Below are 72,089 nucleotides of genomic sequence, written 5' to 3'. Positions count from 1 at the left end.
GCTTATTCATTAAATATCTAATCGTAGCATGATCAGTGTGTACAAATGTTTGATAACCAGTGATGTAGTGTCTGAACTTGTTTAGGGAATGGACTACAGCCAGGAACTCTTTCTCAGTTACAGTATAGTTCATTTCTGCCTTGGACAGGTTTTTGCTGACGAAGTATATGGCATATGGGAGTTTCTCCTCAACTTGTCCTAAGGCTGCCCCTATGGCTTTGTTCGAGGCATCAGTGTGGATGTGGAAAGGTAGGGCCCAGTTTGGACCTCTCAAGATCGGGGCGGACACCAGCTTATCTTTCAACTCATCCAGTGCCCCTTGACAGCTGTCAGTCCATTTAAACTCAACATATTTCCCTAAGAGGCCAAACAATGGCGAGGCTAGCTTACTGAAGTCTTTAATGAATCTTCGATAATATCCTGCTAAGCCTAGGAAACTCCAAACATCTCTTACCTTTTGAGTAGGAGGGACCTTTTAGATGATAGAAATTTTATTAGGATCCACCTGTAATCCTTGCCGAGAAATGGTATGACCTAGCACGGTCCCTTCAGTCATCAGGAATTCACATTTTTCGGGACTGAGGGACAGGTTCATCTCAATGCACTTGGTTAGAACTTTTCCCAAATTAGTCAATGCTTCTTGGAAGTTGGACCTGTTATCACTTAGAACTAAAAACTGATACATGTAATTTTCTATCCTAGCCCGATGACAAAGGTCTGTGCTAGTTTAATTTCGTTTTAATTTTCTTCCCGTAGGATTTGGATTTTTTAAAAGAGTTTTTAACTCAAGTTGTTCTCAACTCCCATTGGTTCCCCTCTACCCATCATTGTTCTATAGCCACCTCTTATCTTATATGAGTCACCGTGCTTTTTCGTGATTTCGCAGTGCTATTCCAATTCGCCAATTTCGTAGCGCAATCATGATTAGGCAGTTTCGCAGCGCATCATTAAAATTCAAAACTAACAGCGCTGTGAAAGCATGGATTCGTACATTCCGCAGCGAATCTTTCCCGAAATGTCAAGTCCGTTAGGTGAGTCGTCAGCCATGTCTTCTCATATCAGCTCATATACCTTTCTTATCACATTCTAACGCTCATTGCCACTATCACCATCACTAGATCTGTTGATATGCACCAATTATTATTCCCAAGAAATTTTACCGTGCATAAACCATAATGATGGCCGTAAGTCTTGCATGAGTGAAAAAATCTGCAAGATTATATCTTGAAAGGTTTTAAACGGAAGAGTTTAAAATTCAAGCGAGGTTGATAATCAAGCAAGGCTGATAATCAAGCGAGGCCGGATTAAAAAAGAAGCTGAATTACAATTCCAACCGAAGCTGGTAGTCTTTGTGTGCGAAGATTTGGAAGGATCAATGGAGAAAAAAGAGCACAGATCCGGTAAACCTCTAAGGACTGAACCTGAAGGCCTGGATATAACGCTGAGAAATGAAGAGGTGAAGAAAGCATTTAAAAATGCCGGGTACTGGAAGTTTTGCAAAAAGTTACAAGGAGGACATGTACAGGTAACTAAGGAATTTGCACTTAAATTCACTGGTTTGAATTCAAAGGTAGCCATGTTAGAAGTGCAGGTTTCCCCAGAAATGATATCTGCTGTGACAGAGATCCCAAGAGGACAAGAGGAATGGTTCAAAAATTTCAAATTTGACATGAATCCTTGCAAGGAGTTTTTGAAGGATGATTATGTAAATGAAGATTTAAGTAAGGCAGTGCCCAGGAATTATGTCAAAGAACATTATGCTCTCTTACTCACCTGCATACAGAAATATTTGACTTGTGAAGGAAGGTATAATAAGGTTTATTCTTACCATTTCAAACTACTTTTGCATTTCACCGGGAAAGTCTCCATAGACTTACCTTTTTATCTGTTCCGTAGTTTGAGTAAGATGTGTGATAAGGTACAGCTGAGGAAAGAGGACTGTGAAACCTCTTTGTTTCATCATGGTTTGATTAAACTACTGGTTTTAGATGGGCTCCAAAAGATAGACAGGGATTGGAATTCATTCATTTTTATGGCTGGCTTCAAAAGCCAGACTGGCCTCACTCCTCAACCTGTTAGAGAGGCTACAATAGCTGAGCTCCAAACAGAAGTAAGAGCTAAAAGAGTTCCAAAGTCACAAGTAAGAAAACAAGTGAAGCCACTCATCATCCAAGATCAACCTCAGAAATCAACTAAGGAAAAAGTTCATGGTAAAAAGACTGTACCTGAAACAAGCACATCTGGAGTAGTCTCGAGGGTAAGAACAAGAAGCCAGATAAATAAGGAGAAAGGTAAAGCTATAGCAGTCGAAGACAGTCTAGTGTCCAAGGCAAGTTTAAATGATTTATTACAGGCTATTGAATTAGAGCAGTCTTTACCAGTTCAAATCGAATTGATGCAGTCAGAACAAGAAAGCACCAAGAAATCCAAGGCCTCAAAAAGGCTTAAATTTGATGTGCCAGCTGAAGAATTCGTTTTTAAACCTAGAAGACCTATGACAAGGAGATTCCAGCAAGTACAGGAAGCAGTGCCAAGAACAGAGGAAACAGGGGAAGAGACACAGAAAAACGCAAGCAAAACAGTCATCACATCTCAAGGAAATAATATAGCAGCCATAAAGATCCAATTAGAATCAGCTAAATACGAGATTGCCAAATTGAAGAAAGCTGCTAGAAAACATGCAGTTATACACGCAAAGTATTATAAAGCTCTATGGAAAGGGAAAAAAAACCCTAGAAGCCCAGTTGAATTCAGTGGTTGATGGCCATTCACAGTTTCACACATGGACAGTACCAGCAATCAAAGAAGCCAGATACATCAGAAGGATTAATATGCAACTGAGAGCTGGGAATAAGGCTATGAAGAAGCAAATTGAAGATCTGAAGGCATAGCTAAGCCAGCTACCTGCTAAATGAGCTTTCATCTCAAGTAAGGTTTTGTTTCCAAAATTTTGACAAATTTGCTTAATCGTATCTTTCTGAGGAAATATAAATCCCTGTTCGATATGTGGAAAGTTTAAGGGAGTTTTTGGCAATCAAATACTCGGCTAATAAAGGTCTCGGGTCAAAAGCAAGCTATTTTAAAAAAAACTCAGCAGTTTCGTAGCGCGCTACGAAACTGCTGAAGGTGATGATTTTTACGCAATTCAAGCTATTTGAATTATAAGCGGGAATTTTGGGAGGAAAACGTCTAAAGGGCATGCAAGACATCATCTGAAGCTGTCAACAATCAATTAGGTCAAGACAGGTGGACGCTTAAAAAGGTTTAATATTCAAATCCAATTTTTGTCGTAAAGTGAACACCTTTACCACAGTTCAGGATATATCAAACGGTTTGCCTGCAAGAAACTTTTGCTTGTTCATGGGAAAAACTTACAACGCATCAAGGACGTGGCAGTCTTCTACATTTTGGGGTAATTAAAAGCTGAAGGTCATGCTTCTGTGCATTCTAATACTTTGGGCAAAACTGAAGCCGAGAAGCAAGGGTAATCTCCTAATATTTCTGAGCAGTTAAAAAGATTCAGCATCCAAGATCAACATGGAGCATTAAACACCCATCTCAGCTAAACTGAAAGAGGGCCAGATGTCAAAGAACGAGGAGAAGCCATCATACATACAATATGGAGTTAGAGTCATAGTTGATTTAAATCTCTAAAAAAGCTCCAGTCAGCACTTTGTTGTATTTATTAGTTAGTTAAATGGTTGATAGGTGTCATTAGAGATAGTTTTCGAATTCCCCTCATGCTGGAGGAGGAATCTCGATTAGTTAGAATAAGAGTTCTATATATAGCTGAAACAGCAATGTAATGAGGGTTGGAAAACTTTATAACAGAGCATAGTATTTGGCTTATGTAAAGACTCACTTTCAGTAATATAATTTTGATTTTACTTCTCAGGATTCATGAAGGATTTCTTATATTCAGAATGTGTGATGTTTTCCTTTTCTTAGTTTTGTTTACAGTGGTATGGATGTATAATCACTCAGAATTCACTGAATGTGCTCTGATTTCCTGTATGCATCTGTAAACTGTGTGGTTCCATATGAATGTATGTTCTGAATATTCAAATGTTGAATGCCCTGACTTCCATGTAAGGTCAAGATCTTTGTTATATTGAGGTGTTGTTGACTCCATAGGCCCAATGGATACTTTTTTAATGTATTTCCAGCATTCATATTTGTCACAGTTGTTCTACAAGAGTTAGCCATCTTATTTTAATCAAAATCATTATTATACCCAGAGAGAGCCCTCTCAGGTTGAGGAGGCTAAGCCTCAGCCTAAAGTAGGTTTGAAATAGTTACTTAGAGTCAACCTGACCAGCAGCCTATCAGGGTCTGATTTTGAGATAACAGGACCCATAAGGAGTAAAGTCATCCATATAGATTTCTACCGAATCATGGACCAACTCAGAAAAGATGCTCAATACTGCTCTCTGAAAAGTGGCAGGAGCATTGCATAGCCAAAAGGGAAGGACTTAGTAGGCAAAGGTACCCCAAGGATAGGTGAAGGTGGTTTTATCTTGGTCTTTCGAGCTTATTTGGATTTGGTTATACCCGCTGAACCCATCTAGGAAAGAGAAGAACTTCTTCCCTACCAGTCCATCCAACACTTAATCTATGAAAGGAAAAGGGAAATGGTCTTTCTTGGTGGCTTTGTTAAGTTCTCAGTAATCTACACAGATTCTCCACTTCCCGTTCTTCTTGGGCACAAGCACTAGAGGCGAGACCCACTCACTATCGGAGATAGGGTAGATGAATCCTGCATCCAATAATTTTTGCAATTCTTCTTTGACAATGTCTTTAAGGGCTGGATTCATTCTCCTCTGAGGCTGCTTGACTGGTTTGAAATCTTCTTTAATGTAGATGTGATGGGTATAGACCGAAGGATGGAATCCTTTCATCTCCTTATAGCTCCAAGCGAAAGCATCTAAATGATTGTTTAGTAAGCTACATAGCTCCTTCTCCTGGGAAGGAGATAGGGAGGAGCTGATATTTAAAGTTCTTTCGGGACCAAACTCCACATTCTTAACTCTGGTAGAGGTTGGATCAGTCACACAGAGGTCCACTAAAGTGCTGGCTTGGGTATCTTCCACCAATTCCTCTAAGGACAGTGCACTGGGAGGTGGATTTTGAATCAAAGTCTCAATCAAATAATCCTCGGTTTGAGGGCCCCCCCAGTGATTTCTACTGTGCACAATGGTGCAAAGTAGACCTCATCCTCATCTCCTTCTTCCAAACAGAGTGGTAATTCATGTTCTAGTAGAGGTTGGGCAGGAGGATATAGGACTAGCTGCTTGGACATAGGCCCATTCTTGATGGTCATGCTTCCAGCTCGGCAACTGATGTAAGCATCCGCAGTGGCTAACCAAGACCTTCCCAAAATGAGGGGGTATCTAGTGAGCTTTGTCTTTGGCTGAAGGACCAAGAAGTCCGCAGGGTACTCCCAAGAGTCAACAAACACCAAGACATCTTCCACAATCCCTTTGGGAGTCACGGTGGAGCGATCTGCCAACTGCAGGAATGTCGAGGTCTTCCTTAAGGAATTCTGAAGGTTGAGTTTAAGCATGGTGTCCCTGGTCATCACATTAATGGCAGCCCCTAGATCAATCAAGGTATGGGGGATTATGGTGCCATTGATGTGGACATCAATTACAGGACTCCCAGGGTCCAAATACTTTGGACAGATTACTTGCCCCAACATTAGATCGGACAGTTGTCCAATGACATTGATAGTCGAGGCATCTCTCTTTTGCCTACCTGGGTGCCTGAAACACTTCTCCTTAATCAATTTGTTGTATATCGGTACATCTTTGATGGCATGGAGAAGTGGTATTTTCACACACAACTGTTTCAGTCCTCCCAGAAGTTCAGTCTCCTCTGGGTTTGGTTGCGTGGTTACTATTAGTCGCTCAGGAAAGGGCGGAATGGCTTTGGGTTCACTTTCCTGTTTCTCTTCCTCATCCTCTGGGGGAGGAGGTTGGAAATTTGGAAGGGTCTTCCCGGATCGCAGGTTGATCTCCTGGATCTCCACAGCATAGGTAGGACATGTTGTCTCCCCAGTGTATACCTATTGGCCCTGTCGGTTGTTGGGGTTCGGGTTCGGTTGAGCAGGCATCTGGGGTTGTCTTGGAGGAGCAGGAGGTAACGGTTGTGGCTGAGTCGGTGGTGGAGGTAGAATGGCGCGAGGAGATTTGTATTGGGGCCTCTACCCTAGCTGAGGTGCATTCCACTGAGGCTGTGGCTGGACATGTGAGTGAAACGAATGAGCAGTGGGTTGAGTATGGTATTGAGGTGGATAAGACCACGGAGGAGGTGCAGACCAGGAAGGATGAGCAGGGGGACCCCAAGAAGGCATGTGAGCAGATTGGTTGGGGCTATAATAAGCTTGGGATGTCCCTTGCATCCCCTGTTGGTAAGGTCTGGGTCCATGCAGCCTCCTTTGGTTGAGGAGGTAGAGAGGTTCAATGGGTGCCTCAGTCCCTTGGTACATGGCTTTGAATCCGGGTAAGGTTGGGCATTGGTTTGTGGGGTGGTTCTCCTCACAAACGAAACATACCTCTACTGAGTGCAATGGACACTCGTTCTTAGGGTGCTTCCTCGTACATCTGGGACAAAAAATGGCCAAAGCCCTCTCAGCTTACTCTTTCTTTTGTTGGATTTCGAAAGTATCAAGTTGCATGGCAATGGTCTGTCTCATCTCACTTTTGAGGTCTTCCATCTGATTAGCAAACTCATGCTTGGAGAAGGTAGTACTAGCTGAAAGTGGATTCCCCCTACCTCTTTTCTGGGCTGCCCTAGAGTGGTTTCTAAACACAGTCTTTATGTCCTCTTAAGGTAGTTGGTAAATGTCTCCTACAGCTAGCATGTGAAGGGTATCTAGAAGGTCTTCAGGGACTCCTCGGAGCAGAACCAGCTTTAGAGATCCAGGGTCAAGTGTGAACTTAGCCCGTTTATAGCTAAGTTGGAACCTTTCCTCGTAGTCCTCTAAAGACTCATAATTTCCCATGGTCATCCGAAAGATTTCTCCCTTGGTTTCCTTTGACCTACAGTAATCTCGGTATTTGTTGTTAAAGGCTTGCTGCATCTGAACCCAAGTAGTGATATTGTTTCCAGGTAACCCCATGAACCAACGTAATGTTGCATCCTTGAGGGTAGAGGGAAAGAGTTTCAAATTTTGCTCATCTTTAGTATAGTCATAAGTTCGACAAAGGACAGCAAACTCAAACAGTAAGGTATCAGGGTCTTCAGTGGTCAATCCATGGAAATGAGGTAAGGCTGAGGGGCTTATGTTCTTCATTTTCATGTCCCCGTTGGTCTCTCGGATGGGGAAGGTACCTTCTATTCTCTCGTCATCGTCTCTACCATTTCTTTTGTCAGCCATGGTCTCAAAAGGAATGTTTTCTTGCTCTTCTTCTGCTATAGGATCTTCGTATATCTCAGGAGGTTCACCTATAGGTTCTTCTGGGTCACTGCCACCAAAGAAGAGAGAAGGGTGACTCAGTGAAGTGGTGGGGCTGTTGGGTAGGAATTTTCCGGTATTATCTCTGTTCCTACGAGGCATGAAAGGATTTTTGGTTGCTTTTGCTTTTTTTCTCTACTTGTACCTGCAAAACTGAAACAGATGGAATTGCAACTAACTAAAATCTATCTTGCAGAAATGAAAATGTGGAATTTGAAATGAAAGCAGAAAAGGACTAATCTATTTTTCTAAAATCAAATTGCGAGAATGACATGCTATACTACGCTTGCAGAATTGAAATTCTATTCTACGCTTGCAGAATTGAAATTGCGGAATTGAAAGGCTAATCTATGAAAGCAGGAAATATCTAATTTACTTTTGCAGAAATGAAATTGGAAAATGGAACTGAAATAAACTACTTAGCAAAAGGTTAGTGTAGGAAAATAGAAGGAAAGCAGCAATCACAAATACTCTGACGCTTCCCCGGCAACGGCGCCAAAAAGAGTGGTGAGCTCCAGTATTGCAGCAATAATGTTGCAACTCCTAGGACTCCCTTCTTTACTTTTATCAACCCGGTAGTTCGTAACAAACTTGGAAGCGATGGTGCTATATGCACAAGTACTAGCTCTTGTCGCAGCTGTCACTTGGTCAGCTGGCACAAGTCCGCTAGGAGCTTAAGCCAACTTCTATGAGCTCTGAGAAGAATCTTTTTAAATGATGGACAAAAGCTAACTCAAAGAAGGCTGATCTAATTGCAGAAAGAAACTGGAAAGCTGAAAGGAAACGTAAACCCTAGCAAACCCTAATTTTACCAGCTATCCCTACCGATGCAAGAAAGAGGATGCAAGCTACTGAAAGAAATTCCATTGACTTCTAGGAAGGTAAATACATGTATCTAAGTTGCTTCTACAGTAACATCTGAAAAAAACATCTTTTTGTATTTTTGAATAAGTTGCCAGAATTATCATGCATGCGATTTGACTGTTTTGACTGTGCAGAGGTGGATTGGCAAGAGGAAATGCTTGGAGGAGGTCGGGAAGGTTCAGAGAGGGCCTAAGGGGTCCCTAACACCCTTCCAGAGAGTTTCACAGAGTTTGGCTATCAAGAAACCTCATTCTTGAGCTTCTACAGGAAGTCTGCAGGGGTTCTACAGGATGTCTGTGATTTTCTACAGGATGTCTGTAATTTTTCTACAGGATGTTCAAAAATGGGATTTTGGAGGATGGATGGAGGGAGAAAGATGAAGGAGTGGGTATGGAGGTAGGATAAGGGTTGGACGTGGTCTAGGACTTGGTGGATGGAGTTGAGGACAGATGTAGATGGCTGGATTTGTTCAAGGAGGACTGAAACAATGTTGCACAAAAACTAGGGTTATATGAGCAAATGGCAAACGTAAGGCAAGAAGCTGAGTTGAGGGATGGAGCAGATGGGTTTGATGGAGTATGGGCAGGTAGAGAAGTGGTACAGGTGCTCTGCAAGTTGCTTTTCCAACTAAACCAACGAAGACTTGTAAAATCAAAGACCTAGTTACGTTGACCTAATCTGATCTAGCTGTCAGTAAAGAGAATGAACAGAAGTTTGACCAGAAATGAAACCATTTATACTAACTTATGCAACTAAGCAAGAAAAAATCTAAACATGTAACCAACTTCTACAAATGAAAATCAAACACTAGTGATTGCATGGCAAAGCAAAGTCAGTGTTTTTGTGGGCAGCAAGGTCACCCTGATCCCAGCTCCTGATCCCATTGAGGGAGAGGTGAAATCAGAGGTGTTTGATGGCCCTTTTTTGAAGCTTTTCCCTGTTAACAACCTATCAACTCAATCTGAACATCAAAAGTCTTTCTAACCATTAACAGTGACCTAGTTAATCAGCAAGATTTAATCTACTTAACAGGAATGATTTTGCAAATACATAAAGAACAAAATACAATACATAAAGGAGGCCTTAGCACTCAGGTTGGGCCCAACCCCAAGAGCTGCAGGCTCTTATAAAGAACTCATATCTAATTCCAAGTAAAGTTGCTTCTCATTACTCAAAAATAATCATCACAAGAAAGTTGTACAGCAGTAGCTAAGAAAAACGAGCTGAGAAAAGGACAACACTATAGTGCAAATACCAACAGTTCCCAAAAGTGAACTACGAAGGCTAAGGCCTTCCTATTTGTACACTACGAGGGGCCTAGCAGCCCTCCTAAATTCAAGGGACTCGGCTGTTCCAACTGCTAGTAAACAGTCACTCTTCCCAAAGCTGCTCAGCTGCCTTTAGAACTCGTTTTGGTGGCCTATTGAGCTCGGAGTTGAGGGTGGAGATTTCGAGGAAGGGATATTTAATGCCAAAGACAACCTCCCTACAAATCCTCACCTCAAGCTTGGTTGTCACCTGGGCCATAATTGCTTGGTTTTGCTCCAAAATTTGTCCAAAAAACCTAAAATGACCATGTATTAGCCTCCTTGGTAGAGTGACCACCCTTATTCGTTCAAATAACATAAACATACTAGAAAAACATGCATAATCTATGAAAAAATGGAGGATTGAACAAGGAAAATTAGGAAAAATGAGTCCAATAAGTTACCCAATTCGGGGCTCATCACCTTCCATACAACATCAAGCCCTTCACGAATGAGGTATTATGTGACGTTGCTCCCCTTGATGTTTGTGATGTATTATTAGGACAACCATACTTGTGGAAGTGACATGCTATGTATGAGTCAAGGTCTCGTGCTATTATTGTTACTTTGGGAAATAAGTTGTACAGGATACCGGAGGTAGCACTGCCTACTGCCATCTCTTTGATTACTACAAAAACAATGCAGTAAGCTCATTTCCAAAATCGGGAAATTTGTTTTCCTGATGATACGCCCTCAAGGAAATAAGAATATGGTGGTCACGACCTTGAGACAAGACCCCTTTGCACGACAAAAACAGATGAACAAGGTCGTGGAGGAGTATGAGGACTTCTTCACCTCCCTCGCAGGGGTGCAGGGGTGCCTCTGCACTGCCAAGTCAAGCATTCCATCAATCTGACCCCAAGTGCATCACTGCCTAATGGACCAATATATCGGCGCTCCGTTTTAGAGAACGATGAAATCAAGAGGCAGACTTAGGAACTGTTTCAAAAAAGTCACATCCAACCGAGTTCATTTCCCCGTGGGATCCCGATCCTGTTGGTATAGAAGAAGGATGGGACTTGGAGACTATGTATTGGCTATCAGGCACTACAAGATCACTGTCTAGAATAGGTACCCGATCCCACGAATTGATGACCTTCTGGACCAAATGAAAGGGGGTAAAATATTTCAGCAAGATCGACATGAAGTTAGGATATCACCAGGTACCAATTGAACCCTCCGATGTGTGGAAGACTTCCTTCAAAGCCAAGGAGGGCCTTTTCGAATGGTTGGTGATGCCTTTTAGGTTGAAGAATGCTCCTGCAACCTTCATGAGGTTGATGGATGACATCTTGCGTCCATTCACCAACTCATTTGTAGTGGTATGTTTGGATGACATCCTAATCTTCAACCAGAGTTGGGAAGAGCACCTCCATCACATCCAATAGGTTCTCCAAACACTGTGGCAACACAAGCTATGTGCCAATTTGGAGAAATGCACTTTTGGCATGACCCAAGTTCAAGATCTAAGATACTTTGTTGATGACAAGGGATGCATGTGGATCCAGCCAAGATCCAATCGTTCGATATTGGCCAACTCCAACCACTCTGATAGAGCTTCGTAGCTTTCTAGATCTTGCCAATTTCTACCCCAGGTTCGTGTTGGGATTATCTCATATCACTTGGCCCTTGATTCAAGTCACCAAGGGAGGAGCGAAAGCAAAATTATTTTGGTTTGAATCTCAACAGAAGGCATTCACAGAGTTGAAACATCGCCTCTACTCGACACTAGTGCTCGCATTACCAGACTTGCAACAGTGGTTTGAGGTCGAGATAGATGCCTCTGACTATGCTATTGGGACAGTCCTTACTCAACACGAGCATCCAATGGCATATCATAGTGAGACACTTTCAAACACAGTCTGGAAGTATCCCACTTATGACAAAGAGATGTATTCCATTGTGCAATCCTGCCGACAATGGAAGCATTATATTTTGGGGAAGGAAACGGTCATCCACAGAGACCACTAGCCCCTGTAGTTCATATAGATGCAAGGGAAGTTGCAGAATGATCACCATTAGAAGTGATCCACATACCTGCAACAACTCCATTTGAATATCAAGTATAAGAAGGGCAGCACCAATAATGTTGCAGATTTCCTCAGCCGACCACCGATCATGGCGTTAACCACCGTGCTGAACTCTTGTGGGCACGAGACTTCTGATTGGCCACTTCTCTACAAAAGCGACCCAGAATTTGGCCACACATACCAGACACTCTTGGAGGGTCAGCATGTTCCATATTTTCACCTACATCGTTCCCTATTATGCCACCTAGGTTACCTTTGTATTCCTTCAAGCGAGCACGCCAAGATGATTTGGGAAGCGCACTGTAGCCGGGTTGTTGGGAATTTCGGGGTTGAGAAAATGGTGGCAGTATTGCAAAAGTATTTCTATTGGCCAAATCTTCGACAGGATGTTGAGAAGTACATCAGATCCTGCACTGCCTACGCCATTACCAAACCAACCATCAAGAAGCAAGGCCTCTATACTCCGTTGCCTACCCCTAGTCGACCTTGGGAATCCATCTCCATGGATTACATGTTGGGCCTTCCTTCTACTAAGCATGGCAACGACTATGTTTTTGTGGTCATCAACAGATTCTCGAAGATGGCCATTATGGCGGCCTGTAAGAAGAATATCACAACAGAAGCCACTGCTAAAATATTCTTTGAACGAGTGTGGGTACACTTTGGGATCCCACAATCTATCATCTCAGATCAGGATATCGGGTTCCTCAGTGCATTTTGGTCCAGTCTCTGGTCAATGCTGGAAACCAAGCTCACTAAGTCCATAGCTTTCCAACCCCAAACGGATGGCCAGACAAAGATTTTCAACAGGATGATCGTACACATTTTGTGCATGTACAACTCAAAGCATCCATGCACATGGGATGAGAACCTCCCCTATGTCTAGCATATCTATAACTGGGCTCTCCAGAGCTCGACTGGCCACAACCCCTTTCAAGTGGGCTTGGGATTCCAACCACTATGTCCCATTGATGTGGTCATGCCATTTGCAGCTACTCAAGTAGATTTGGCTCATGTCTAGTCTTAAACCGATAAGGCAAACAACTTCATTGAGCACATCCAACATATATGCCAGTAGGTACATGACATTATGGAGAGATCAAATGCTAAGTACAAGCAGTGACATGATCAACATCGGGTGCTACACAAGTTTCAGGTGGGCGACAAAGTTTGGTTGCATTTGCAAAAGGAACGCCTTACAGGAGCCTATTGGAAACTCAGACCACTCTGACATGGTCCTTACACCATTACCAAGTTTGTGGGAGACAATGCATTTGAGCTCATCATTCCCCCATTCCTTGGCCTACACCCAATGTTCAATGTGGACCGCCTTCGACCATACTTCCCACCATTGCTAGACACATCAGACATTGCAAAACAACTCACACCTACAGAGTTAAATCCAGATTGCATGGAACAAGCTAAAACTGATCAGATCATGGACACATAGAGTAAGAACATGCGACAGCAAAGGATCCAACTATATCGAGTTGTCAAAGTAAGCCAAATCCTTCAAAAGGGCAAGTGTCTCACTAGGGACCAAGTTCAGCAGAAGTTTCCTAATCTCATGGAGGAACTCAATGCAATGGGGACCATTGCTTCCTAATGGGGGAGGAATGATCCAGGTGGATATTGGTGGCCACCCGCCTATTCCACTTGGGCCTACACCATTGTTTCTTTCATTTTTTGAGTTTCCTTATTTGTAGCGCAATTTACTATTTTTGGCAGTTTTTGGGTCCTAAACTTCTGGAGCCATTTTGAGGCCCTAAACGACTATTTTTGGGAAAACTGGGAGCAACATGGGACCATGGCTTCATGTTTCTCACTCAAAATTTATATTCATCGGATAGATATTTCTAACGAATTATTGTGCGCATCAAACAGAGATCGTATGCCAAAGTTACGACCCCGAGAATTTGATGTACCAATTCACCCAAAACGGGGCCCATAGGTTTGCGCTTCATCTCCTAGGGTTAGGTTTTTGGATGTTTGTGGTTTTCCATTGTTTCTAAACAATACATAGGCCTCTGAGCCTCATTGCAAGACAGTTCAAACGCATGTAGCCGCCACATCTCTCCTCAGAGATAAGCTACCATCGCCCGAGCTAGTTTATTTCCATTTTTGTTTGTAAGCATATTTCAGTATTTTGCATCAATGAAATGAAGTACTATTTATGTTGCATCTATATATTTATGGTCACATCTATAATTTGTTGTGTTCCTATTTAAATCTGGATCACTCTCCTACTGAGAGCATCCACAACCTAGTTCTTCTTACCTTTAATGTACTTAATCTTAAAATCAAACTCATTGAGAGTATCCAGCCATATTTTTTTCCTTGCATTCAAATTGGGTTGGTCAAGCAAGTACCTTAGTCCACTATTATCACTCATCAAAGCAAACCTTCTTCTAGGGATATAATGTCTCCACATCTTCAATGCATGAATGACGGCGGCCAACTCGAGATCATGAGTCGCATAATTTTTCTCGTGCTCATTTAACTTCTTTGATTCATAGAAAACCACCTTCTCTTCCTGCATCAGGACTCCATCAAGTCCTTCCTTTCAAGCATCTGTACAAACTACAAAATCCTTATCAGGATCTAGAATCTTCAAAACTGGAGCATTCGTAAGAAACTTCTTTAACTTAGCAAATTAGTTGCACACTCAGCAGTCCATTCAAAATTCCTCCCTTTTTTATACAAACATGTGATATGACATCCAATCTTATAGAAGTTCCTAATGAACCTCTTGTAATAAATTACTATTCCAATGAATGATTTGAAATCATCTACATTCCTCAGAGCTAGCGACTCCATGATAGCCTTAACCTTGTTCGGATCCATCGCTATCCCTTCTTTGGAGAAAACATATCCCAAGTAATGAATCTGAGTCTAAAAGAAGCTACACTTGTTGAGCTTGGCATACAACTTATGCTCTCTCAATAGTCTTAATACTGCTAATAGGTGCTTTGCATGCTCCTCTTCATTCTTTTGCATATACCAATATAACATCAACAAATACTATCACAAACTTATCTAGAGAAGGGTGCAACACATTGTTCATAAAACACATGAAGTTCATTGGAGCATTGGTAAGACCAAAAGGAACCACCATGAACTCATAGTGTCCATACATTGTATGGAATGCAATCTTGTAGATTTCTTATTCTTTAATGTGCACCTGATGATATCATGATCTCAAATCAATCTTCAAAAATTATTACTGCTCCCTTCAACTAATCAAACAAATCATCAATCTGAGGGAATGGGTACCTTTTCTTGATAGACACCTTGTTCAGTTGCCTATAATCAATGCACAATATGAGAGTATTTTCCTTCTTACTTACAAACAATAATGGTGCACCCCAAGGAGACACAATTGGCCTTATGTATCCCTTATCAAGCATCTATTTAAGATGCAACTTCAGTTCCACTAACTCGGGCATGCTCATCATGTATTGTGCCTTAGATGCTTGTGTTGCTCTTGGTAACAACTCAATAAAGAAATATGCCTCTCTATGAGGAGGTGTTGTTGTTGCTAAAACAACCTCCAAAATTTCACTACATTTGAATTTTGGAGCCTACCTCATTGTTTTGTCAAGTGTCACCTTGGTTATCAAGTGTCATTTTGTATTTTTTCATGTGTTTTAAATGTTCTTGAGTATCGTCGCATTGATTTGAATATCCTTATATGCATTTCATTATCACAAAACCTTTCTTGTTGTAAAATGACACATTAGGGTCGCAGTCTCACACACTTCACCATTTGTACTTGGGGGATATGCATAAAGTGGCATTTTGATGTATGTTCATTTTTTATCAAGCCTGTCTATGTTTTCTTGGTGAGTGAGTAATTTTCACACATGGTTTTATGTATATAACTTATCTTGCTCACCCCCTGACCAATTATCTGGACTTAGACAAATTTTGGTTGCAAAATGACCTCATAAGGCCAAGAGCGCATGAGCACACTCCAAATCCTTGATGGGTGACCCTTCATTTTTCAAAAGTGTGCCCTGTTCCCTCTCACAGAGTTGGGTGCACTCCAAAAGCACGAAGCCCCTTCCATGTTCTGAACTGCACCCTCAAAAATTGACTAAGTCTTCCTTGAGTGCACTCCTTTGAATCGAAGAAGTGTGCCCTCCTTGAGTGCACTAGCACAACCTGAAGACCCAAAGCTCAGCCCTTTGGCCTTCCTTAGTGTGCCCTGAATTGTCCTGTCCTGACTTGAGTGCATTATCACACCCTAAAGGCATGAAGCTTAAACAATTCAACCTTCAATAGCGTGCCCTGCTCCCTTCCTGAGGCCTTTTATGCACATGAACACTCTGTGACGGCATGAAACCTTAGCCTTCAACCTTCGGGAGTGCGCCCTGCACCCTCTCTCTCTCCCTTAGGCACATAACACACTTGGGAATCATGAAGCCTCAACCTTCAGTCTTCAGGAGTGTGCCCTATGCCCCCTCTCTCTCCCTTAGGTGCATAACGCACCTAGGAAGCTCAAAGCCTTCCCCTCGTCTTTCGAATTTGCGACATGCACCTTTCCTTTATTGATTTCTTCCTTAGGGTGCATGAGCACATACCGAAGCCCTTCCTCCTCCATCCTTCAGCTTTTCCGAGTGCGCCCTTACGCCCTGAAGCTCTGTTGACCATAAACACACTGAAAGGACATAAACAATAAAATATTCATAAAGAATTGTAGAGTAGGATATTTTCATACTGGTAGTTACTCATCATGAGTGATTGCAGAAATAGGTATTCCAAGAACCTTATGGAAATCACACACAAGGAAGATCGATCAAAGAAGATAAATGAAGGAAGAAAAACAAGAACCAAGAACATACCTAAAACTTGATGATCAAAGCACCATGAAGACTCCAAAGCTTGAAGACCCCTTGGAGGGTGGAAGCACCATGAGGAGGTGAAGATAAAAGAAGACATACATAGTGACAGTCATGTCACCACTAAAGCATATCCATGGCATCAGTCACTGCCATGTCTCAATCATGCAAGATAGTGACGTGTCTAGTTTCATAATATGATGATATGGAAGACAAAGATGTATTATTGTAATCATTATGAAAGGAAAACAAGTAGGAGTCCAAGAGTCATGTGTGAAATCAAGAGTCATGGAAGTCCAAAGGACATGTAATACCAAAATTCATATGTAGTTTCAAAATTCATTTGGAACTTCAAAGGTTGCAGAAATCCAAAGGTCACTAGAAGTTAGAAAGTTAAGATTCATGGGGATATGAAAGGTCACTCCTCAAGTTATAAATAGATCCTCACTTCTCATATAAAGGAATTTTAACCTTGGCTTCTCCCACAAGGCATAAGAGAGATAATTTAGTACTTTTGGGGAGCAAGTAGTGGCTCCAATGCTCCACTATTGGAGCAAGTGATGTTTGTTATCTTCATGCATCTTGGGACTTTTACTTAATAATTGAGTCTCGACGACAAATAATTTTTTGTACATGGATTATGAAAGTTAGTAAGACTATTCTATGAATGCTTGTGATTCATTTTTTCTTTTACCAATAATAAGATAGTTGAACTATTTTGGTTATTTTATCACTTATCTAATTGAGAATGTGTTATGATGATTATAATGATCATCGCCTCTTTGTGGATTATTCCGCTTTGATGTTAGACGAGATATTCATGTTCATATGTGTATTTATTAGGGTGGTACCATTACCGCCTTCTTAGAGACTCAATTTCTCTCCTCTCTGTGGTAGAAGAACCTTGATGCACTTGCAACTGAAGACTCACCAAGAACACTAGATTTCTTTTCGAAGGCACATATTTGATTCTCTCTCTTCTGTTAACAATTAAAACCAAGGAAAGTATTTAATTAAATGGAATTCGAGCCATTTCCTGGATGGGGCTCCTATCCCAAATAGTGTGAGGTCTAGTTGGGACCGCATATCGGGGAGAACCCCTTGAATGTTGGCAGGTCCATCACTATCAACATTTCTAGCACTAGAAGGAGGGTAGCTAGATTTTTATGGTTGATAAATCCACCCACCCACATCACACTTTCTCTGGTCAAGGTAGAAACATTCCCAACACTTCTCTGACTCATATTCCTGAAGTAGCAAAATCTTCTCATCCTGGCCCTAAAACAATTTGTGAAACTTCTTACAAGTACATCCAAGCAATTCAACCTATAACCTATCGTTTTGAAAATGCTATTGGATTAATTCCTAGAGCACATAATCTTCCTTATTTTCCTAAGAAGAAAGAAGCAACTCCTACATGGATAGTTGTTTTTACAATCAAAGATTTGGTTTTTTCTACCCTCGAAGAGCTAGCGGAATCTACAGAATCCACAAAAAAACCATAGTAGCCTCCATCTTTCAACGGGGGTGACAGAGACAACGTTGTGCTATCAGACGATACTTTCCACGGGTTAGGAAGTCTCAAAGAAGATTCCTCATATTCTAAAGCAGAGGAGGAGGATATAGTTGAGAACATGGCATACTAAGGTTTGGATTGGATGACTCAAGGTCCACTTTCCCTTCCAGGTGTTTTACACAAGATGCCAAAGCACCCAGAAAATGTACTAATGAAATATGACCCTGACAAGGCGATCAAAGCAAAAGACCATTTGGATAATTTCTACCAACACCTGCATATGCTCAAGGTACATTATGATGATGTTGCATGTAGACTATTTCCTTGTGCCTTAGATGCTAGAGAAATTTCTTGGTATCATAGTCGTCCTGCAAATTCAATTCAGAATTCGAGGGGGTTTAAAAAGTTATTCCTAGAAAAGTTCATCGATGACAAAAAACCAGACATGTTATTAAAAGAGCTAGGGAACCTAAAGATGGGGGGAATAGAAAAGGTCAAGGACTTTAATCAGACGTTCAATTTGTTATTGAACCAATTTCCTTCAGATACAACACCTCATGCCTCCATTACAATCAATTACTACACTTCTTCCTTGCCAACAAGCATATCACAGTCTGTGAAGAGGGCGATCAAGGAAACTTTAGCCCAAAATTTTGAAGAAGCAATTGTTGTTGAGAAGTACTTGCATGCAATTGGAGTCATTTTTTATGATGATTAATCCAAATACTCCAAGGAGATAGGCAAAAGTTCTCAGGCCTCTTTAAGCAAGGCCAAGGACAAAGAAGCTACTGATCTAGAAATCTTGACCCACACTATCAAGAAGTTATCCAATGAATTGGTAGAACTGAATAAAAGGACAAGCGAGACCACTGTTAGCAAAAAGCCCCCAACGTTTAACTTCCTCAAGAAGTTCAATAACAGCAGCAACAACAATAGTCAACCGACTAAGTCTGCATAGAGCTCGAATGTCATGCTTAATGTTGAGAGTATGGGCATGGATCAATATTGTTATTTCCATATATAATATCATTCAGAAAAGACATGCCCACAGTGGAATCACAACATGAATTCTCTTGCTACGCATATTATTGACTCAGTGCTTGCAGATGAATAGACTGAACAAACAGAAGAAAAGGAAGAATCTAAGGTGGTTGAAGAGACTACAAGTGTCATACACACAATTAATAATTTTGGTTTTGTGTTCAATGTTGAGAATAAAACGCAGAAGAACCACCAATGAATGAGGCCCTGAATCAGAAGAAAAATAAATTGAGAAGTCACGAGTCTATTCCTGAACAAGAGTTGAGAAGGAAAATGTTGAAAGAACATTTGTTGAGGAAACTCTCTCTGCCCATCAACCAAGATTCGAAAAAGTCTGGATATGCTACCACAACAAATAACACTTCTGCCAACACTAAAATTAAGATCATCACGCCAGAAGTGCCAAGCAAAGTCACTCCTCCAGACACTTCAGCAATCCCCGCTACACTTGACTACAACATAGTCGAGGATATGAATAAAGCACGCACAAATATTTCTATTTTTTACCTCAAAAGAATAACAAGCCAGCGGGAAATCCTTATTTGAGCCCTTGATCAGGCCTCATAAAGTAATAATTTTTCTTCCCAGAAGGTATCTAGTAAGTCTTCTGGTCCCCTCGAGTTGGTCTTTAACTCTGCAACATTAGAAGCTAATACTCTTTTCTCTCTGTTTTTGTTGACTTTTGAAATCTTCAATTACAATGTTCACAATTGTTTAGTCTATTCTTGTGCATCTGTAAATGTAATGCCACTATTTGTTGCAAAGAAAATAAATTCCAAATGGGATAAAACTGATGCACAAATTATTATGCTGGATAGATATCTGGTCGAGGCTATTGGTGAACTTGGAGATGCGCTTATCAAATTATCTAAAGACGATCGATTTCATCAATGTATCAATATCATAATTGAAGACATACTAGAATCATATGGGTTACTCCTTAGTAGAGACTAGTCAAGCAAATTACAAGGGTATTTCACAATTGACTGGTCACATTTGTGGCTTCTGTGCAAGGGCAAGAACAATCATATCAAGGTGGAAACATAACCTTACATGAAATACATGGTTACATCTTTCGAAAGGAAAAATGAGTCGGTCTCTTTCGCTGATCTAATTTTCAGCCATTACTTTTTGGAAACTGACCTTGGGTGTTATCTCGCACATCCATCACTAATTCCACTAGATACACAGCTGGAGCTCCTTCCTTGCTCTCTGGCTGGTGCAAATGATTTATGTAATATAAATTTACATATAATTACTATTAATAATAGTAGTAATTGTACAGGAAATAAATTGATAGCTTGTAAATTTTGGACTCTTTATTTTGATGGTTCTACGATGCAGGACGTTTCCAGATTCAATTGTGTCCTCACTAACCCTCATAACAAGAAACATGTACTTTCATGTTGTCTGGATTTTGAGAAAAACAATAACACTACAAAATATGAAGCACTCATTCTTGGATTAAAGAAAGCTATAAACCTAAAGGTAGAGTTTAAGAAGGTAATCGGTGACTCAGAGCTAGTCACTTGTCAAGTATGAGATACTATATACTGTATTTCACCTCATCTCAAAAACTACCAACAATAGGTATAGCGTTTGATAAATCATTTTAAAGCTTTCAATATTATTTTTGTTCCAAGACTTAGAAACACAATAGTAGATATATTAGAAAATTTTGTTGCTAGGATGTCTCCATTAAAAAATGGTTTTTCTATTGAAATTCTATAGAAACTATCTTTACCTGACAATGTCACTAACTTACGCATTTTCAATGGCGACCAAAATATACTCCACTCTATGGAAAACCCTAATGTACTTAAAGACACCACCATAGAGGAGGATGAGCACAAGTAGGATCTGCAAGAAGCATCTCAAGCACTGAAAGGAAACACTATGCCAAAAGGTGTGGTGTCCCTGGAGAAATTATATGACTTGTAGAACCAGTTTAGAGGGAAAAAAAACACAAATACTCAGAGTTCAAAGCTCGCATCTGAACAAGTTAATTTGGGATCCCCATAAGATCCGAAGTATGTCAATATCGGTACTTACTATTTCTTGTAGTAGCCAAATGGGAGAAATACACTTTTGTTCGCATTAAATATGCTATTGTTGATGCACCCACACATTTCAATCCAGATTATAGTAAGTATTTCCTTCTCTATACATTTTCTTCGGATTTATCGATTACCGTTGTATTAAATCAAAAGAACAATGAAGGAAATGAGTGACCTATCTCTTTTATGAGCTCTAGTTTACAGGCACCAAAATTAAATTACCTTTCCATTGAAAGAAAAACTTATGCAGTATATAAGGTAGTGAATTATTTCAGGGCTTACTTATTGAAATCTCACATCATTGTATTTGTACCTCACCCAGTAGTAAGAACATTGCTTTTGCAACAAGAGATGGGTGAGAAGAGGGCTAATTGGGTGACCTATCTTCAAGAATATGATCCGGAGTTCAAACCAGTTAACACTATAAAGGGTCACGACCTATGCAGACTAGCAACCAATGAAAAGGATGCTCTCGAATAAAATATCTCAGTATGGGAGGAGGAAATTGAAATGTACAATATTGATCACATTCCTCAGTCCACGTCCACAGTGCCTTGGTATGCAGAGTTATGGTAATTTTTAGAACATGCCACCTTTACCTTGCACTTCTCAAATAAACAGAAAAGGTAAATTCGTTTAAATTCTCTATCATATCAATTGGTCCATGGAGTGCTTTTCCGAAAGCACCACAATGGAGTCCTGCTAAGGTGCCTTGAGCCACAAGATACGAACAAGGTTATGAAGGATCTACATGATGGACTGGTAGGTGGCCAATTTGTGGGTGACACAAAAACACACAAAGTTATGAGGGTTATTTACTATTATCCCACTCTTTTTAAGGATTCTCACGCTTATGTCCGCAAGTTCTAAGGTTTTCAAAAATGTGTTGGTTGTGATCAAAGGTTAGTCACCCCACTTCTCCCAGTAGCAGTCAAAGAACCATTTCAATAGTAGTTCCTTGATTTCATCGGAGAAATCCTTCCACACTCATCAAAGAAGCACCGATGTATCCTCACAGCTACAAATTACTTCACCCGATGGTTGGAAGCAGTTCCACTAAGATAAGTAAATGACCAAGAAGTCATTCACTTTATACAACATAACATCATCACTAGGTTTGGCGTTCCTACATCACTTGTCTTTGATAATGCAACTTGTTTTTCATCATTAAAACTTTAGGAGTTTGCATTGGAAAACAGTATTTTTCTTAAGCATGCATCTAATTATCATCCCCAGGGACATGGTCTAGCTGAATCCACCAATAAAAATCTTATTTGCATGATTAAGAAGACTGTTTGCTCTGAAAATAAGAGTTTCAATACTTCTTTGACGAAAGAATTATGGACCAACTATGTCACTCCCAATCCTTCCCTAAAGACCTTGCCATAATTTCCATTGTATGGTAAAGAAGTTATCTTGCCTCTGAACCTCTACCTCCCAACATTTCAACTCTCTCAAGAGTCACAAGATAAACCTTTCTTACTGGTTCAGAATAAGATAGACACTTTACCAAAACTCGAGGATGAGAGGCTCAAATCCAAGGACTAATTTTTTGTTCATCAAAACCGTATAAAGCACTAGTTTGATAAAAGAATCTACAGGGGCGAAGAGATTTTATGTGGGAGACCTAGTTCTGAGATTGGATAAACCCCATGAGGACAAAGGTAAACATATAAAGTTCTAGCCATTATGGATTAGACCATTCACCATTGAAGAGAAACTCAGCCATAATTCTTTCAAGCTCAAATGTTTGGACGGGAGGATTGACCCCCTACTTGTAAATGGTCAAGACCTAAAGCATTATTTTTAGTAGCAGCTATGAGCTGCACCTCCTGCATATATTTTCTTTGCACTATTTTTTCTTTTGCTTAAGTCACTTGTGTGTCACATTATTATTATGTTTTGTTGTGTTGTGTCTAATTGTTGGTCATTATACATAAATAAGACCTGTGTGTAAAATGCATGGCCCAAAGGCTTTGTAGTGTAATCAAAGGGAAGTGTGACAACTGTAATGCTTGGATTTATGATTATTCTCCTTCTTTGTTTAGGAAATTGTTGTAGGTTTAGGTAGGTCTAGATGGAAAATGCAATTTGTCCAATAAGAGAACCTTGAGGGAACCTACTAGATCTATGATTATAGTAGCACCTGTACTACTCAACTTGTCCTATGTCTACATGTGTATTAACATTTGTCCAATCTAGTAGATAAGGGATAAGGGGAAACTTTAAAGCAAGCAAACCTGAATCAGAGGTCTCAAAATAGTTCTCTGAAGGGGAAACCTCCTCTGCTCTCAATAAGTTGGGATCCCTCTTCTATCCGTTGAAAATAATAAGTGTCAATTCATAGTTCTATTAAATAAATAAATAAAGGGTGAAAGAAGAGAAAGGCTTTAGGTGAAGAAAGCAACTTCACCGGGGTACTATCCAGACTCGCTAGCAGTGAAGCAACATTTGTACTCCTAAAGTGACTCCATCAGGTTACTATCAAGGCCTGATGGCAGCAGAGCAACACCAAAGATTAAAATTCATACTATGAATATCCTAAACTTGTCGCAAACATTACCCTTTCCTGAATTGAATTGATTTTTATGTGGTGTATCTTTGTATGAGTTCAACCAAGTAGAGAAAAGAGAAGATGCTATGTATGAAACCAGGACAAAAAGGGAAACCTGGGGTAATAAATACTTCCTACAGGTATGATTCTTAACCAAAATATGATTTCTAGGTAGAGAAGATGAAGTTCGCCCAGTGTGTCGCCAAGTGTTGTCGCTGCTACAACACCCTCCAAAATTTCACTACATTTGAATTTTCAAGGCTACCTCATTGCCATGTCAAGTGTCGCCTTGGTCGTCAAGTGTGATTTTTTGTTGTTTAATGTGCTTTGAGTGTTCTTAAGTTTCATTGCATTGATTCAAATATTATTATATGCATTTCATGATCGCAACACCTTTATTGTTGTAAAATGACACTTTAGGGTCGCAGTCACACACACTTCACTGTTTGTACTTGGTGGATGTGCATAAAGTGGAGTTTTGATGTATATTCATTTTTGATAAATCATGTCTATTTTTTCTTAATGAGTGAGTAAGTTTTACACATGGTTTTATGTCTATAAGTCATCTTGATCACCCCTTGAGCAATTATCCAAACTTAGACACATTTCGATTGCAAAATGACTCCATTAAGGCCAAGAGCGAATGAGTGCACTCTGAAGCCTTAATGGGTGACCCTTCACTATTTAGAAGTGTTCCCTTCTCCCTCTCATAGAGTTGGGTGCAGTCCAAAATCACAAAGTCCCTTACTTGTTCCGAACTATGACCTCAAGAAGTGACTAAGTCTTCCTTAAGCACACTCCTTCAACTCGAAGAAGTGCGCCCTCCTTTAGCACCCTGGAGGATCCTAAAGACCTGAAGCCCAGTCCTTAAACCTTCCTTGATATGCCATGTTCCCTCCTGACTAACTTGAGCACACTTTCACACCTTAAAGGCATGAATCTTCAACATTCATCCTTCTAAAGTGCTCCCTCCGCTCTTCCTGAGGCCTTTTAGGTGCATGAGCACACCCTGAAGGCATGAAGCCTCATCCTTCAGCCTTCAGGAGTGTGCCTTGTGCCCTATCTCTCCCCCTTGGGTGCATAGCGCACTTGGGAATCATGAAGCCTCAACCTTCACCCTTTGGGAGTGTGCCCTACGTCCTCTCTCTCTCCCTTGGGCGCATAGAACACTTGGGAAGCTTGAACCCTTCCCCTCGTCCTTTCGACCTATGACATGCACCCTGCCTTGATCTATTTATTCCTTAGGGAACATGAGTGCATGCCAAATCCCATCATCCTCCACAATTCAACCTTTCTGAGTGCACCCTTGCGCCTTGAAGCTCCATTAACCATTTTTAAGCACACCGAAAGGACATAAACAAGAAAATATGCATAAAGCATGGTAGACTAGGAAATTTTCAGACTAATAGTTTCTCGTCATGAGTGATTGTAGAAATAGGTATTCTAGGAACCTTATGGAAAGCACACATAAGGAATATCAAGCAAAGAAGATAAACGAAGGAAGCACAAGAAGAACCAAGAACACACCTAAAACTTGATGATTAAAGAACCATGAAGACTCCAAAGTTTGAATACCCTTTGGAGGGTGGAAGCACCATGAGTAGATGATGATAAAAAAAATAAACACAGTGGTAGCCATGTCACCACTAAAGTATATCCATGTCATCATTCACTACCATGTCCTAGTCATCCAAGATAGTGATGTGTCTAGTTTCATCATATGATGATATGGAAGACAAAGATGTATTATTGTAATCATTGTAAAAGACAAACAAGTAGAAGTCCAAGAGTCATGTGTGAACTCAAGAGTCATGGAAGTCCAAAGGATATGTAATACCAAAAGTCATATGTAATTCCAAAAGTCATTTGGAACTTCAAATATTATAGAAGTCCAAAGGTCACTAGAAGTTAGAAAGTCCAGATTCATGAGGATATGATTGGTCACTCCTCAAGTTATAAATAGATCCTTATTTCTCATATAAAGGAATTTTAACCTTGGCTTCTCCCATAAGGCATACGAGAGATAAGTTAGGACTTTTGGGGAGCAAGTAGTAGCTCCAACACTCCACTACTAGAGAAAGTGATGTTTGTTGTATTCGTCCACCTTGGGACTTTTACTTAAGAATTGATGCCTGATGGCCAACACTTTTTCGTACATGGATTATGAGTGTTTGTGATTCATGTTTGCTTTTACCAGTACTAAGATATTTAAACTATTTTGGTTAATTTAGCACTTATCCAATTGAGAACATGTTGTGATGCTTGTAATGATCATCGCGTCTTTGTTGACTATTCCACTAGATGTTAGATGAGACATTATTCTTCATGTGTGTCTTTGTTAGGGTGGTACTATTACCTCTCTAAGATATTATTACCTCTCTCTTAGAGACTCACTTTCTTTCCTCTCTGTGATAGGCGAACCTTGATGCACTTGCAACTGAACATTCACCAAGCACACTAGCTTGCTTTTCGAAGGCACATATGTGATTCTCTCTCTTCTGCTGACAATTAAAGCCAAGGAAAATCTTTAAGTAAATGGTAGTTGGGCCAAATCCCAGATGGGGCTCCTATCCTTGACCATGTGAGGTCTAGTTGGGACTGCATATCAGGGAGATCCCCTTGAATTTTGACACTAGGGATACTTATGTAACTAAATGCACTGAGGTGTTGAATACAAAGAACATTCGTGCTTGAAATGTATATTGTCCTAGTGCCTCTACTAGAAACACATTCTGAAACTACTGTAAGACAGGATACTTACTCAAGACTTATCATTCTCAACATCCTTCCCTTTTTCATTGGAAACATATACTATAAACAATAAACATCCTTTCTTGTGACTATGCTTAGCTTTCATAGTTGTAACCATTCTCACTAATGTAGGCTTATTGTTTTCGTGAAAGAATCTCTTTCCTCTATCATCATCCAGGCACTCAATGGCCTTGTCATAGAAATCTACCCTAGTCTTGTGAATAAACAACCAATCCATGCCCAAAAGTAGGCTATATGAACCCAAGGGAAGAAAATTTAGATGTGTTAATGTAGGCATGCCATTAAGCTCAAATGCATAAGATCTCACCCAATGATGAACTCTTCTCTTGGTCCTTGAAGCCAACTGCACCAACCAAGATTCTGCATGCACTTCCTTATTGAATCAACATTGATCCACCAGATCATGACTAATAGAGCTATAATTCGATCTAGGATCAATCAAAATAGAAACAACTTGATCACAAATCTTACCTTCCATCTTGATAATGGATGCTTGATGATCTGCCTACCTGTTATCCACGGTTACATAGATCTAGGGAATTCTTTGACCTACATCCCCAATTTTTTTTGCCTCAGAAGCACTGTAGATCTGATACTTACCACCATGATGTGGTGGAAAATCCCTCCTACGATGGTCTCCATCACAGGTCTAACACCTCAAAGGTTTTTTGTGATCACCTTTATTTTTCTACTCCTCGAGTTGAGACCCATGTCCTGTCTCAGCTGCATTGAACTTCTTATGAGGTGGTACATTTCCCTTGTCACCTACATCCTATGATATTCCTCACTTCTTAGGAAATTTTACCTTAGTCTTCTCATTACCCTTCCAATCATGCTTGAACTCGGGCTTTCACTTTTGTTGCTCATAACTACGCTTCAACTTCCTGCTGCCTTCCTCCAATGATCGAGGCTCATCAAAATCAATCTAGTATTTAAATGACAATGGAAATCCACTGATGAATCTTTGGATATTTTCTTTCTCATCCTTGAGATAGGGCACATATCTCAACAACTCTAGAAATATGGTTGTATACTCTTCATTTGTCATGGAACCCATCTTGAGCTCACAGAATTCCTTGGCCTTTCCATCGTAATACCTCTAAGACAGACACTTCTTCTTGAAGAGTCTTTCAAACTCCTCCCAAATCAACTCCTCTTCCCTGATGCCTCTGAAATTCTTAACATATTCCCATCAGATATATGATTTTCCCTTGAGACTGAAGGTAGCTAACTTGGCTTTCATGTCCTCTGAGTAATCATGCAACCTGAAGAATTTATTCATCCCAAGTAGCCATGCTTATGCATCTTTCGATTTCTTCATTTCCCCATCAAAAGTAGGAGATTTGGATTTCTCAAACTCTTCTATAAATTACCCCTTCTCACTCCTCTTAAAAGAATGCATGTGGTGATGGCGATGATGTCTCTTGGAAGTTCAGCTAGAATAAAATTCATAAGTGCTAACCCTCCTCTTAGGTGTATCCAAGGATCTTCCAATCTTCACTATATCATCTTTGTCCATCATGTACCCTTTCCAATAAATGCTTGCATCCGCACCATTAGTATTTTCTTCCTGGCTATCCCCATATTTCCCTGCTTCTGCAAATTTGAAAGGATTTGAAGGATGAATACATTGACCTTGAGTTGCTTTTATTGAGATTTGGCAAGCCTTTCCTGTGCCTCAATCAACCTCTCATTGGTTTCCTTGCAACTCATAATTTTTTCCTTCAAACTTCTCAATGTATCTGCTAACCCCGGAGAATATCCCTCTCCTCGTTGTTCGCCTGATCTCTCCCATCCTACAAACATCTCTTCTGACCTATATGAAGATTCATATGAACCATACTCAATTGTTATGCTCTTCATTTCTTGGCCTTTTATTTCCTGCAATATGCCATTGTTATCTAAGTAAAAACATAATCAAAATCATACCGCAATATATCTCAAGGGAGGTTATTGCATCTGCATAGGCTAATCTAGATTAGCATGATACGACATCATAAGCATACTAGCTTGTACATGGATATCATAACCATAACAATAAATAACTAACATGCATGCATGATAAACCTATAGACAACTTACATGCAGGTATGACAATCTGCATTCACCCCGAGGTCTAGTGCCACAACCTTGCTCTGATACAACCTTGTAATACCCCAACCCACATTTACCCGCTTTTAAAATATTACCAGGGAAACCTGAGACGAGAGTTACTATGCATGACCCAACTTCCAAGTTCCAGTTGTGGAAGTGGGGTATACCATCCTGAAACTTACTGTAGCTTCCCAAGGACACCAGACCACCTAAATGTCAGATAACATCCACTGATAATCTTACCCTAAACTAGAACTATATTTTCACTTGATCTCATAGCCTAGCCACATGCATGCCAAGTTGTGCATGCATCCAGAAGGCCTCATCTACATGCACATGCCTTCCTCCATGTAGCCACAGTCAAGATTTATAAGTTAAGAGATTGCGGCCGTGAAATCAATGCCACGTTTTCAGGGCTAGCCTAAAGGGAACTTCCCAGAACTCTCTAGAACCAAGTCTAAGATAATCACAAGTATGCATAACCTATACTTAGGCTTAGATCTTGTCTAAACATACCAATCACGCGATAAACATTTATACAAACATATGGTAAACATGGTAGCTAGAAGTCATGAATGCATATTTGTACATTACTTCCTTAGTTTCATTAGAGAATCATCAAGAAGACTCACCGCCCTCTCAAGCTAGTTGCAACAAAACTAGTTAGATTATGCATTCATATAACCATTCAATAACTTATTGGAGAATGGACAATATCCATAAAAAGAGAACATCATTTAACCATGCCTATAAGTAACATTCAACTAGAATGAAGCCATCACAAACCAATCATAAATCAACACAATAACCAATACATGTGCTCATTGATCTGAATAAGAAATAACACATAATAAAATATGCATAAATTCAACTAAGTGAGGGACTTTCATGTACCTCCCGATCATAAATTCGGTTGAACCAAATCTCTCTTTCATCCAATCACCCTTGTGCCATATTCCAATCATGAATGTGGGATCTCATGGGATAAACCAAAACAAAACCAACCAGGGCATCCAGAGGCTATACCACCTCAACCCTCCACCATAATGATTTCACCTAAACTAGTCTAGAAATAACCAAACCAACACAAGCTTCGATGCCTCTGACTTCTTCACCATACTCAGGGGAATTTTCTTGTCTCCACCCTTTCATCAATAGTTCTAGGAGAATGTCCATCTCCACCCCTAACCTTTGGGAATTTTCCTGATACCACCTCATCAATATCTGAAATCTACCAACCATCCAAAGCTTAACCAACATAGGGAATCCACCACATCATGGCTATCCAGGAAACAACAAAGGGAAGGTTAAAACCACTATCAGTCCAGGCAAATCCCATGTCAATGACATCAAAGTAACCAAATAAACAAATGCATGTACCATGCTTTCAAATCTTAGCAAGGAAACCAAACATGAACCCTATTACCTATAATGTTCTCCTATTGTAGATACCTTTCCAACCTTATTCTTTGTTGCCCATGAATTTACTTTGCTTGCTTGCTTTATTTTGTCTAAGTGCTCTCTCTCTCCAAGTCCAAGTGAGAATGCCTCAATGTCCAAGTGAATTCTAGAATGCCCCAAGTGTAACCAAGAAGTGATCAAGAGTGACTAAAAGTGACTAAGAGAGGCATAGAATGTTCTTCCTCCCATTTTGTTTCCTTTTCCTCTTATTTTTCCTTCATTTTCCCTTGCATGCATAGTCTTGTTTCTTCATCTTCCTTTTCTCTTATTTTCCTTTATTTCTTTGATTAATTTCCATTTATTCCCTTTTGCATTTTCCAATTCCACTGCCAATTTCCATAGCCAGTAATAAACCATAAGTGATCCCACTATAAAGTTTTTCCCATCATTCAGCTTGGAATACATTCCCCATGACCTTGGTCTTATTTATTTACATTGAAAATCAACCCAACATTATAACAATTTAATTGTCCACTCGCCAATGAGTCTCACTTATCATTTATTATAGTAGGTTAAATAGATGTAGTGATATGCCACATTTTCATATGGATCATCCCGGGGCTCTATTGATTTAGCACCATTGTCCCAATGTTGTCGATTTAGAGAAAATAGGCCCTGATTTTAGCTCATTCTAGGCTGTGATTTTGTAAATTTCAGCTCTAGTGGTACCTTTGTTGAAGATTTGGTGAATTATGTGTTTGGATTTCAACTATTTCAAGGCATCCCATATATGTTGGCCTTTTGTCTATGAATCTTGTTTTTTCGTGTGGAACTATGGATCTTTTGAGTTGATAGGGTAAATTTTGTATTTTTAGGGTTTGTGATATAGCTCTGGCCCATTTAGACTCGTAGCTCTTATGCAGAGGGTGAAGGTCAAAAAATTCAGAAGAATTTATCATGTTTTGTTTTCCTCTAGTTGTAGTTCTATGAAGTTTCAAATGTTTTGAGTTGAGATTGGTGCATTTTGATCCAAATTTGGTCTATTTTGCTTTCCATCCAATTTTTTTAGAGGTATTAAATTCATGCAAAGCTGAGATAAAGTTATGCATTCTCCAATTTATTTGATTAAGTCAAGATCTTCTTTAAGATAAGGCAGGCTTCAATTAATTTTAATCATATGAATTTGTTTAACCTTAAATAAAATCCTAAAAGACTATTATGCGAAGAATTACTATTCATATTATTTATGTGACACAAGCATCAATGAGGTGCTTGATTTAATTGTTGTGTATTAGTATTCTTTCAATCCTGTGAATAATTTGTCATATGAGTTCAAATATGTGGTAGGGGGATTTATCAACATCCCTATATCAATTTATTCTATAATCTAGAGTGGTTATTAATTCTAGATCTACCAAGCGATTGTAATTTGATGCAAACCTCTTTTAGAATGAAAATAAATTTGATCCCTCTCAGCGCAGTTCAGAGTGATCTAGACTGGTTTGGTTAATAAAAATATCCTCCCTATTTTGTAAATTATTTGTAATAACATCACATCTTTAAATGAAAATAAATAATAAAAAAGTAATTAAAAGTAAATAATAATTAGATTTTCTCTTCTAATTACATCGAAGGCATTTTCTCTATCGATTTTCATGTCCAAACACTGTTCATTGATTGGTCATTCAATCCAATAGTATTTGACCACGTGGTTCATCCCTGAAGAACAACCACACCGCCGCTGCTCTTCCATTTCGCCGGGATATTGCCGCTTCTATTCCATTTCGATATGTTGAGGAACCCAAGTATTGTGATACAAAAATACTGCATCTGGAGATGAGCCATGCGAGCCCGATCAACAAAACCCATTTCAACACCTGCCCATTGGGTGTTTCACAGGCACGAGACATCTTGTTCATCAACATTAAGAACAATGACCAGTACTTTGTTGTGGGTTTCTTTCTCAACTCGGCTCTCGCTCCACTTCTAGATGTCTTGTTCCCAAAACAAAAAAACAAAAGGGCCTGACGTCTTATTGTGTTGGTGGCCTTTGTTCTGATTCAACTTAACTCACACAATGTATTGTGGGCTTATTTGCTTCTAAACCATCTGAGGGACAACAATTTCACAAACTCAAGGTATCAATGTGATCCAAAGATCCTTTTTCTTATGTTTAAAAAGAACAATGAAAACATTATTTGCACACAGGGGCAATAATCTGTGCATTGGTTGCCAAAAGTATTCTTTCTTTAGCCTCGTCAAGAGCTTGAACTAGACCTTGGAGGTCACTGGTGGGATCCCCACTCATGAGATGTTCAGTTACATCCGCAGGCGTCATCTGAGATTCCTCCATCAAATCTTCTATCTCAGGATATAGCTCATGGTATTCAACGGAGAGATAAATGCCCACAAGCCATCTTAATAAATTAGTATAAAACAAGATTCATTCTTTACAACTTAAATCTTAATAGTTTGGGGTAAAAAAGGCTTCATGCTTTACAATTTTATGTTGTGATAGTAAATCATCATTCAAAAAGAAAAGCTTCTTGAATCAAATTCTTGAAGTATGAAGAGTCTGTTAGCATAAACAGTCATTCTTAATATGCAGAATTAAAAATCGAAAAATCAAACTGTAAAATTTTCGATAAACAATGATTCTTTGATGCAGAATAATTACTTATAATAAAATGCGGAATAAACTTTTATGCCCAAGATAAATTACCTCCAGCCATTGATGTTAATACCAGTAATAATTTTTGATTCTGGAAGCCTCCACCAGTGCTGAGTTTGCAGGTGTTGTTCACTCGATCAAACCAGTGATTTGAAGAAGATTCGATTGATTTCAGAAACACTGAAGCAAAATCTATCCTAAGAATGAAATGCCTGAAATTCAGCTATTCAATTTATGCTTAACGCAAAATAGAACCTCTTGGAACAGTTTCTCTGTGCGCTCAAAATCAGAAATAGCGAGAGGGGAATTTGTTGCTGCTAAATCAATTGTAAAATACATCAAATATCATGGTGAATGAAACCACGACAACACAATACCAGCACTAGGTCACGGTAAAAGGAGCATAGACAGTGGACAAGACTCCTCGATGATGCCAAATCAAGTATATGTCACCAAACCTCAACTACAAATTAAACACACCACGGCTGTCGACAATGAAGGGAAACAACCACAGTTGTTTCACTGGCATTTGATTCGCCGGCAATCACTGTTCACTCGTGAGAATGATAAACATATCCACTTTTCAACCAAGAACAGTATTAAAAATCACGCCTAAGAGGAATACACCAAAGCAGGCAGATAAGAAAATCTGAAGGCACTTCCAGGCTTTGCTCTCTCAACTTGATGGTGTAAAACTGAAGGGGATCGAGATGCAAGCTTGGGGACCAAACAGAGACATATATAGCCAAGCTTCCATCAAGCTTCTATTGGCTATGTGTCAGGTGTTCCACAGATCATGGTAGAGAACTTCAGATGGAGTAATGGACCACTGCAGAAGCTCCCAACATGAAAATTAATTAACTACAGTTGATTTCCTTAATTTAAGGAAATTACCGCAGTTGGTTTCCAGAAATTAAGGAAATGACTGCAGTTTACTTCCATAATTGTAGGCAGCAGTTGGGAAAAATTTAATGGATCTTAACATTCTCCCACTTGGTCCATACTTCCAAACTTAATGTCTCATCTTAAAACCCATTGATAATCTATATTAAGTAATAGATACATGAATCATGGCAATAAGTCCTCTAATGACAAGTATTATCTTCCATGTATTACTATGTATTTATTCTTATTATAATTTATGTGGCAACAATTTCTTAATGAATAAACCTTATGTTTATTCCTGGTCCTACACAAATGAGTTTTCTCAAATCAAATTAAGGTGCACATAAATATGAGAAAAACATCACAATAATTAAGAATTTCATTAAAATAACATTGTCCATACAATGAGAAACTACATAATGGAACCAAGTCCCATATTCATTACATGATCCTTGAATTTAAACGGTGGCATGCCCTTAGTCAAAGGATCAGCGATCATCAACTCAGTGCTGACGTGCTCAATGACCACTTTCTTTTCTTTAACACGTTCCCTTATAGCTAAATACTTAATGTCGATGTGTTTATTTCGACTCCCACTTTTGTTGTTTTTAGCCATAAAAACAGCAGCTGAATTGTCGCAATATATTCTTAATGGCTTAGAGATAGAATCCATAATTCTAAGCCCAGAAATGAAACTCTTAAGCCATACACCATGTAAAGTAGCCTCAAAACAGGAGACAAACTCGGCTTCCATAGTGGAAGTGGCAATCAAGGTTTGCTTGGCACTCCTCCATGATACAGCTCCACCGACCATCATAAAAATGTATCCTGATGTTGATTTGCGTGAATCAACACATCCAGCAAAGTCAAAATCTGAGTAGCCAATTACTTCCAAGTTGTCCGTCCGTCTATACATAAGCATGTAGTCTTTGGTTCCTTGAAGGTACCTCATTACTTTCTTTGCAGCTCTCCAGTGGTCTAAACCTGGATCACTCTGATATCGTCCCAACATTCCCACAACAAATGCAATGTCAGGTCTTGTGCAGACTTGAGCATACATTAAGCTTCCGACAGTAGAAGCTTTCCCTTTCAAAGTCGTTCTTCGGGCATTGGTTCAAATTGAACCTATCACCCTTCACAATGGGAGCTACACTTGGTGAACAATCCTTCATCCGAAATCTCTCTAAAATTTTATTAATACAGGTTTCCTGTGACAGACCCAAGATGCCTCGAAATCTGTCTCTATGGATCTTAATGCCAATGACATAAGATGCCTCACCCATATCCTTCATATCAAAATTTTTTGAGAGGAATTGTTTTACCTCATGTAGCAAACCCTTATCATTAGTCGCTAGAAAAATGTCATCCACATATAAAACAAGAAAACAAATTTTACTCCCACTAACTTTCAGGTATATACATTGATCCATAATGTTTTCTACAAAACTGAAAGAAGAAATTACATTATGGAATTTCAAATACCATTGGCGGGATGCTTGCTTTAAACCATATAATGACTTCTTGAGCTTGCAAACCAATTGCTCACCATCACTAGAGGGGAATCCTTCAGGTTGTTTCATGTAAACCTCCTCCTCTAGATCTCCATTGAGAAATGTCGTTTTCACATCCATTTGTTGCAACTCCAAGTCAAAATGGGCTACTAATGCCATAATAACGTGCAAGGAATCTTTATTAGATACAGGAGATAAAGTCTCTGTGTAGTCGATTCCCTCTTTCTGAGTGAATCCCTTAGCAACTAGTCTTGCCTTGTATCTCTCAATGTTGCCCAATGAGTCTTTCTTTGTCTTAAAGACCCATTTACATCCAATGGCTTTTGCACCATTAGGCAACTCAACAAGATCCCAGACTTCGTTACTCTTTATGGAATTCATCTCTTCCTTCATGGCATTGTACCATAACTCTTATTCTTTGCAACTCATGGCTTGTGAAAAGGACTCGGGATCATTTTCAGCTCCAATGTTGTAGTCAGATTCTTGCAGATACACAACATAATCATCAGGAATTGTTGATCTCTTTGGTCTAGTAGATCTTCTTAATGTTGTATCATCATCTTCCCGAGAAGTATGTGGTTCAACTTTTTGTTCAAAAGTTCTTGGCAACTCTTGAACTACCTGATCTACTGGAATGTCGTCAGCAGCTTGTGGAACTTCAACAATTGGTTGTTCAAAACCAGTTTGTACTTGAGGGGTGCTATGAACAATAACCAATCTATCGCTTGAGGTGGAAGGTTTAAATTCTGAATGATCCTTCTCAGAAACTATGTTCCTGGTTTGATCGCTCCCACTGATCAAGTCATTTTCAAGAAACTTTTCATTTCTTGATTCCACAATCCTAGTGCTGTGAGATGGACAATAAAATTTGTAACCTTTAGACCTTTCAGCATATCCAATGAAATACCCACTAATGGTCCTTAGGTCTAGGTTCTTCTCTTGTGGATTATAAATTCTCACTTCAGACAGGCATCCCCAAACGCGCATATGTCACAAAATCGGTTTCCAACCTTTCCATAATTCAAATGGCGTTTTAGGAACAACCTTGGTTAGAACTCGGTTTAATATATACACTGTCGTCTTAAGTGCTTCAGTCCACAATGATTTAGGAAGATTGGAGCTGCTAAGCATACTCTGCACCATGTCCAATAATGTTCGGTTTCTTCTTTCTGCTACACCATTCTGGTCGAGTGAACCAGGCATGGTGTATTGGGCAACAATCCCATGCTCTTGAAGAAATTTAGCAAATGGCCCAGGTGCTTTTCCATCTTCTGTGTATCTACCATAATATTCTCCACCTCTATCTGATCTCATGATCTTAATTTGTTTGCCGCATTGTTTCTCTACTTCAGCCTTAAAGATCTTAAAGGCATCTAATGCTCCACCCTTTTTATGAAGCATGTAGAGATACATATATCGTGAGTAAGCATCTATAAAAGAGATGAAGTATTTCTGACCATGTGAGTCCATGTCTGGACTACATATATCAATGTGTATGATCTCTAATATGTCTGAACTCCTATTGGCACCTTTCTTTGACTTGTTGGTCTGCTTTCCCTTTATGCAGTCCACACAAGTATCAAAATCAGTAAAATCCAGAGTGTTAAGCACCCCTTCATTTACCAATCTTTTAATTCTTTCTATGGAGATATGACCTAGTCTCCAGTGCCATAATTTAGAGGAATCTTCATTAATAACACATCTTTTAGTGCTAGTGTGAACATGCATTGAATTATAAGTGACATTGCTTTGTAAATTAATGCAGTAAAGACCATTAGACAAAATACCATTCCCAACATAATCAGATTTATAAAATAGACTGAAGGATTTTTCTGAAAAGTTAAAGGAATATCCAAAAGGTACAAGCCTTACTGAAATCAAGTTTCTAGAAAAACTTGGAACATAAAAGGTCTTTTCTAATTCTAAAACAAAGCCACTACTTAAAGTTAAATAACATGTTCCTATAGCTTCCACATGCGAGCCCATCTTGTTCCCTGATAAGATGCTTTGCTCACTTCCCACTGGCTTCCTTAGGTTTTGCAAACCCTACAAGGAATTCGAAATGTGAATTGTTGATCCAGAATCAATCCACCATGTGTTAATATCGACATTAACCATATTAGATTCATAACAAACAAACGAGATTAAATTACTTTTGTCCACAAGCCATTTCTGAAATTCGGCGCATTCCTTCTTCATGTGTCCCTTCTTTTTACAGAAGAAACACTTGGAATCCTTCTTGATATCGGCTTGGGGAAGTACTTTACCTTTCCCTTTCCAATTGACTTGAGATTTGCCCTTTCCACGCGTTGCTAGCATTGCACTTTCTCCCAGTTCCATCACCAATCTCTCTTCCTCTTGAACACACATGGTCATGAGTTCATTTATTGACCATTTATCCTTATGTGTGTTGTATGAGATTTTGAAAGGTCCGTATTGGTGTGGAAGGGTGTTCAGGATGTAGTGCACTAGGAAGGACTCCGATATTTCAACCTCGAGTTTCTTCAATTGAGCCATAGTGTCCCTCATCTGCATGATGTGCTCACGCACACCTTTCATACTGGTGAGCCTTAGGGATGAGAACTTCATGATTAGGGTGCTTGCTAGTGCCTTTTTTGAAGCGATGAATTGATCATCAATGGCCTTCAGTAAGTCTCGGACCTTTTCATGTTGATCAATGAAACCACGAATACCAGCTGAAATTTTAGTCTTAATGAACATCATGCTTAGGCAATTGGATCACTCCCATCGTTCATAAAGCGTGATGTCCGCTGCAGTGCTGGTATTAGTGAGTGCCAGTGGTTCATCTTTCCTAATAGCATAGTCTATGTCCATCCACCCCAAATGAAGGAGAACCCTCTCCTTCCAAACCTTATAGTTATCTCCCTTAAGTTCAGGGATATCACAATGAATTTCAGAGAAATTTGCAGGTTGTACAACTGCATCAAAATTAAAAAATCACATGCTTATGTTAAAATTGAGGCTTAAATAAAATTTCATGTTTTACCAATGTAAATCATGCTCAAAATTGAATCTAATGACATAAAAATTGCCTGTGGGCTAAATTTTCAATTCAAGCAGATTCAATTATTCAATTATTCATAGTTTTGAACTTTATGATAAAACTATTAATTCATAACTCCTGTGGGTAAGTTATGAAATTTTATCCTAATTAATTACATAAATATAATAAAAATTCCTGTGGGATAAAATTTATTATATTTAATATAATTAATTACAATTAATGTCTAAATAATCTTTATGTGATCCTAACCAATCATAATATATAATTTTATTTAATTAGAGATGTTGTGGCTATTCTCTAATTAATTAAAATTATATGGATCACTAGACATTATTTCTTACATAAATTGCATAAACAAAACTATACACAGTACTTCACATTTCATGCTAAGCGTATACACAGTTTAATATGAAGCAATTTAAAAAATATGAAAAGCGGAAACAATTACCGCACTAACGAAACACTTAAAAATTTACTTATAAAATTATAAACAAATCTTAACCAGAGTAAAAATAATGTTTCGTGAAAGGAATAAGTCAAAATGATATTTTAAATAAACTCCATATTACTCCGTACTAATATAACTAGAACTATAAGTGACATAGTATGAGTAAAAACTCCAATAAATATCAGTATTACTGTAAATTACGGCAATAATTCCTCACAAGATAAAATAAAATTAAAGCACTGTTGTAAATTTGCACACATCAAGGCAAAGATAAATTAAGGCTCTGATACCAAATGTTAGCATAAATAGCCATTCTTAATATGCGAAATTAAAAATCGAAAAATCAAACTCTAAAATTTTCGATAAACAATGATTCTTTGATGCAGAATAATTACTTATAATAAAGAATCGTAAATGCGGAATAAACTTTTATGCCCAAGATAAATTACCTCCAGCCATTGATGTTAATACCAGTAATAATTTTTGATTCTAGAAGCCTCCACTAGCGCTGAGTTTGTAGGCGTTGTTCGCTCGATCAAACCAATGATTTGAAGAAGATTCAATTAATTTTATAACCGCTGAAGCAAAAGCTATCCTAAGAACGAAATGCCTGAAATTCAGCTGTTCAATTTATGCTTAACGCAGAACAGAACCTCTTGGAACAGTTTCTTTGTGCGCTCAAAATCAGAAATAGCGGGAGGGGAATTTGTTGCTGCTAAATCAATTGTAAAATACATCAAATATCATGGTGAAAGAAACCATGAAAACACAATACCAGCACTAGGTCACAGTAAAAGGAGCATAGACAGTGGACAAGACTCCTCGATGATGCCAAATCAAGTATATGTCACCAAACCTCAACTACGAATTAAACACACCACGACTGTCAACAATGAAGGGAAACAACCACAGTTGTTTCACTAGCATTTGATTAACCGGCAATCACTATTCACTTGTGAGAATGAGTAAACATATCCACTTTTCAACCAAGAACAGTATTAAAAATCACACCTAAGAGGAATACACCAAAGCAGGCAGATAAGAAAATCTGAAGGTACTTCCAGGCTTTGCTCTCTCAACTTGATGGTGTAAAACTGAAGGGGATTGAGATGCAAGCTTGGGGACCAAACAGAGACATATATAGCCAAGCTTCCATCAAGCTTCTGTTGGCTATGTGTCAGGTGTTCCACAGATCATGGTAGAGAACTCCAGATGGAGTAATGGACCACTTCAGAAGCTCCCAACATGAAAATTAATTAACTACGATTGATCTCCTTAATTTAAGGAAATTACTGCAGTTGCTTTCCAGAAATTAAGGAAATGATTGCAGTTTACTTCCATAATTGTAAGCAGCAGTTGGGAAAAATTTAATGGATCTTAACAGAGTGTCGTTTGATTGTCGAATGTGCTCAATGGATTTGTTACACTAACCATCCAAATTCAAGTCGTTGGTATCAGAAGAGAATTTTTGCTAGCCTTCAATTGAAGACAACATACTCCCACCTTGTCCACTGTGTACTGCTACCTCCCAACCAGGTCCCTTGAGAGGAAGAGTATTAGCATTTTCACTTGCATGTTCAGCTGAATCGTTTAGCATATCAAAATGGTCCATCAACCTGACAAGATTTGATTCACTAATTTCACACTCAATGAGTTCCTCCTCTTCATCTTTTTCTTGTTGGATCAAAGCAAGTAGATCTGATTCCTCTAGCATGTTGGTATTTCGTTCCTGACAAAATTGTCCTTTCTCAATCACCAAGTGCTCCAACTTTAACTTACCAAATGCTACTTTAAGCATGCGACCCTCCATAGAGTGGGCTGTGATAAGCCTGTAAACATGTACAGGTCGTGTTTGTTCAATCCTGTGGCATCAATCCATAGCTTTCATATCCATTTGAGGATTCCAATCACTATCATAGATAATACAAGTGTCTGCAGTAGTAAGATTGATTCCAAGACCACCAGCACGTGTGCTTAGAAAAAAGATACAAAAGTTTCTATCTGGGTCATTGAAATCCCTTATCTGATTTTTCCTATCCTCCAACTTAACACTTCCATCAATGCACAAACCTCATATCCTCTCACTTAGATAGTATTCCATCAAGTCAAGAACTTTAGTCCATTGAGAAAATATCAACCTCTTGTGTTTCTAAGCTTTCAAATGCATTAATATCCTGTCTAGCAAACCAAATTTACCACACTGCTTAACCAACTGCTCCACCGGTGGATATTCAAATGATTGATCAAATTGTGACTCCAAAAGATCAGGGTGGTTGCAATTCTTTCGCAGTTGAATCATCAAATTGTTCAGCTTTCCCTTTAGGCCTGTGCCATTTTCTGATTTATTGTGCAAATAAACCTCAAGTGTTTTGTTGACCAAATGATCTTGGATCTGCTTCTGATGTTCTGTCATATCTGCATATAAAATTATCTCTTTTTTCCTGGGCAGGGACTGCTCAACCTCTTCTTTCAGCCTTCTGAGAAGAAATGGTCTAAGGATCAAATGAAGCTTTGAAATTACTTGAACTCTTATTTTCTCTTCAATTTCTTCCTGCCTCATCCCATTGCTTTGTTTCCCAGCTAGATCAAACCAAGATTCAAACTCTTCACGTGATGTGAATATTTGAGGCAAAATGAAATTCAGCAAGGACCAAAGTTCCACCAAATTATTTTGTAGGGATGTTCCAGTCAAAAGCAACTTATTTTCAACAGGTAAGGTTTTCAATTCCCTCAGCAATTTGCAGTTGGAGTTTTTTAATCGGTGTCCCTCATCAACAACTATATATTTCCAATCATAGCGAGCCAAAGCCTTGCTATCATTCAAAACAACCTCATATGAAGTGACAATAATAGGGAATGTTGGGCCCACTGTGTGAGGCATGTGGATTTTCCACAGCTCTTGTCACTCAATTTTGGAGCCGTGATAGATTATAGCATTCATGCTTGGAAAAAACCTATTGATTTCATTCACCCAATTCGAGAGAGTTGAAAGAGGAGAAACTATTAAAAAGGGCCCATGCATGCCCATCCCCTTGAGATGAGCAAGGAGACCAATAGTTTGCACCGTCTTTCCTAGACCCATTTGATCTGCCAGAATTCCATTGAGCCCATTTTGCCACAGAGAAATCAACCACTTTACACCCTTAATTTGATAGGACTTTAACGTTCCCCCGATCAATAGAGGAACAAGTTCCATCTGTTCTTTCCAGTTCCTCTCCTCCTCTATTAAATTATCATAAGCTTGAACTGGGGTGCCTCCTATGAAATTCTCAGTCATAGCATTGATAACATTTTTTTGACTTTTTCTTTGTCTGATAAGAGTCTGCATTATTAGTCACCATCTTACACTTTCGACCCCTACCACTTTTCTTCACCACACTTGATTTTGCATTGCCATTCTTGCTTGGAATAAATGTGATGTCGTCCATGTTCTCAAGCAGAAACTCTGAATAAAGTTGAATATGGCTAAGAAGTTCATCTAGTTTGTTAAATAACACATGATCCATCTGTTAACTCCCATTGCTCAGTTGCTTTTACATTTCCTTCTTTTCTCTCTCAACTCGTTCTTCTTCTAGGCGTTTCTCCTCCATGGCCATATCCTCTGGAACTTCCAATGCTTCACCATGAACTGATAAATCATTATCCTCTGCATCAACAACTGGCACTTCACTTCTAGACATTCCCTCATCTTCTAAAACATATATAGATGAATGTGCATCTCCTTTTAAGGCTGGCGGTTGAATCTTTCTCCATTTTTAAAATCATTCGTCAATACCAATCCGATAATGGTCCAATCGCTCGATGGAGTGTTAAGATCTTAACCAAGATTCCGCTACTGTGTTCAATCACATGCATATTGAATGAGTTTGAAAGAGATGAAGTTGGGTACCAAGTCTAAGTGAAATTTGCACCCATCAGACTTGTCACCTGAAATATACCCGCGCGAGGCACACTAAAATGACAAGTTGCCCGGATATGGATGTGCTTTAGGAGTTGCATTGAGAAAATCGACAACATCTCCTAAGTTACATGTTTGAATTTGTTTTAATGGTTGACTCAGTACCCTTGGTCTTTCAAATGTTTTTATTTTTTGTGTGTATGTTTGTGCATACAAAATAAATGTAAACGACCAAGTCAAAATAAATTAGATCCTCTTCATATCCTCCCTGGCTCCGGGCCCAATTAGATGTATGCAGATTAGAGCCTCATCGGCGTAGGGATCGCAAAAACCCTCCCAATTGGAATTGTTATAACCAATTTTAGGGCACCGAATGATATGTCGTGAATAAACACCCAAAATCCAACCAATTGTCACAAGTGACAGAATCCTATAGTATGCCCTAGAACAACTAATCAAGTAGGCCCCGACGTTTGCGCGTCGAGGATGATCCTTACATCTTTGCTTCTTTTCTGCATACTATCTTTGAGTTTACTCTTTACTTATTACTTATTTCTCACCCTCTACGCAAAAAAAATAGAAACAACGAAGTTGTGACTAAATGAGCTAGAACCACAAGAAAAGAGAAAAAAAAATAATGAAACTAAAACAAAATAGAAAAAACCACAAACATTAATGGTCAAAAGCAAAATACTTATCTTTTAAACTTTCAAAGTTTTTTTACCCCTCGTAGTGAATTGCAATTGCTAGTTAATAATATTATCATCCATCCAAAGATGAAGACAAATATAGTTTGTTGGTTGTAACACTAGCTCATGCACTAAGTTCACAAAAGCAAATGATATACACACTTCGTGAGTGCGGCAATGAAATTGTTTCTTGACTTTTAAGTTAATTCCCACTCGTCTTTCCATGTAAAAAATTTGTCAAAATACTTTGTTGCAACACTAACTCCTGCACTAAGTTCACGTACACAAATTAAGTACACACATTTTAAGGATAGTCAAGTTAATTTTGAATGGTTTATCGAAATACTTATGTACAACTTTTAATTGTTAAATATTAATGAAAATTTCTGAATTTATGACATTGTCTGGATTAAGAATTGGAATCTGTAAAGGTGATCCAAGGGTGTTAGGTATATTAGATATTTTATGCGTTTTTGTTGGTTTTTAAGAATATAATTTAGGTTGTTTGTTGAGATTGTGAGTGTTTAGTATTTTCTTATGGATTTTATGATGTTAATTGTGTATCAGAAATTTTAAAGTTGTTTGTTGAGATTGTGAGTGTTTAGTATTTTTTTTATGGAGTGTATCAGAAATTTTAAGGTTGTTTGTTGAGATTATGAGTGTTTAGTATTTTCTTATGGATCTTATTAGATTGATTCTTAAGAGGTTTATACAGGTGTATTGTATAAAGAAATTTATAAAAATCTATAAAATTAAGAAGCATAATTCATTAGTATAAAGAAATTTATAAAAACCTATAAAATTAAGAAACATAATTCATTAAATTTAGTTTAAGAATTGCTTAATAAATTTAAATTATTGATTTTTGTTTTGACGGGTTAAAATGCGTATGTTGGAATTGTTTAAAAATGATTATTATTGATTTCAATTTTTTGGGGTTAGATTTAATATACTTACAAAATTATTCAAGGGGGTCTCCCTCATATCAGGGAGACCCCCTTGAATGTTGGCAGGTCCATCACTATCAACATTTCTAGCACTAGAAGGAGGGTAGCCAGATTTTTATGGTTGATAAATCCACCCACCCACATCACACTTTCTTTTGTCAAGGTATAAACATTCCCAACACGTCTCTGACTCATATTCCTAAAGTAGCAAAATATTCTCAGCCCGGCCCTAAACAAATTTGTGAAACTCCTTACAAATACATCCAGGCAATTCAACCTATAACCTATCATTTTGAAAATGCTATTGGATTAATTCTTGGAGCACATAATCTTCCTTATTTTTCTAAGAAGAAATAAGAAACTCTTACATGGATAGTTGCTTTTACAATCAAAGATTTGGTTTTCACTACCCTCGAAGAGCTAGTGGAATCTACAAAATCCACAGAAAAACCATAGTAGCCTCCATCTTTCAACCAGGGTGACAGAGACAATGTTGTGTTATCAGACGATACTTTCCACGAATTAGGAAGTCTCAAAGAATATTCCTCATATTCTGAAGCAGAGGAGGAGGATAGAGCTGAGAACATGGCATACTAAGGTTTGGATTGGATGACTCAAGGTCCACTTTCCCTTCAAGGTGTTTTACACAAGATGACAAAGCACCCAAAAAATCTACTAATGAAATATGACCCTGACAAGGCGATCAAAGCAGAAGACCATTTGGATAATTTCTACCAACACCTGCAGACACTCAAGGTACATTATGATGATGTTGCATGTAGATTATTTCCTTGTGCCTTATATGCTAGAGAAATGTCTTGGTATCATAGTCATCCTGCAAATTCAATTCAGAATTGGAGGGGGTTTAAAAAGTTATTCCTAGAAAATTTTGTCGATGACAAAAACCTGGACATGTTATTAAAAGAGCTAGGGAACCTAAATATGGGGGGAATAGAAAAGTTCAAGGACTTTAATCTGACATTCAATCTGTTATTGAACTGATTTCCTCCAGATACAACACCTCGTGCCTATGAAGAGGGTGATGAAGGAAACTTTAGCCCAAAATTTTGAAGACGCAATTGTTGTTGAGAAGGACTTGCATGCAATTGGAGTCATTTTTGATGATGATTAATCCAAATAATCCAAGGAGATAGGAAAAAGGTCTCAGACCTCTTTAAGCAAGGCCAAGGACAAAGAGGCTATTGATCTAGAAATCTTGACCTACACTATCAAGAAGTTATCCAATGAATTGGCAGAACTAAATAAAAGGACAAGAGAGACCATTGTTAGCAACAAGCCCCCAAAGTTTAACTTCCTCAAGAATTTCAATAACAGCAACAACAACAATATTCAACCGACTAAGTCTGCAAAGAGCTCGAATGTCATGCTTAATGTCAAGAGTATGGGAATGGACCAATATTGTTATTTCAATATATAATATCATTCAGAAAAGACATGCCCACAGTGGAATCACAACATGAATTCTCTTGCTACGCATATTATTGACTCAGTGCTTGCAGATGAATAAACTGAACAAACAGAAGAAAAGGAAGAATCTGAGGTGGTTGAAGGGACTACAAGTGTCATACACACAGTTAATACTTTCAGTTGTGTGTTCAATGTTGAGAATAAAAACGCCAAAGAACCACCAATGAATGAGGCCCTGAATCAGAAGAAAAATAAATTAAGAAGTCACGAGTCTATTCCTAAACAAGAGTTGGAAGGAAAATGTTGAAAGAGCATTTGTTGAGGAAACTCACTCTACCCATCAACCAAGATTCGAACAAGTCTGGATATGCTAACACAACAAATAACACTTCTTCCAACACTAAAATTAAGACCATCACACTGGAAGTGCCAAGAAAAGTCACTCCTCCAGACACTTCATCAATCCCTACTACACTTGACTACAACATAGTCGGGGATATGAATAAAGCACGCACAAATATTTCTATTTTTTACCTCAAAAGAATAACAAGCCAACAGGAACTACTTGTTTGAGCCCTTGATCAGGCCTCATCAAGTAATAATTTTTATTCCCATAAGGTATCTAGTAAGTCTTCTGGTCCCCTCGAGTCGGTCATTAACTCTGCAACATTAGAAGCTAATACTCTTTTCTCTCTGTTTTAATGGTAGAAGTGTCCTCAGACATGTAATTTTATTAATCAGAAAAAAATAATTACATAATTTGATTTTGCAAGAGTTTAAACCCAAACAACCAAACACTCTTGCAATGAGCTATTTATAAGCTCCATGTCCTAACTACCTCTAATTATGGATCACTTATTAAATAACAAGTGTCCATTTACAATAAATGATATTCAAACCAACTAGCTAACAAATCTCCTAAAATAGAGCCTAAGATACGACACATTTGGAGAGTCATATCTTGTTACAACAATATACTAATTCTACATGTCTCCATTAAATAATTAAACATTCTAGAATAATAATTCTTAATTTAATTTCTTAAATTAATAATTATAGTATTCCAATTTTATAACCTATGATAATAATTTATTTTTGGATCATCTAACATTTCCCACTATGATCCAAAGATACATTACAATAGATACTAAGTTCATCCCTGAACTTAGTAAATTTTATTCTGCCAAGCAATTTTGTGAAAATGTCAGAGATCTGATCTTCAGAAGGACAATAAACTGGCTTGAGGACATCTTTGGCAATGAGAGATCTGATATAATGATACTTGGTGTCCACATGCTTTGTCTTTGAATGAAAAACTAGGTTCTTGGCAAGTTTGATGGCTGACTGGCTGTCAATGAATAATGATGTAGCTTCTGCCTAAGAAATGCCCAAGACCTGCAAAATTTTGCGCAACCAAACAATTTCACATGCTGCTTCCCATGCTGAAATGTACTCTGCTTTTGTTGAAGAAGTGGCCACTATAGCTTGTTTCTTACAACTCCAAGATACGGCTGCTGACCCCATGTTCATTAAATAACCTGATATTGATGCTCGATCATCAATACTTCCAGCAAAGTCGGCATCGGAATATCCATCAAGTACAAAACTTTTAGTCTTTGTGTAAGGAAGACCAAAATCTTTTGTTCCTTAGATATATCGAAGAACTCTTTTGGCTGCATTCCAGTGGTTGTCTCTTGGTTCCTGCATAAAACGTGAAAGAATACTGACCGCATAAGATAGATCAGGACGAGTATTTGTCAAATAAATCAAGCTGCCAATCAACTGTATGTAAGTTGTACTTTCCACCTTTCCCCCCCTTCAAATTTGGAAAGTTTCAAGTTTTGCTCCATGGGGGTGAGTACGGGCTTGCAATCCTGCATGCCAAATCACTGAAGAACCTCTGCTGCATACTTACTCTGAGAAATGAAAATATGATGTGGATGTTGGAAGACTTCAACTCCAAGATAGTAGTGAAGTAATACCAAATCTGTCATCTTAAAGCCTGCATGTAACTCCTTTTTCACCTGTGCAATATGATCATCATGGTTGCCAATAATGATCAAATCATCTACATACATAACAAGAATTACTAGATATTTTCCCTGTTGTCGCACATACAAAGTATCATCAGATTCACTTCGTTGAAAACCAACTTTCTTAAGGTATTCATCCATCTTTGCATACCAAGCTCGGGGAGCTTATTTTAATCCATATAAATCCTTGATCAATTTGCAGACTTTATGTTCTTGTCCTTCAATTTCAAAACCTCGCAGTTGTGTCATATACACTTCCTCTTGTAAATCGCCGTTGAGAAAAGCACTTTCCACATCCATTTGGTGAACTTTCCATCTTTTCTGAGCGGCCAATGCAAGTGTTAATCGGATGGTGTTCCATTTAGCTGTAGGAGCAAAAATTTCCTCATAATCAATGCCTTCCTGTTGCGCAAAACCTTTTGCGACAAGTCGTGCTTTATATTTTTCAAGTTCTCCCTTTTGATTATATTTAATTCTATAAACCCATTTGCATCCTATGGGTTTAACATTTGATGGACAATCAACAAGTTTCCAAGTGTTGTTATCAATTACTGCTTGATATTCTTCAACCATAGCCTGTTGCCATTCTTTATGTTTTACTGCTTCTTTGTATGTGGAAGGTTCAGTAAAATCATTTGCTATCAAGGCAAATTGCCTTCACTTCTATGTGCCCTTCTGGTGCCTGTTTTATTCTACTCATCAGGGTTTACATTTTTCAAAAGTTGAACTGCCCATTTCGGTAGTTGGTGCTCACTTGTTTGCGCTTCTGTAAAATCTCCATCATTGTAAAGAGGATTAATATAAACTGGTGTTCTTCATTCAGGTGAAGAGTGTGGAGAATCATTGTCAGAAGAACTGCTGCTACTTGGAGATGCGGATGAACTGCTAGAAGACCCAGATGATGTTGTTGATGTAGATGGACTGGATGACTCATCTTCAAAGGAAGGAAAATCAAGTTCATACCAATTTGGTGAAGTTGGTTGACTTTGCATTTTTCCATTTCTTTTACTTCCCTTAGTTTCTAAATTGTGAAGAAGATTTTCAATTTCTTCAGCACTCTTACTCTCAGTTTCATCAAAAATGATATCCCTGCTCATAATGAATTTTCCATTGGTCAAAAGATGATACCCTTTCTTCTCATCAGAATAGCCAAGCATTGTGCATTTTAAACTTCTTGAGTCAAGCTTAGTTCGTTTTTCTTTCGGAACTAAGGCATAACATACTGATCCAAAAACTCTAAGATGTTTAACTCGATGTTTGAAACCAAACCAAGCTTCATAAGGTGTGATTCCGTCTAATGAAGCAGTTGGAGATCTGTTTCTTAAGTAGACAACTGTATGTATTACTTTTTCCCAATATGTTGGACTTAACCTCTTGAAAGTTAACATGGATCTCGTCATTCCTAACAAGGTGCGATTCATTCTTTCGACTACTCCATTTTTCTGTGGAGTGTAAACATTATTAAGATGTCTTCTTATGCCATTTTCACTGCAATAAGTTTTGAATTCATTTGAAGTGAATTCTCCCCCATTATCCGTCCTGAGAGTACCTATCTTTTCTTTGACTTCATTTTCAACAAGTTGGCGAAAAATTTTAAACTTCTCAAATGCTTCTGACTTGTTCTTCAAAAGTAAACCCAAGTCATTCTACTGAAATCATCAATAAATAGTAAGAAATATTTTCAACCACCAAATGAAGTTTGTAGTGATCCACAAACATCACTGTGAACTAGTTGTATCCGCCTGTTTGCACGCCATGAACTTGTTGGAAAACTTTCTCGACATTGTTTGCCATAAATGCAAGCTTCACATTTTTCATTTTCCATTTTGAAAGTGGGAAGTCCTTTAACCATTCTTTGTTTCTGCAATTGAGAAAGACTCTCAAAATTTAAATGTCCATATCTTACATGCCATAGTCTTACAGGTGAAATACTTGTAGTCATTGCCCCTGCAAAATCAGGATGCCTTGGAATAATTGTCCCTTTCATCCGTAATAGTTTTCCATCTTCATAACCTGTCATGACAATTTTCAAGTTCTGTTTGATTGAATTAATATTGACTAAACCATCTTCCATTATCACCTGATGTCCAGCTTGTCGAATCGTGACTAAAGAGAGCAAATTTTTCTTAAAAGTTGGTACATACCATACATTGGAAATCATTTTTTCTCCAATGCCAGGGAGAAAAACTTTAACTTCTCCTTTTCCATAAGGAGTATGTTTTGTATCATCAGCAAGAAAAATGGAATTAGGTTGGCAATCTTGAAAATTCCAGAAAAAATCACATCGACAAGTCATGTGCTGAGTTGTCCCTAAATCCAAGATCCATGCATCTTCATAATCACTTCTAAGATGGGATGAAAGTTGTGATGCTGGTGAGGAAGTAAAAACATATTCTGAGTGATCAGCATCTTGAGCATTTGCAAATTTCGCTGAATGCTGCTAAAACTTGGGAATTTTATTAAGAGATGTTCGACAATCTTCAGCATAATGCATAATGGCCAACTTTGTTACATCTTCGACACACAATTTGACTTAAGTCTCTTCCTCTTCCTGAAGATTGTCCTCTACCTCTGCTTTGAATTCTATGTTGAGATTGTCCTCGACCTTGATTATTATTTCCTTGTCCTTGAAAATTGCCTCTTCCTTGGTTGTTTCCTCTACCTTGAAAATTAGTTCTTCCTGAACTGTTGCCTCTATTAAAGTTATTTCCTCTGCTTTGGCTTCGACCTCGACTTTGTACATTATGTGCTACTTGATTCCCTTTAGACCTGTGCTATTTTCTGATTTATTTTGCAAATAAACCTCAATTGTTTTGTTGACCAAATGATCTTGGATCTTCTTCTGATGTTTTGTCATATATGCATATAAAATTATCTCTCTTTTCTTGGGCAGGGACTGCTCAACCTCTTCTTTCAGCCTTCTGAGAAGAAACGGTCTAAGGATCAAATGAAGCTTTGAAATTACTTGAACTCTTCTTTTCTCTTCAATTTCTTCCTGCCTCATCCCATTGCTTTGTTTCCCAGCTAGATCAAACCAAGATTCAAACTCTTCACGTGATGTGAATATTTGAGGCAAAATGAAATTCAGCAAGGACCAAAGTTCTGCCAAATTATTTTGTAGGGGTGTTCCAGTGAAAAGCAACTTATTTTCAACAGGTAAGGTTTTCAATTCCCTCAGTAATTTATAATTGGAGTTTTTTAATCGGTGTCCCTCATCAACAACTATATATTTCCAATCATAGCAAGCCAAAGCCTTGCTATCATTCAAAACAACCTCATATGAAATGACAATAACAAGGAATGTTGGGCCGATTGTGTGAGGCATGTAGATTTTCCACATCTCTTGTCGCTCAGTTTTGGAGCCATGATAGATTATAGCATTCATGCGTGGAAAACACCTATTGATTTCATTCACCCGATTCGAGAGAGTTGAAAGAGGAGAAACTATTAAAAATGGCCCATGCATGCCCATCACCTTGAGATGAGCAAGGAGACCAATAGTTTGCACCGTCTTTCCTAGACCCACTTGATCTGCCAGAATTCCATTGAGCCCATTTTGCCACAGAGAAATCCACTGCTTTACGCCCTTAATTTGATAGGACTTTAACGTTCCCCCAATCAATAAAGGAACAAGTTCTATATGTTCTTTCCAGTTCCTCTCCTCCTCTATTAAATCATCATAGGCTTGAACTGGGGTGCCTCCTATGCAATTCTCAGTCATAGCATTGATAACATTTTTTGACTATTTCTTTGTCTTATCAGAGTTTGCATTATTAGTCACCACGCTTTCGACCCCTACCACTTTTCTTCACCACACTTGATTTTTCATTGCCACTCTTTCTTGGAATAAATGTGATGTCGTCCATGTTCTCAAGCAAAACTCTGAATAAAGTTGAATATGGCTAAGAAGTTCATCCAGTTTGTTAAATAACACATCATCCATCTATTAACTCCCATTGCTCAGTCGCTTTTACATTTCCTTCTTTTCTCTCTCAACTCGTTCTTGTTCTAGGTGTTTCTCCTCCATGGTCGTATCATTTGGAACTTCCAATGCTTCACCATGAACTGATAATCGTATCATCTGGAACTTCCAATGCTTCACCATGAACTGATAAATCATTATCCTTTGCATCAACAACTGGCACTTCACTTCTAGACATTCCCTCATCTTCTAAAACAAATATAGGTGAATGTGCATCTCCTTTAAGACTGGTGGTTGAATCCTTCTCCATTTTTAAAATCATTCGTCAATACCAATCCGACAATGGTCCAATCGCTCGATGGAGTGTTAAGCTCTTAACCAAGATTCCACTACTGTGTTCAATCACATGCATATTGAATGAGTTTGAAAGAGATGAAGTTGGGTACCAAGTCCAAGTGAAATTTGCACCCGTCAAACTTGGCACCTGAAATATACCCGCGCAAGGCACACTAAAACGACAAGTTGCCCGGATATGGATGTGCTTTAGGAGTTGCATTGAGAAAATCGAGAAAATCTCCTAAGTTACATGTTTGAATTTGTTTTAATGGTTGACTCAGTACCCTTGCTCTTTCAATTTTTTTTATTTTTTGTGTGTATTTTTGCGCATACAAAATAAATGGAAACGACCAAGTCAAAATAAATTAGATCCTCTTCATATCCTTCCTGGCCCCAGGCCCAATTAGATGTATGTAGATTAGAGCCTCATCGGCGTAGGGGTCACAAAAACCCTCCCAATTGGAATTGTTTTAACCAATTTTAGGGCACCAAACGATATGTCATGAATAAACACCCAAAATCCAACCAATTTTCACTGGTGACAGAATCCTACAATATGCCCTAGAACAACTAATCGAGTGGGCCAAACTTAAGATGCTCTGACGCTTGCACATCGAGGATGATCCTTACACCTTTGCTTATTTTCTGCATACTATCTTTGAGTTTACTCTTTACTTATTACTTATTTCTCACCCTCTACCCAAAAAAAATAGAAACAACGAAGTTGTGACTAAATGAGCTAGAACCACAAGAAAAGAGAAAAAAAAAATAATGAAACTAAAACAAAATAGAAAAAACCACAAACACTAATGGTCAAAAGCAAAATACTTATCTTTTAAACTTTCAAAGTTTTTTTACCCCTCGTAGTGCAAGTGTGCAATTGCAATATTATCATTAATCCAAAGATGAAGACAAATATAGTTTGTTGGTTGTAACACTAGCTAATGCACTAAGTTCACAAAAGCAAATGATATACACACTTCGTGAGTGCGGCAATGAAATTGTTTCTTGACTTTTAAGTTAATTCCCACTCGTCTTTCCATGTAAAAAATTTGTCAAAATACTTTGTTGCAACACTAACTCCTGCACTAAGTTCACGTACACAAATTAAGTACACACATTTTAAGGATAGTCAAGTTAATTTTGAATGGTTTATCGAAATACTTATGTACAACTTTTAATTGTTAAATATTAATGAAAATTTCTGAATTTATGACATTGTCTGGATTAAGAATTGGAATCTGTAAAGGTGATCCAAGGGTGTTAGGTATATTAGATATTTTATGCGTTTTTGTTGGTTTTTAAGAATATAATTTAGGTTGTTTGTTGAGATTGTGAGTGTTTAGTATTTTCTTATGGATTTTATGATGTTAATTGTGTAGCAGATGTTAAATTGTGTAGCAGAAATTTTAAAGTTGTTTGTTGAGATTGTGAGTGTTTAGTATTTTTTTATGGAGTGTATCAGAAATTTTAAGGTTGTTTGTTGAGATTATGAGTGTTTAGTATTTTCTTATGGATCTTATTAGATTGATCCTTAAGAGGTGTATTGTATAAAGAAATTTATAAAAACCTATAAAATTAAGAAACATAATTCATTAGTATAAAGAAATTTATAAAAACCTATAAAATTAAGAAACATAATTCATTAAATTTAGTTTAAGAATTGTTTAATAAATTTAAATTATTGATTTTTGTTTTGACGGGTTAAAATGCCTATGTTGGAATTGTTTAAAAATGATTATTATTGATTTCAATTTTTTGGGGTTAGATTTAATATACTTATAAAATTACTTAAAGAATAATTTTTCCAATAATCATTCTTTTAATTAGTTGTTCCCATTTTTCATCAATGTTTACATTGGGGCCAGGTACATTGAGGCTAAGTAAAATTATTGTCTTTTTTCGATTTTTTCATGAAGATTACTTGAATTTTGACTATATTAATATGTTAATACACCATGGCTCTATCTTTGTGGGGATACGTATTACATAAAGCCTTTTTAGAAAAGTGCTTTCCAAGTATTATTTTACCCGAGAGATGCACGGATCAAAAAAATAGATAATGTGTTATTTATTATAATAATTATGATTCGGGTATTTTTTCTTCTTCTTAATAACAAGATTTAGTATTTTATTGCCATTGGTTTAAAACTAGTTATTTATATTCAACGAAATTATATTTTTTATTTTAAAATATTTTTATTTAAAAAATATAGATTTTTACTAAAAACAATTTAAAAAATAAGGAAATATAAAAGGAGTTTTCTGTAATGCGATTTTTTGGAGGTTCCGGTGACGGAATCCGGCAGAAGAAATTGAGGTTAAATCTTGATTTGTTGTTGTTAAAATGGTTTTTTAACTGCATATTTGGATTCGGCACCCTGGAAAACCCCTGGGACGCTTTGATTGCGCACAAACTAGCTATCAAACTTGTGATTCCAATAAATTGCTGCCGGATTTTGACCAAAAAATCCCACCGAAAAAACTTCCAAAAAATCGCATTATAGACAACTACAATATAAAATACTTACTATATAAGTTCTTAAAGTTCAACAAAGAGTGGGTATCAAGCACATTTAAGGATTGGATTATGAACCTTGTACGGTGGTGGAAGTTTTTATGGAAACTTAAAGTTATTCTTAAAAGCATTACTTCGATGTGGTTGGTGTTTAATGGAAAAGTTATAAGTTGGGGTGTTTTTTAGAAGAGAAATATGTATGGTTTGGCTTGTGTTTTCTATGTCAAGAAAGTACTGGAAATAATCTAATTTTTTTATATACTATAAATTTACAATGGTATTTTTGTTTCAGGTGGCAAAAATCTTTAATCTACATAGGCCATGGAATAAGAAACTTGTAGATATTTTATTTCAAGATTGGTGTGCAAGTTATATTGAAAAGTCATTTGGGGCTTTTTCTTTATTAATGTTTTTGGTATTTGGGTTGCTCATAATTTGGTTATTTTGAAGAGAGATTTACTTCACTTTAAGTAATGACTTTAAGGGAAAGTATTTTCTTCAATTTGTATTCTTCGATATGAAAATATTACTTTGTTAGATAGATGAAACTTTTGGTATTTGAGTCATCGATGGGCATTTTCTAATAGGGCATGCCAAGGAAATGAGCACATCGACGGCTTTTAGGTTTTGTGTTGAGTGTCTTTGAACACTGTTACTTCTATTTTAAAGCAACTCTTGGGCCCGAGATGAATAATAGAGTAGGATATTTCTATCCCTGATCTACCTTTTCAAATTCATCAACTTTAAGAATCTATATTTTGTATAAATGACGGGGAACTCTCATCATTTTTCTTGCAAGCGAATTATATATATATATATATATATATATAGAGAGAGAGAGAGAGAGAGAGAGAGAGAGAGAGAGAGAGAGATTTATGGTAAATACTTTAGTCTAAAGGTATTCTCTTCAATTCTTATTCCTCTATATCAAAATCTTCCTTTGTTAGATAGGTGAAACCTTTGGTATTTGAGTCATCCATTGACATTTTCTAATAGGGCATGGCAAGGAAATGAGCACATCTATGGCTTTAGGTTTTGTGCTTGGTGTACTTTTGGGTCCGAGATGAATAATAGATTAGGATTTTTATCCATGACCTACCTCTTCAAATTCATCAACTTTAAGAATCTATATTTTGTATAGATGATGGGGCCATTTTTCTTGCCGTGAATTTTATACATATATGATGATTTCAATGCAAATTTTTCTATGTGGTTCACCTCGAGAATATTGAGAGAATTGAACATGTGACCTCTCAATACCAAGAATGCATAACTATGGGGACTCAATCAATTGAGCTTACTAACTCTCAGGGCTGATTTCAATATGGATTGACAATGTATCTCTTTTGGATTTGTTCTAGTTTTATAATTTGTTGAACTTGATGGAAGTTGTTTATGCTTTTTTTAAAAGGAAAAGGCTCTTTTGTTAAGTTCTCTAACAATTCTATTTAAGAAACTTCTTATTATAGTTTTATGAAATGCATCTTCAAAATATATTTTATTTTTCAAATTATATATATATATATAGATAATTATATATAATTATAATCTTCTCAAAACAAATAGAATTTAAATTTTAAATATGTTAGAATCTACCATTTAAAATTTAAAGCCTATTTAACCATTAAACCTAATTTCCTGTTATATTCCAATTAGATTTAAATGAAAAAAAATAAGATTAATTTTCTAATAAGAAAAATAAATATAACTATTTTTTCTAAATAATTAAATTTAATAATAATTAATATATAAAATATAGATATAAATTTTTAAAGTTAAATATGAAAAAATCTTATTACTTTTAATGTGTAATAATTGGCATAGGCTTTAAAAAGAGTAGGATAGAGATATATTTATCATTGAAACATAAATGAAGATAATCATACTCCTGAATTAAAAACATAAAATTGGGAATAATAATGAAATTATTAATTTGTGAAGGAAAGGGTGTTGCCACGAGAATTCTTTAAGTTCGCCAAAGGTTGCAGTACGCAGTCACCAAAAAAGAGCAGTTTAGGCCAAGCCAAGACTACGACCATTAATAATATTGTAAAGTAATGATTTGGATTTTCATTGTTGCACTCAATGTTGTAGTGTTGATGGTCGGAGAGCTCTACAACCATAATGGCCAGGCAACCATGAGATAGACGGTATCACGTTCCCAAAATCCTACAGACTGCAGGAAAGATGCAAACCCAAGAGGCTAGGAAACAGAGCAAAATGACAGAGGAGGAAAGTGGGGGAGAGATCCCCTCCTATCAAGGCGCGGCAGCAGGGGAATCATGCCAGAACACCAGTAACCAAAAACAAGCGGGAGAAACAAATAGGATGTCACAACCGGTCCTCGAAGCGAGATGGCAGGCAGGCATCAGAGGTAAATGTTTACCATGTGCGACGGAGAAACCAAGATTCATCATACCGATGAACAAACTAGAGCGATACAGAAGTTACATGAAATACCACGCACTAATATGCAAGTTCATCGGAGTATGGCCGACAGAAAAAGACCTCACCAAATGGATTCAACAAAAATGGCAGCCCCGAGGCCATATCGAGCTCAAGCTGGGAGCTAGAGGCTTCTTCATGGTAATATTCTCAAACCTGCAAGACAAAGAAAAAGTATTTGAAAATGGTCCTTACTTTCATTATAATGTTGGATTGTTTATGAGATGCTTGGAAGAATGCTATGACCCAGACAAGGAAAAATTTTTGGCAGCCCCGGTGTGGGTTAGGTTCTTTGGCCTCCCAATGGACTTCTGGGACCCAGAGATACTGGAGGGCATAGGAAACACGATAAGCAGATTTGTTAAAATAGCAGAAACGACAAAAAAAGGAAGATATACTTCATATGCGAGAATATGTGTTTACATGAATATAGCTGAACCCATCCCAGACACAGTGAAACTAAAGTACCATGAAGAGGTCTGGAAATCAACCCTAGACTACGAACACATCCCATTCAGATGTAGAAGATGTCATGAGTATGGCCACCTATTTAAGGAGTGCCCACTGAATATAGAAGAGGGAGAGAACAAGCATAAACAACAGAGGAAAAATTAAGAAGACAAGGAAGGGTTTCAAGAAGTGAAAAGTACAAGAAGACAAGTAAGAGAAAATACTAGTCGGGAGAAAATGAACAACAAGCTCAATCGAGTAGAACAAATTGCTTCGATGTGCTACAAGGAGAAGAAGAAGATAACGAGGTCCAAATAATGGACTATCAGGGGAAAAAAGGAAAGGAAAGTTGCTCAAGTCAAGGTAAACTAAAACCTAAGAGGGAAGCCCAAAGTGAGCCGATAGAGAAGGAGGAGAAGGGAGATAGAGAGAAGATGGAAAACACTACAATGGAAATAGATACAAGTAGGGAGAAGAACTAAGCATGGAAGAAGAGGTGCTAAGGAAACTGTTGAATCAATGGAGACACCTAGATGAGCGATTCATTCCAAAAGACCAAAAACGACTCTACAGAGAAACATTCCAATAGTATCAAGTTAAACAGGGGTAGGGGAAAGTGGAGATGGCAGAACAACTGGGGATGCACCAGGACAGTACCCAAGATTACACAAATAAAATGAAAGGCGGAAAGAAAAGAGGTCAAAGAAACCTCCAAGAATCTATACAGATTATGGGAGAAATGCTAGTGAATATAGGGAGGGTAGTACTACTATCGGCGATATTTCAACAAATAAACCAAGTGACCCGATGATTATTACATCCTGGAATATAAGAGGCCTCAATAGCAGAGGCAAGTAGAGGCACTTAGCTGAAAGACTAAGAAAAGAAAAACCTCAACTCATGCTACTACAAGAAACAAAAATCACAGGAGGGAGAATGGAGGACATACTAAGCAAAATAAAACCAAGGTATGAATGCATGACCATAGATGCGAAAGGTAGTGCGGGAGGTATAACAATATTGTGGAACCTAGCAAAGATTACAGTAGACTATTGGGTGGGTATGAAAAGAATCCTCACGGGGTGGTTCCTTCTAATTGGAAACAGAGAATGGTGTTTAGTATCTACAGTATATGGCCCTCATATTCCAGTGGAAAAAGGAAATTTCCTCCAACAAATACAGAAGCTTGGTAAACTTCACGAGGAAAAACTCTGGCTGATAGCAGGGGACTTCAATTTGATAACATCAATAGAGGAGAAAAGAGGAGGATTGCAAAGAGAAGAGCCAGAAATGGAGAGATTCAGAGATCTTCAAGAAGAACTAAAATTGGTAGAAATCCCAACTATAAATGGAAAATATACTTGGAACAACAAAAGGGGAGGGAGAAGACAGATAGCATCTTGGCTAGACAGATTCTTGGCAAAAAAAACACTTCATTGGCAAAGACATATTCTATGAAGCATCAATCCTTCCGTTTCTAGGGTCAGACCAATGGCCTATTAAACTAGAAATAGAAATGAATCAAGGAAACCAGAACAAACCCTTTAGGTTTGAGGCATTTTGGCTAAGAGAACCAACCTTTATAGAAAAAAATGAAGGAATGGTGGAAAGGGAATGAGAACGAGATAAGAGGAAGAAACCAGATGCACACCTTTCAACTTAGACTAAAAGATCTAAAAGGAAAGATAAAGAAATGGAACCAAGAAGAATTCGGTAACATACAGAAGAGCAGGAGATAATCCAAACAAAGTTGAAGAAAATACAACGACAAATAATCAATGAGGGTAGAAGTGAAGGGCTCGCAGAAGAGGAAGGGTTGTTGATTAACAAATTGGAAGAAAAAAGACAACAAGAGGAAATCCTATGGAAACAAAAATCAAGAATCCAATGGTTAAAAGAAGGAGAAAGAAACACAAAGTTCTTCCATAAAGCAATGATACAGCACAAGAAGCAGAACAAAATCTTCTCCTTAATGGATCAACAAGGCAATCGGCTCACCCAAAAGGAAGAAATGGAGAATCTGTTAGTACAGCATTTCAAAGGGCTCCTGACAGAACCAAACATTAGAAGGGGGGATAATATTAATAAAATCATTCAACATATCCCCAATTTGGTGAGCAGAGACCAGAACCTGGCTCTACTAAGAGAAATATCTAAAGCAAAGGTGGAGGAGGTAATTAGGAATATGGCGAGAAACAAAGCACCAGGGCCAGATGGATTCACTGTCGAATTCTTCCAAGCGACCTGGGCTTTCCTAAGTGAAGACATAGTGAAACTAGTGGAGGAGTCCAGATGTACCAAAAGAATGCACCCGGCCCTGAATTCAACATTTCTAGCCTTGATCCCAAAGACAGAGCACTCAGAAAAACTGCAAGGGTTCCGACCAATAGCACTTTGTAATGTCATATACAAAATCTTGGCCATAATAATGGTCAACCATTTAAAACCCATATTACCTGGGTTGATGTCTCAAGAAAAAACAGGGTTTATCAAAGGTAGACAAATAACAGACGACATAGTGGTGGCACAAGAAGCAATTCACTCATTAAAAAAATAAAAAACCAAAGGAATGCTGGTAAAATTAGATTTGGCCAAAGCCTATGATCGATTGAACTAGGAGTATCTACAACGAATACTGAATTTGGCTTTGATGAAAGCTAGATAAGTTGGATAATGTCAATGGTAACCACCCCAGTTTTGTCAATTATGCTCAACGGATCCCCCACAGAGGCATTCAACGCAACTAGAGGGCTCAGGCAAGGCGACCCGCTTTCACCCTTCTTGTTTATCCTAGCAGCGGAAGGCCTAGGAAGATATATAAAAGAAAAAGTCTGTAGTGAACAATATACATGCCTTAGACTATGGGGGAATGACCTTCCATTAACCCACCAACAATTTGTAGATGACATAATGATGTATGGACAGGCATTGCTCAAGGAAGCCAGGAAAATTATGGAAATCCTCACAAACTTCACTAGTGCTTCAGGGACGAAGATAAACAAAGATAATTCTAATATCTTCTTCTTTAACACCTCAGCACCCTCTCAAGCCTTCCTAGCAAGAATTATGGGATTCAGAATAGGAAATTTCCCTACGAAATATCTAGGAATCCAGCTAAATGACCAGCAAAGCAGAGTGGCTAATTGGAAACCCTTGTTGGGAAAAATCCAAAGAAAAACACAGAACTGGACATTCAGAACTTTGAACATACCAAGTCGCGTAATACTACTAAGGTCAGTATTACAATCCATCCCGATATACCAACTAACTAGTCAAGCGACTCCCAAAACAGTCTTCCAAAAAATGGTAGACATGTTCAAAAAGTTTTTATGGCAAGGACCCAGCACGGTAAAAAAATGGGCGCTTCTATCCTGGAGCTGGCTTAGCAAACCCCTAAAAGAAGGAGGCCTTGGACTCCGAGACCCCTACATACTGAATCAGGTAATGGGAGCAAAGTTGTGGTGGAGATGGATACAGGGAGGGGTAGACCTTTGGAAAAAATTATGGGAGAGGAAGTATGACATGCCCAGGTCTCTCGAAGGAAAGATGAGAAGCCATAACGACAAGAAAGGTTCAACAATATGGAACCTAGCCAGTGTCAACAAGGATTTGATTGGAAACCACAGCTTCTTGGAAATCAGAGGAGGTGACAAAGCCAACTTCTGGGAAGAAGCGTGGCAACAGAGAGAAAAATTAAACAGCCAGCCTCAGCTAGAAGAAATCCACCAATTCACTGATCTCCAAGGGGGAAATACAGTGCAAAACTTCTGGTGCATAGACCTAGGAGAATATTGGAGAAAGTGGAAACAAAAATAGGATTGGCTAGAAGCACCAGAAACACCCCAATGGAAGCTATACGAAACGGAAATGACAACCAGGAAAATAGCAAAAAAAGAAGGACTCGACATTCTAAGATGGGGCTACAAGATCAAAGTAATGTTTTCAATCAGAGAAGGTTATCAATTACAAGCAGAACACCTCAAGCATCAAGAAACAAATACCTGGGAACGCATATGGAAGGAAAAAACATGGCTGAAGATCGCTTTCTTTATTTGGATCTTGCGCCATGGTCAGGCATTAACATGGGATCAATTGAAAAAAAAGGGATGCAAGGCCCCTCGATATGTGTCTTATGCCGAGAACAGGTAGAGACAATGGAGCACCTTACCAATGCTTGTAAATACAGCGACAACCTATGGAAACAACACCATAAACTTTTTGAAATCAGTGACAGGAATCCAAATAACATGAAAACAACAATAGATAACTGGCAGAAAAAGTTGTACCAAAACACAATCCTGAACCGTGCTTGGAGACTCTCACTAGGATTTGTCCTGTGGAATATATGGAAAGAACGAAACAACCTAATTTTCAAATAAGAAAGAAGAGCAAAAGCAAAAAAATGGAATCAGATAACCCAAAATATACGAGAGACTATTCTAACAGATAAATGGTTTGAGGAGGATTGGAAAACTAATCCAAAGGAAGAAAAGGTAATGAATTTCCTGAACCTGACACCAAGTATGTTGCGCACATCTTCATGGAAGCATCACACCACCAAAGGAGAGGAAGTAACCAATTCAAAAGCTCACTGAAGGATTTCATCAAACTAAATTTCGATGGGGCTGCAAAAGGGAACCCAGGAGAGGCGGGGACAGGAGGGTTATTCAGAGATGATAGGGGTAAGACACTTAGAGTCTACGCTATGGACTGTGGCAACGCAACAAATAATGAAGCAGAGCTTCATGCCCTGAAAAGAGGGCTAGAAATTGCGATAAGAGAGCGATTTCAAAAACCACAAGTAGAAGGAGATTCAAAAATGGTGATTGAAATGGTGAAGAGGCTACATCAAGGAACACAATGGGAGAAGATCATCCAAATCTGAAGAAATGCATGGCTGGTCCAAGAGATCAGTAAGCTAATCAGACAGATAGACTACATCATCCCTACACACGTCTAAAGGAAAGGCAATGTGGCAGTAGATAATCTGGAAAATTGGGGATGCGGCCAGGTAGGAAGAACTTTAGATATAGAGCAGAAGAACTATATCAGATGGAGGAGAAGGAGAACTTAGTGAAAATCCAGGAAAAAGACAAGGAAGAGGAGGAGAACCCCCGATTGGGGTGCAGAAACGTAGAGGAAGTGGGTTAGGGAAGATGGGACTGGGAAGTGGTAGGAAGAGTCCACGCAAGTGAAAGGACAGGTATAAGAATGGGAAGTGTAGGGAGAGGACAGGGGGAAGGGCAGGTGGACAGACAGGGCAAGGAAGGAACAAACCTCGAGAGCAGGCCAGCGGAGACGGGAAAGGAAGATAGTGAGGATGGCAGGGGGGGGCAGCGGGAGTGTGGGCAGGAGGATGCCAACAATTGGCAAGACGAGGGAAAAGGACATGCGGTAAGAGAAGCTGGGAGCAAGCGATATTTAATAAGATATAGCGTGGGAAAGGACGGAGTGTCACCATTCCAAGGTGACAACGTAGGGATCAGAGAGGGGAGTAAATATGATAGATAGGTGGAAGAGAAGTGCAAGAACAGAATGGGGAGGGGAATAAAACATAAAGGGAAAAGGCCTATAGGCAGATGCATGCTGAAGGAGAAAATGAGAGCATGAGAGAAGAAAGGTGGCCAAGGAACAATGACGCAGCCCAGGGATAGCAGCGGAACCAGCTCTGATAGTCGGTATGTTGTTACTCTGGCCCTCAACATTTTAATAATTAGGATGCCTTTCTTTAAAAAACTAGGAAAAGTATCCAAGATAAGCAGGGATTCTGCTAGGGATGAATCTAGGAACTCTTGGGACCCTGGATGGGTGAAGATTATAGACTTATTAATGAAAACCCCGGTGATGAAGCTAGAGCTCAAAGAGAAGGGAGCAAGTAGAGGAAAGACGAGCAAACCTGGTAAGGATACTAGGATGGGGAAGCTCGCTATGACCATATGGTGCCTACGACTAGGAGAGGATGGTGCAAAAACCAGGAATGGAGAGGTTTCCACCACGGTAACCTCAAGAAATGAAATGCGAGAGAGTGTGGCCCTTATGATTCTTGTTGGGGACTCCTCAGGTAAAACAGAGGGAAAAAACAGAGAGTTACATAGAGTAAAGAGAATAGAGAAAAGAGGAAAACAAAAAATAAGAAATTTACCTGGTGCGGCGGAGAATAGGGCCAGGGTCCTGTTGTTTAGACCCCTGGAGAAAATCTCCATGGCCAAGCTTCCCTGCGAAGCAAAGAATAGTAATTCAGTCTATCCTAGTGACGGTCCTGTATCGCGTTGTCTAAGTGACAGACCTCGACAAGAGAATAACACGAAGGTAAGAGAAGAAAGGACCAGAAGAACCCAAAACCATGAGACGAGTTGGGAAACACTAAAAGAAACCATAAAAAGCCTCAAATTCGGCCCTGAAAGGGATATCAAATGTGACACAGGTAAATGGAAAATTGTTTGGATGTTTGTACAACATCAAACTGATACTTGTTATGGTTATGTGATAGGTCTCACCTCAAACTACGTCCAGTACAGAGTGGAGGCCATCAAAAGGAAAGAAGCAAGCAGTAGCAGCTATGAAGACAACATGGCAAGAGACGGAAAAGAGGCGACCATGAAGGGTAAGAGAGACACAGGCAAAAAGATGGCTGAGGGGGTGAGTGGCCCAAACAAAGAGCAAAGCAAGAGAGGGAGAAAGACAAGACGAGAACACATGAAAATCCTCATCGACGCTTACATGGCAGGGAACCCACTGGAGGTCAGAGCCCAAATAGCTGGCTGGGAGTGAGAACTAAATGACAACATAAGGAACCAAGACATTCCCATGGAAGAATGGGAGGACATGTTTCCTGACCCAAGGAACTCCCGAGGACGGCACACTCTCTTCAGACAGACGATCCAGCAATACTGGGTCATGAAGAACGTGGTGGCCCGGGCTATGACTCTCAATAGGGAACAAGTAGCAAGCAGAGGTCCAGAGGCAAAGGAAGACACCAAGGAGAAGGATCCCATCAGGGCAGAACTCCTGAGGGAGATAGCGGCAGTCCAGATCCAAACTTACAGAAACAACTTAGCACTGGGGTGAATTGAACAAACACTTCAAGACATGAAGAGGAGCGAGATGCTGGGCTCCAGCGCCAAAGCGCCAGCCCCAGTAATATCCTTGGACGAGGATTGAAGCAAAGGTCCAGCTACATTTTGTTGAAGTTTTATGATGAATAGTTTTTACTTGTTTAACTTGAATTGCAGTATAGATAGTATAGATAATGCTGCTAGACGGATAGAGAAGGACCTTTTTAAATTTTGAATAGCTTTTAATGCTGACAGGTGGCTACCTGGTTTCCTTCGGGTAGGTAAGACCACCTGGAACAAATGGAAAATTTGATTTTGAACAAATAATATAAATAGAGGAAGTACTACCAAGTTCACAAAAAAAATAATGAAATTATTAAAAATAAGAAATTGAAATATTATATAGTTTTTATCAATTTTAATATGATTTTTTAAAATATTAAAAATTTTAAAAATAAAATGAATATTTTTATATTTAAAAATTATAAGTACAAATTCACAATAAAAGAACTTAAAATTTAGTGGCATGAAAGAAGTTAAATATGAATAGTGTTTTCTCATCAATGACTATAATGATATACAACTTTATCTTATTTCAAAAATTTATTATTCTTCACTACTTTACCAAATCAACTATAATGATATACAACTTTATCTTATTTCAAAAATTTATTATTTTTCAGTACTTTATCAAAGATATAAAACTTTACCTTATTTCAAAAATTTATTATTCTTCAATACTTTACCAAATCTGATTAGTGTGATTGGTTTTGAAGGGTCTTATATTTTGAGGTGATCTAAGTTTCAAATTGTGTACTAATTTAGAAGAGACACCTTAAATCTAGTCATGTTAAAGATTAGTGTAGGCCAAACTAAGTGTAATCCCACGTTATTTTGACAACTTAGATACCCCTAAATCATTGTTTTTTTAGATACTAGCTAGCCTTATAAGTCACAAACAAATTATGAAATAAAAAAGTTTTATTTATCAAAAGAAAAAACAAGAAAAAAACTTTTAAAAAAAAAGTTTCTATATTTAAACAAATTACGAAATAAAAAGGCTTTGTTTATTTAAAAAAAAAAAAACTTAATATTTTTTTTCTATATTTAAATATATTATTATTCAATTTTAAATTTCTATATTTTTACACCGAAGGTGTTCTAATTTGAAAGTCTTCAGCACCGACTTCGTCTAGGGGAGAGATTCCTAATGTTGTGCAGGGACCAGTAATTGATATAGTACTGGTCCCACCAAACCACCATAAATTGAGACTTTTGAAACCAATATTTAAACAAAAATAAATAACATTAAGTATAAATAAGTATTAATTTATGTCCAAAATTTCCCCATACATTGACTGGGCCCACAACTGTCCATAAATAGTATCTTACTACTTAAAATTGCAAACCATATTGACCCAACTAGAAAACAGCTAAAACCATAAAGGCTTCCAAAATGGTCTATTCCAAAAGTACAAAGCAACAGTCACTTCAACCCCCACTCATCAGAACTACAGCTTTGTATGCCAAATAAATATCCCTATCTACACAGAATAAAAGGGAATGTATGTCAGCCATAACTGCTGTGTCGTTCAACAACTAAACACCCTATGTTCATTAAACAACACCCAACCCAATAACATTTAAACCCACTTTGTTCAATAAATGACACCCAGACCCAATAACTGCAATAAATGACACCCAACTCACTCTATTTCTCATTAAAACAAATCAAAGCACATGGATCAACAAATAACCAATTCCCAACCATTAGATCACATCAAATTAAATCCATACCACACATTCAAAATGAAGCCATTGCAATCCATGTGCATCCATGTCCACCAATTAAATTCAAGTGCCAAAAACTATAAAAGAAGTCCACCCACTGTTGAAGTTGCATCTTATGCTTTCAAACTATTCAACAAACTTGAAGACAACATCACAAAACAGTTGCCAATATATCCAGGTTAGTTATATCAATTACAACTCATTCTTCTTACAGTTCTGTTTTCATTGTTTTCATTTATCATATTTCTTACATGATCTGTCTGGCCATAACTGCTAGAAGGATAGCTGGATGGTTTCACAAACAGCCATTGAAACTCATTCTTCTTACAGTTCTGTTTTCATTGTTTTCATTTATCAGAGTTCTTACATGATCTATCTGGCCATAACTATTAAATGGATAGCTGGATGGTTTCACAAATAGCAATTGAATAAAAAGTAGGTTCTAAATACAGCTATTTATAAAAGTTAAAACCATTCCTTAAAATAAAAAAATGAATGCCTTCAACATACTTAATTTTTTCAGTTCAATTTTCTTCTTACAGTTCTGTTTTCATTGTTTTCATTTATCAGATTTCTTACATGATCTGACTAGCCATAACTACTAAAAGGATAGCTGGATGGTTTCACAAACAACCATTGAAACTCATTCTTCTTACAGTTCTGTTTTCATTGTTTTCATTTATCAGAGTTCTTACATGATCTGTCTGGCCATAACTGCTAAAAGGATAGCTAGATGGTTTCACAAACAGCAATTGAATAAAAAGTAGGTTCTAAATACAGCTATTTAGAAAAGTTAAAACCATTCCTTAAAATAAAAATAAAAATGAATACCTTCAACATACTTAATTTTTTCAGCTCAATTTTCTAAAACTTTTTATGACTGATAAGTCCATTCCAAAGTTGATCGCAGCTGCAAGTTGTTCCCAACATAGAATTTATGCCCAGCCTTACTGTGATTATGACAGGCATAGCACTCTTCTGGAGCATATGACCATATTTTGTTTGAGTTTCCAAACTAATTACTATGCCTGGAATGGTGGCCATGGACTGCAATGGAGAAGTTGCAGTACTGAGACATTTTTGGCAATGCCAAATAGCAAAAAAAATGGAAAATGATATTTGAAACAAAATATATGTGCACATTTCACTTGCTTATGCCTTAGCTAGTTCCTATTCTTACATTAACGAAGTAGTCATGGAAATGCATCCTTATAAGCCCAGCTTGCTATAAGGGAATTTTGAGCAAAAGCCTTAGAAACTAATTGCTGAATAATGCCTTCAACTGCACTGCAACTTCTATCATAGAATCCTACTTGAAGCCCATTAGCAGATATCCATATAAAAGTTGCTAAACTGATGAACAAGCAGGCAATTGAGAGACTACGAAGTAATTTGCAATGAGAGACTACAAAGTAATGCAATTCGATTTCCTGTAACATACATGTTGATAATTTCCTGTAATAAAGCAAAAGTATTTTTGCCTTGTATGAAAGCATAATTTACAAATATTCTAATGTCTAAATGCATGCAATAATTTTACAGGTTGTTGCATCTATGGCAAAAGGAAGTTACTCTACTCGTACAAGGAGAAGTGGCAGGAGAGTGACAAGGGGTGCGCAGCTATGATGCACATCGTCTGATGAGGACAAGACAGCTGATGTCAATGCCAACAATGCACCAGGGAACATTGTTGAGGATGACCATGTGACAACAACTGATGTTAACACACCATCAGCCACAGAACCACCATCAACAACAGTCCAAGGAGCAAGCTCAACTAAAAAGATCAGTGCTATAAGAGGATGGAAAAAAGAACAAATGTTAGTTGCAATTAACGACATAGAGTTTAATGGATACTCAGTTCGGGCATTTGCAAAAAAACATGGTATTCCTCCCTCATCAATACATTATTGGATAAATGGACTGACTCATACAAAACGTAGGTGGCCTCTTACAGTTATGACTAAGGAGGAGGAGGCCGAGGTGGTTGAGTGGTGTAAAGAGATGGCCCAATTGGGACATGGGCTAGAGTTGATACAACTCAAATCAACAGTTGCTCAAATCTACCAAGGGAGGCCAAACCCATTCAAAGATGGGTTTCCTAGTAAATCATGGTGGTTTGGGTTTAAAAAAAGGCATCCAGAACTTGTATTGCGTATTGTTGAGGGCCTTGACAGAGACAGAGCATTAAATTTGTGCCCTGCAATTGTGAAAAAGTTCTATGACACACTTTCTAGTGCTTACGATAAACATTCTTATGGAGCAGACCATATATGGAACTGTGATGAAACGGGTTTACAGGCAGGGAGGAATTGTGGCATGTGGGTAATTGCCAAGAGAGGGAGCCGAAATGTGCCAAAGATTTTGCCCAAGAGCAGGGAGTAGATAACTATTTTATGTTGTGTCAATGTAATTGGTACTTCAATCCCAGGATTTTATCTATTCAAAGGTAAAAATCAACTGAAAAACTATATACAGAACTGTGAACCAGGCGCATGCATGGCTGCACATCTCCATGCATGGATGACTAAAGAACTGTTTCTAAGTTGGCTTTTTCACTTTGCTGCATCAGTACCAGGTGGCGTCTCACCTAATAACAGACACCTTTTGATATTAGATGGCCATGGGAGCCACATGGTTGTACAAACAATTTAGGCATCGACCTGTTGACATTTCCCGCTCATACCACTCACAGACTACAACCCCTTGATGTTAGTGTGTTTGGCCCTTTCAAGAACTATTTCAGGTCAGAGCGCGCTGCATGGATGGCAAAGAATCCAAGGGTTGAGGTGAAAAGGTTCGAGCTAGCAGAGCTTGCAAGTAAAGCTTTTAAAAGGGCTTTGACACCATCAAATATCAAGGCTGGCTTTAGGAGGACAGGAATCTGGCCACTAAACTATGATGCTCTTATGCATGATACTGGTTGTAGCCAAGCGTTTCATGTGGATGGTCAGGAAGAAGGGAATGCCCAAACAGGTGTTGAAGTGCAAGAAGTAGATGAACAAGATGATGTTGTTGCAGCTGGTAATATGATTTCCCTATCTCAAGGACACTTATATGCTAAAGATGATGAAACTGTATGTGAAACACAATATAACCATGAACAAATTCGCAGTAACATGGAGATCATTCCACCAACTCAAGAACATGAAATTCCTATTGCTGATATTGTTAATGACATTGTTGAACATGCAGTTGACAATGACCAATTGACATTGCCAAGCCAAATAACCCCACCTTCATGGCTAGCAGAAGCAGTGATCAATATGAATGCACATAGTGTCTTAGCAACCAATGAAGAAAGCATGAACATGCCCTCACAACCAGCAGAATTGAACAGTGAAATTGTTCATTTTTTTGTGGACAATAGATCAATGGAATAAGATGAAGGACATAATGAGGCATCAAATGAAGAAAATGATATAGTTCAATCAGTTCCAACAGATACTGAAAGGGAAGTACCAAGCAATGACATGCAGGTGGGAGGGGTGGAGAAGACACTTGGATGGTTCCTAAAGCTACTAGTAGAGAGAGTATCAATGAAAAAAAAGCAAGGTGCACCGGGTAGTCTTTGTCTGGGCCGAAGCTCACAGTTACTCACCTCAGAGGACTATATAAACCTGTTAGTTGAGTCTAAAAAAAAATAAATTTGAAATGAAAGAATTAAAATAGAAAAATAAGGATCTAGTCAAGGAGAAGAAGGCAGCAAGGATTGTTGCGGCGCAACGTTGAGTAAACGAAAGGATTGAAAGAGATAAAGCAAGGCAAGTTAAGGACCAAAAAAAGCAAATGGCAAGACAGGAAAAGGAAAAACGAAAGGCACAACAAATGCTTGAAAAGGAACAAGGGATGATCAATGATACAAGAATAGCTGATGAAACCAGGATTATTTCAAACTCATTGGACTCCATTGTAGATAATACACCATTATTCCAAGATCTCATAAACATTCAAGTGCCTCACTATCAAACTGAGGGTTTACCCACTTTCCTTGTTCCTACCAGAGTTGGTGTCAATTCTCTGTATGCTCATTACACACCTCCACTTAATGCAGGGGTCAGTAGTGCAAATGTGAGGTATGGGTACTCAGTACCTCCATGGTTGGAAGCTGCAAATTGGAATCAATCATATGGCAGCAATCAACCATTTCCTAATCAACCCTTGACTGGTAGGCCAACCTACCTAGCTCAAGAAGGTAACTCGGGGAGTTTTGGCACTCAAGATTCTCAGGGCCATAAAGAATAGGGGTGTCATATGTTTTTGGTTCTAACCACATTATGATGTGGATTTTGGATGGATTGTATCTTTTTCTTGGCACAGAAACATTTTGGCTTACAACACTAGATTGTATCTTTTTCTTGTCACAGAAACATTTTGGCTTACAACACTAGATTGTATCTTTTTCTTGTCACAGAAACATTTTGGCTTACAACCTAGTAGTGATTTCTTGTGGCAACCTAACTGTGTATGTTGAAAAGAAATTTTCAATGGAATATGTCTTTCTGTAAAATATTAATTATGATAAAACTATTTCTATAAGTTATTCTGTGAACTTTGTGTGGCTAGCTTAGAGGAATAAAGGAAGGAAATAAATAAGTATTGAAAAATAGTTTCCTTCATTGCTGGTTAATTAGTTATACTCAAAGCGGCTGGGTTAAACTGTGTAACTGTGGTTGTGTTGAAATAAAGTTTCTAGAACTAAATTAAGTTGTTGCAGATTAGCAAAACTATTTATGGCTTCTATTAAACTCGAACTGAAAACTATTATTTCAGTGGTTGTAGCTAAAAGAGAAAAGGAAATTAATGAAAGAGGAATCCATGAGTAACTTTGTGAGATAACTGGGGTTAGTTTCCGGGCCAAGTCGACAGGGTCAACAGGTTAGAACCGATCCCCGTCTCCTTGAAGGCTCATTCAAGAGGATAGAGCCTTCAAGAGGATAACTATTGTCCGGGTAAATCTCAGTCAAGCACTTCAAGATTATTGATAACTGATAGACCATGTTGCACTGAAATAGACCTTGGTAAAATCCCATTAGTTGCAATAACCAAGATTCATAATAAAATAATAATTGGTCTATTGATATCGTAAGGAATTCAATAATAACATTCCATTCCAACTCTGGACAAGAGATAATGGCCAAAGGCTTAGGAAAAAGGCTAAATACAAAAATCAAATGACCAAACAGTCTCAAATGAGGAGGCAATCTACCTCATAATAAATTTTATTAAATGTCAAAAAGCCACTGATAATTTTATTCATTGAGGGGACACTTGAGAAATTGAGAGCACTCATTATCAAGTTGCATATGAAAAAGGCTAAATACAGAAATCAAATGACCAGACAGTCTTATCTCATAATAAGTTTTTGAGAGCACTCATTATTAAGTAGAGTAGGAAAAAAGCTAAATATGGCAATAAAAACCTAAACCAGAGTCCAATAATATAATGTTTGTAGGAGTTACTAGAGCCAAGCAGCAGATAAAGAAATGTGATGATGTAATTTCTCAATGCCTGAAGATGTTGAGTCTTCCACCTGAATGATTGTTACCACATGCCAGTCGAGGACATTAATATTTTCCTCAACCATAGGATGAGGATAGGACCATGCTAGAAGGGAAACAAAAGAAATAATCTCTCTATCCAGAATTTGAAGGAAAGGCCTAGACTGGTTCCAGACATATAGACACTAGGCTTCTTCTTTACACCAACTAGGTTTTGAAATGCAAGTCCTAAAATCAAACAACCAAATACAGATCTATGCTATTAAATTGAACAAAAGGGTGGAAAATTTTACCTCCATAGTCCACACAATTGACAAGGAGGAAGCATTACATGAAACTAGCCAACTCTGGACATTCCATTCCAACTCTGGACAAGAGATAATGGCCAAAGGTATAGGAAAAAGGCTAAATACAAAAATCAAATGACCAAACAGTCTCAAATGAGGAGGCAATCTACCTCATAATAAATTTTATTAAATGTCAAAAAGCCACTGATAATTTTATTCATTGAGGGGACACTTGAGAAATTGAGAGCACTCATTATCAAGTTGCATATGAAAAAGGCTAAATATAGAAATCAAATGACCAAACAGTCTTATCTCA

The 72,089-nt window shown here is 38.1% G+C and overlaps 1 protein-coding gene and 2 pseudogenes across 1 annotated transcript; all 3 read right to left on the bottom strand.

Annotated features, from left to right (window-relative positions):
• Positions 1–39,944: 39,944 nt before the first annotated feature.
• Positions 39,945–40,337, bottom strand: LOC149179558 (chromatin remodeling protein DDM1 pseudogene; annotated as a pseudogene).
• Positions 40,338–40,622: 285 nt separating this feature from the next.
• Positions 40,623–41,354, bottom strand: LOC149179557 (chromatin remodeling protein DDM1-like). Its single transcript, XM_089413578.1, has one exon. It carries the CDS (start codon positions 41,352–41,354, stop codon positions 40,623–40,625), a length of 732 nt encoding a protein of 243 aa, XP_089269704.1.
• An 8,863-nt stretch (positions 41,355–50,217) lies between these two features.
• Positions 50,218–51,411, bottom strand: LOC149179556 (chromatin remodeling protein DDM1 pseudogene; annotated as a pseudogene).
• Between the last annotated feature and the right edge of the window lie 20,678 nt (positions 51,412–72,089).

This window comes from Pinus tabuliformis, chromosome 3_2, assembly GCF_031772625.1.
Source record: "Pinus tabuliformis cultivar Carrire ecotype Pingquan chromosome 3_2, CPIR1, whole genome shotgun sequence".
Lineage (NCBI taxonomy): Eukaryota > Viridiplantae > Streptophyta > Pinopsida > Pinales > Pinaceae > Pinus > Pinus tabuliformis.
This window is presented reverse-complemented; position numbering and strand designations above follow the sequence as displayed.

Excerpts from the sequence above, each read along its gene's own strand:
- LOC149179557 (XM_089413578.1), bottom strand. The coding sequence starts at position 41,354 with ATGCCTCACACAGTGGGCCCAACATTCCCTATTATTGTCACTTCATAT.